The sequence below is a fragment of the Cygnus olor genome, chromosome 5, assembly GCF_009769625.2.
Source record: "Cygnus olor isolate bCygOlo1 chromosome 5, bCygOlo1.pri.v2, whole genome shotgun sequence".
NCBI lineage: Eukaryota > Metazoa > Chordata > Aves > Anseriformes > Anatidae > Cygnus > Cygnus olor.
In genome coordinates this window covers 54,828,615-54,900,703 of record NC_049173.1, presented here as the reverse complement: position 1 = coordinate 54,900,703, position 72,089 = coordinate 54,828,615, and the positions used below count along the sequence as shown (strand labels likewise).

At 41.9% G+C, this 72,089-nt stretch overlaps 1 long non-coding RNA gene across 2 annotated transcripts; it reads right to left on the bottom strand.

The window, feature by feature from the left end:
• Nucleotides 1–43,348: 43,348 nt before the first annotated feature.
• LOC121071773 lies at nt 43,349–64,546 on the bottom strand. Of its 2 annotated transcripts, none has more exons than XR_005820765.1 (3): nt 64,303–64,546; nt 47,466–47,717; nt 43,349–46,040 (listed from the first exon to the last, which is right to left on the bottom strand). It is a non-coding gene; the product is annotated as an uncharacterized LOC121071773 (long non-coding RNA). The 2 variants fall into 2 exon arrangements; XR_005820764.1 differs by lacking the exon at nt 64,303–64,546 and adding an exon at nt 62,591–62,858.
• Between the last annotated feature and the right edge of the window lie 7,543 nt (nt 64,547–72,089).

Genomic DNA, 72,089 nt, shown 5'->3' with positions numbered 1-72,089 from the left:
TTAAACAGCTCATGAGAAATACAAGTTAGAAAATAATCTGGAACATTTGGAACAGCATTCAACTCTTGTGTATAGTGCTCATTTTCCTTTCAGTCTGTTAAGCAAAGCTAATGAAGCACTAATAAAGCCTGTTTTCCTATGGCTTTTTGTCTAGAGGTTGGAACTGACAGTTTAGTAAAATACGAGCTTCCTTTGACTTTTTTTTCCATTATTATTATATTGTGCTAGATGCATGGACAGCATTTCTCCCTTTGCAGGTTTTCTTGGGTTAATAGAGAATAGGCTCCCACTGCAACTTTTTTGTTGGTGAAGAACTAATCCGATTTCTCTGTTCCATTTGGGTAGCAATATTCACAAAACTTGCAAGACCCTTACAGCCAACCACTGAGACGATGCTTAAAATAGGTCAGAAGATTCAAAGCCATGAGAAGGAGTGGGACAATGAGGTTGGAAAGGGCAGGCAAGCATGGAAAAAGACCACAAGGCAGACTGAAGTAAATAGTCTAAGTCCCATTTTCCCAGATTAAAATGCACGAATCCAGAGGGGAAAAAAAAGACTGCCACGGGGAAAGCTAAAGGAGCCTCAGAAAACACAAGCAACTGACAGGTACAATCCAGAACTTATAGAAAGCATTTTTTCTAATGTTTATTGATAGGCCAAACAAATTTCTCTCTCAAAATTTGTCAGCTGAACTATTGCTTTTTGGAGCTGGGCCCTCATTCACAAAGCAGCACACGAAGTATTACTCTCTGAGCTTTGAGCTGTAAAGAGTTGCCTTCAGTGGCTACAGGAGATGAGGATTCAGTACTCCTAGGGTCTCTCCATGGCCTTGCTACCGACTTCTAGCATCAGGAACACAATTCTAATCCTTTTCCTCCAGAGCTCCCACAGCAGTTTTCTTGCCTAAGCATTACCAACCTCCTTTCGGAGAACTGTCGGCTTCGCTTCATTTAGGTCACCGGAGCACAAGTTTTCTCTGAGGCAGCACACAAAAGCAGAATGCAAGACAGAATAATAAGAAAATAACAGAAGACCTCAGCCTGAACCCAACCTAAATGTTTATGCCCTTGCTACCAGTTAAAGCGTAATGCAAAAGTCAGTAAACACGCTGCTTAAACACCAAGGAGCCCAGAATACCAGGCAGCTCAACACAGCCAGCAGGCCAGAAGACAATTGGTGTCTGGAAACAATCGGAAGAAATCACTTTGGGATAAAGTTATGACTTTTACATGGGAAAACAATCACCACCACCACCCAGTTTTGGTTTTCTGAACTATGTGCTAATATGTGCTTTTCTATATACTCTTTCCTTCAATGGAGGGTCCTTTGTCTTCTCTAAGCATTGGCTGGGGATTACCTGGGATTATCCTTGCTGTCAGAAGGAAGCCAGGCAGACTTGAGACAAGGCTTTCTAGGCATGATTTTCTACTGTGCCTGCAGAGATGTTAATAACATATTTGCCAGGCACATCCATTTCTTCCATAACTTCAGGTATCATCTCTAACTATCAATAGCTGCCCTGCAGGTGTTTTAAATCAGAATACAATTACTGGGTTCAAAGATCCACGTAAACTACTTTCACAGTCCACTGAGATGTTTTGACCTTCGCAGGTAATTATACAACTTGATTCTACTTTCCAGCCATAATCTTCCAAAGCACTTGTACACAGAAGTGCATTCATTTCCATACATTAGCCAGTGTAATACTATTCTACATCCATGAAATTGATTTACTAAAACTCACTGTCAACATTTTCGTATAAAATGTGCATTCATGGCACTAACAGGAGAAGCAGATAAGAGCTGAGTAATTCTGCCCCCTCTCCACCATACCTTTCAAAAAACCACCAGAATTCATCACACAAAGAATGTGCCATTACTGTACATAAGTGTACATGTGCACACTTACTCCAGACTGTGATTATTCCATAGTAAAATAATTTCTGTAGAAATCTAAACAACGTTCTTAGCTTATATTTATATGAAACACATGCACAAAAAATAACTAGACCCAGAGAGAGGAACCAGATGCTAGTATTTTTCACTTCTTATGAGAAAAACTGAAAGGTTATGGCAGAATAAGAATTAGAGAGAACTGCAGCATCACGTAACCTTCATCACAGGGTAGCTCTAGAGCTCTGTGCCTGCACAGCTACCACAAGATGCAGCACACATGTTGGGTGCCCACCTCAAGGATCACCACACAGGCTGAACTGGAAGAAATCCAACCCCTTCCTTTATTCCAGGGCACAGAGTAAATATTTACTGGTCCAGCACGTGTGGCGGTGCCCACATTGTTGATCATAATACCAGAGATAAATAGAATACCATCTCCTCACTCCTGAACATCCCACTGCAAATGCGAACCAGGAGGCAATGACACAGCAAAAGGGCAGCACTTTGGGAGAAACCTCAAATGACAGAAAATATTTTCTTGTCCATCCCCCTCATGCAGGTAGTCACAGTTTCACTGCGGTAAGTGTAGCTGTCAGTACAAAGCTGTTTAAATGCATGTTCTTACAGTAAGTGCAGCAGTGGAATTTAGAGACAGAATTCAAGTGATTTATGATTCATTTTTTTTGCATCTCATTCTACAGCACTGAAAGGCCTCAGTCCTCATCTTTCTCAAAGAACTTGCAATTTCATGCATTAATGAATATTCATTCGATGGAAGTGCTCTAAGTGAACAAAAGCATCTTAGAGAAACACCAGGCAGCAGAGCCTGAGATAATGACCGGCATCTTCAGTTTGTCAGCGCTGGGGACAGCAACGCCCACCCCGGTGGCTAACCCAGGGCAAAATAATGACTTACAGTTTGATGTGACGTTAGGTTTAAATGCCACCGCACCAGCTGCTTGCAGCAGTGCCAGCCACACACAAAGCAAGAAGTGCCTTCATCTCAGGGCTTCGATGACGAGCATGGACTGGGAGCCAGTATCGGTGACCTGACAAAAGCAACCACCATTCCAGCATTATCCCCTACAAGGCAGGGAACACTAACGCTACTTGACACCTCCTGATAGCAAAATAACAATTTTAAGCAGGAACTGCTGCACAAGTATTTCCACGGTTTCATTCACACTTTTCACTTCGTGCTTGACTGCCCCAAAATGTTTCTTCCAACTGAAGTCTGACCAGAGATACTGAAATCCTTTGTGCTGTATCATTATACACAACGTCACATCCAAGAACTGAGTCCACTGCAGGCAAGGAAAGAGTAGAAAGTGATCTTTTGCTAATAGGCTTAAGACAAAATGACTCTAGCTGCTGAAACAGGATTTCATTTTAGTACTGTCATGCTGCACTGGATTAAATGGCTTGAAGTTATGTGGACACCTCGGCTAAAAGGGCTCGTATCACACAAGGTTAAAAGCACAGAAAGCTTGCCCATGACAGCTTGACTTGGATTCTTTAAAGGTGTCAGCTACAAAATTGGGAACAATTCAGGCCTGCCAGCTTTTCTCCGCATTGCGCTCTTTGTCTTAAGGAGCCCCCAAGAACAGCACAGACTGATAAGCAAAGCATTTGGAAGGATTACTTCATTTTGTGTTGAAAAACCAACAGCCTGTTGAATTGAAAGAGCATCTCTTGCACCTGGGGAGATGACTTAATTAGTGGCTTTTTTGTGGCTCCTGCTTCTAATTTCTCAGCTTGAAACACCTGGAAAATGCAGTTACAGGGCACACGCAGAGCACGCTCTTGATCATAAGGACTCAAAAATGAATACATACAAAATTAATTCAATATTGCAAAAGTGTTTTCTATACCCACGTGCATTTACAGTGTACAGCATATTTAAAAAAAAAAAAAAAAGACCTTTCTTCCTCAGGGCCAAGCAACAAGCGAGCGAGGTCTTTTCAGGCAAATGTAGTTACTGAGGTGAGAGGAGGAACAGGAAGCGATGAAAAACAAACCAGAGAAGTGTGTGGGGGGGAACAGGTTTGAAAGGGAAAATTGGCTGCCAAAGGCCACATCTGGCAGCGGAGCTGAAGGACACATTCTGACGGATCATCTTAGTGCAGCATTTCAGCATTATTATATCCAAGTACAGCAGCTGAATCTAGCCCAGCACAGGCACGCTGGGCATTCCAGTACTTTCAGTGCAGCGCACGAACGTGCCTATCCATCAAACGTTTTCTAAAGGTTGCTATCATCTCGGTAGGCAAAATCTAAACAACAGGTTAAAATTGCCTGGGTCTGCAGGTCCCAAACCCCTTTTCTTTCTCACCTCCTCACCAGGTCCTTGGATTGCAGCCCGCCTCTGCAGTAACTGCAGGTGAGCAAAGCAAGAGAAATTTAAGACCGATGAGGGGTTCACGCTGTAATCCCGTTCCTGGTGGTCTACAGTCACCTTCGTCTTCACTTCACAGCATTCAAGAGGTCTGCCAGCAGCCCAGGGCTGACCACAAGTGCTCCCTTTTCATACCCTAATTATCCTTCAGGCAGCTAAACAGCTGAAAAGATGCATTGCTTTTTAGGGAAAAAGAGTCACCCTATGGTTGCAAAAGGCTACTAAAGCTCCTGAGTGCCATGTTTCACTCACACTGGTATGTAACAAGGGATCCTGAGTGCCCTCCACTTCTTAGTTTCCTTTCCTATAAAGTGGGAATTTAGCCTGAGGCTTCTGAGAGCTGACAAACGGAGTGGGACCACGGGTCAGCTTAGGCCCATCTCCTGTCCCACATGAGGCCAAAAGCAGTTGCCTCGAGAAAACCCTAAGAGTGGGACAAGCATGCCGACATACTTCCCCTGCTTAGGAGGATTTGTAGCTCCTGGGCTCCCTGACCTAGGGGCATTTGCTATGTCTTTAGCAACCCTGAGAGATTTCTGCTGCATCATCTGGGAAGGAGCTTCAGAGTTTAACCACGTGTCATGGCTAAAATCATCTCATCTCCTCCTCCATTTTAAAGCTCTTATCTACTGACTCTGCTTCACATCCCCCAGATTGTTTCCAATTTTCCTTTTCTTACAGGAATATGACTTAATGCCCTAGCATTTGTATTTGCACTTAGAAACATTTGCACCTCTATAAAACTAAAACATTCTGAGACAAAAGCTATTAAACTGTATAATACCACAGAGAAAATTCTGTTTTTAAAGATCAGACCGAAAAGACCGAGTTTAGGTACGTTCCCCTCACCCAGTCTTCCCTTAGTTGGCAATAACACGCACAGGACCGTTCCAGCAATGCAATACCTGAAGGACAATTTCAACAATTGGCCAATGAGCCAGACTAACTGCAGATTATCTGCAAAGCCTGCAAGACAGCACGATCAGTGACTTAGCCTACAGCACCTTGCATAAAGCCATTATAACTCGATACCACCTGAGCCAAATGACCTGTCAGAAGAATATTCAGTAAATAAAAGCATTGTTATTAGCAACACATTGTGTACAGACCAAAACCACAAAGGAACCCTGTTGTTCAGCAGACTGAAGTTCTCAGCACTGCTGTGAAAACACAAGCCCTTTGCTTCAGTATTCAATTTGATGCTGTGTTCAGAAGCTATTTATTAAATGGTGAAGGTCTGATAGGTCTTATGCGTGGAACACCCAGCTATCTCCTTATACCTTCTGCTCAGAGCCATAGCCAACTTCTCGCCTTCTCCTCAAAGCCTCTGGATCCCACACCTAAGCACAGCAGCACCATAGGAACCTGGCTGGAGTCAACTCAGCTGCAGAACAGACGTGCACCAGAAATTATTTATACGTTGTAATGTGTTTTTCTCTTGAATAGATGAGATTTGGGATCACGTGGATCATCAGAAAGGATACAATTTCTGTTTTTAATTTACTAGGCATATTTTTGTTAGCATTTGCAGTAGGCGTATCTTCTGTTATCTGTCAGTGTGTGATACTGTGCTCTATTTGTTATGATAGCCTGACCCCAAGTGATCTCTATCTCAAACATCAACTTTTTTCTTTTTAAAAAATAAAACCAAACTTGCTATAAATTTTGTAAACAGCTCTGTTAGTACTGATAGCCATTACTGACCAGAACTGATCTTCTCTTCCCTAGTCTTTGTAGCCATTCATCAGCTCCTGATTTTTTGCCAGAATTAAAGGAAAAATGATTACTCTTATCATTCACTTGTGCATTTGTTTCTCTTCTAATAACTTCGATGACTTTTTATGCTGCTGTATTAGCCAAGCCTCAAGCACAGCAAGTTCCAGCATGTTTCCTAAGAACACAGAGCACAGCAGAGGACTGCAGCAATGCTTCCACTGAAGACAGGACTGCAGCCCAAGCTCCCAGTATTTGGTACCAAAATTTAGTCATGAAGGCTTAAAAAATCAAACAAAAAAAAACACATACAATAACAAAAACCTGATGGTCTTATTTGACACCAGAAAAATCCAAACAAGACAAACCCAGGGGGAGCCAGACTTTCATTGTTCTGCCCCCAGAAGGGCTTTCTTTAAATGGATATTTAAGCTGTTCAGATCCTATATCCCTTTTGACCTTCCTAACTCACTATAAACACTGGAAACATGGGGTGCCAGCACCCCTTCATCGAAAGGGGGGCACTGGAAGGGGATGGCACCATGACGCATCAAAGCACACAAGTGGACTGGCTCTATTTGCCAAACCACGAGCAGCAGCTTTCAAACTGCTGGGCAGAACAGGCAGGTAAGAGAAACAGAAGCCCACTAAAAAAAAAAAAATAATCTATTGAATCTGGTAAAAGCCCAAATACTTTACTCTTTTGAATAAAACTACCCAAGCTATAGAAGAGAAATGCCATCCAAGAACACGGTCCATTCTTGTTCTTTGTTGTGGCTGTACATTACTCACGGATAGGTGAATCAAGTTGTTCAAGTTGTTGGTTGCTCCTCAAAATCCCAACATTCCTGATTTCTGTGGTAACTGCAGTCATTCACTCCGCAAAACCCAGTACTTTTCTGCTCATTTTACTTCCTGATACGAAACAAATTGCAGCTTTTATTATTTGGGCAAAGGGACAGTAATTCAGAGAGAGAAAATTTCATTAACAATGTTTCATACTGTGTTGTGGAGATTTGACTCCTTTCTTCTAACCTAATGCTGTATTATTTCTATCCACCTGCAAACAATTTATTAAAAATTTCCATGCTTACTATAAAATATTACACAGTTCAAATAGCAATTGTCTAGGGAGCTGATGCTGAGATAGCTGGGCTACCTGGGTTACCAGGCTGCTGTTTCCTACATAAACTTCTCTTTTATGTAAAAAAAAAAAAAAAAAAAACACATTTATTCATGTGTTTACTGTGTGTCGTATTTACTGGGACTTGATCTGTTCCTACACAATGGCAGTTTCTGCACTATATCCTTTAACTTGTCTTCCACTAGTTGCACTTGGAATAAGAGTTAATAGCGATCAATAACAGGATGAAATTTTAGGAAAACAGCAATGGCTGTGTTGCATGAGTACACGGGCTCCTACCTCTGGGTGATCCCGCTGCTTTACAAAACCAACACACGTGCCCCAGAAAGAAAAAAGGTAACAGCAATCATAATTAAACATATTGCTTTTAGTGTAATTGCTATTTTAAGAATAGTTTATTCAGGTTTGTCTGATCACAATGCCAAAATGAGTAATTAGGCTGTTTGCACTCAATCTGGGGTGCCTGCAAAATCCGAATGCTAATTCAAAATGGACATATGTTCCTGTTTTTTCTTTATGATAAACACCTTCAAGATTCACCTGCTCACCAGGCAGGAAAGCTGCATATTGTTTTTGCAGAGTTAGGTGTAGCATAGCTGTGATGGTAAGAAAGGTCGATAGGCAAGAGGAGAACACTTCCCTCTTTCCCAGGCAGAGATTAGGCCACAATTCAAGAACGTATTTGAGCACATGCTTGCTTTTAAGTATATACTTAAATATCAATTCACTCAAGAGGAAGCAAAGGGCGTAAGCACGTGTTTAATCAAGCATGGGTAATACTTCCTTCCCAGGCTCAGCTGACCTGAAAATTAAAGGTCAGGTTTGGATCTTCTCATGGTTTTTGCTACACTGACACCAAATTATTAGATACAATTGCCTGAAAATACATTTTGTAAGGTGAAGACCAAGAAAACAAACATAGCATGTCTGCAAACGTCTGTAACGCCATTGTTACTATATCATACCAATATAGGCACCTGGAAAATAACCAGTGGTGTTAAGGCAGTTACAGTGCTTCTGGTGGTTTGCATGATGGAAGCCCGGAGTAGCGCGCGGAGCCCTCCCAGGACAGGGGCTGTACTACCAAGAGGAGGAGGAAGGATAATCTTGCCCTCGGGGGATTTTGAACCCCATGGGTCTCAGGTTTCGCTAGAGTTTCAAGCCCAAGTCGGTGCAGGTCGACATGAAAAAACAAATCCAGTGCTCTCAGCCTCACGTCCCCATCCCCTCTTTGGGACTCCCACCTGCAACTGAGCATCTCGTGCCACGCGATGGAGAAGGGCACTATATCCAGCCAGGAAAAAAAAAAAGAAATTGAGAAATTGTTATTGCAAACATGCCAAGCACTGTTAGTGTAACTTCTACTTCTTCCAAAGTTTATCTTATTTTGAATTGACTGTAATGTTAAAAAACAGACCTTCTGGCAGGGAACTGGTACAGACCTTAAGCAGAAAAGGCAAGTCAAGACAGATTAGTGGTTTCTGATGAGAAACATTGGCTTAGATGCTGCAAGGTTTATGTCCTTACCACCGATGGATTCAAATCGAGTGATTAGTAATTAAAAGACAACAAAAAAAATATATCATTAAACCAAGACATTTGCCTGAAAGACTTTCTGCCTTCACTGCCATTTGATGGGATCTGAACAATCAGCAGTTCTCATGGAGATGCATGTTCCCTGGCAGATGTTCAAGATCTAAGGGACAGGAAACCAGCTACTCATGGTTAAGAATTTTTCCCATTCTGAGACCTAGGAATAGAAATAAACTTAAGCATAAAAATCAAGACTAGAATTTTGCAAAACTACGACCTTTTGGCTATAGAATTTAAGGGAGAGGTTAGATTAAAAAAAAAACTTCAAATCTAGATGCAAATCATTAACATTGAAGCTTTTCAAATTTTTTTTTTTTTCCTGTCAGAGTTTGATTAGTCTTTGATTAGTCATGGAATTTACATACTGGAACACAACATTTTCCAAAACAATCTGACCACCTATTAACCATCACAAGTGGATTTTGCCGACAGGTCAATACCTTACTGGCAATTTAGGAAAAAAAAAAAAAGTTAAATTACAGCAAGGAATAAAAGCTAAATTTTCAGCTATTAAGATTTCTCTAACCTCATGAAAGGAAAAATGGTGTCATTTGTCCCCTCCTCCAACCTCGGGCAGCCTATCACTTCAGTTTGATTAGCGACCAAGGAGTAGTGAGCAACGCAGACCTGGCCGAGCTGCCGGCTCTCTCCTTGTCAGCAGACGGTACGTGGATGCTTGAGGAGTCCAGATAAGCCATGAGGAACATCAAGATAGGAAAGCCGCAGCTTTTCCCCCAGAAAACCTGCTGTCATTTTGACCACAGAAAGGAAAGTTTCTCTGCGGACACGAGCAACTTTTAACAAGTTAGCGAATTGAAAATTTAACAAACAGATCTGAATATTTACATTTGGACATATACACATAATATATATGTACGTTGGAATGGATTTCTAAATGTTTCCACTGTGCACTGCTTGTAAAATTTCAGAGTTTGGAAAAGTGCCCTGACCGCTACGTCACTGCGTTTGCTGCCAGAGCAAGAAGGGGGCGAATAAAATGTGCGTTAGCAGGAGAACACAACGCCTAGAGGCCAACGCTTCGCAGGGAGACCTTCCTCAGCTTTATCCATCTCGGCTTCACCCTCAAAAGGATGCGAGCAGGTAAGAGAGGAGAAAAGACAGGCAGGTGGCTCGCCAAACAGTCTATTCAGACTGATGACAACTCTTCCCAATTGTCATTGAGGCAAGAACATCACAATTGGAAATGCAGATGTTGAAAGCTCAGCTTATACTGTATTGAATGTCTGCCGTGACAGAAGATGCTTCCAGTGCAATTTGAATCCATTTTTAAAGTTATTTTTTAATTAAATAGCTCTGTAAAAAAAGTCCAAAACCTCAAGTTTTCTTCAGTTACAGAATAAGACATATTCTATCAATCATTCTGTGTTTCAAATTTTGTTTCATATATCCTCATAGGTGTTTTTGAAAATGTAGGGTAGATACAGGCAGCTCTGTGGGTACAGCAGAAGGCACCAGCAGTTCCCTCCCCTCCAGGCAGGATCATGGCTGGAAAAAGGCCATCAGCACCTGGCCAGTCACCCATAACCCAGCATGGCACCTTCTTTTTCCCCCAGTAACATCACAAACCCAAGCTGAAACATTCGCAAAACCATGGTGTGTGAAGCACTGCAGGGTGCTCTGCTCATGCTGGGCAGAAGCTGTAGCAGGCTCTGGCTCTTACCTGAGTACCGGGGTTAAAATGGGCAGTAAGAGCTGACCAGTCCTTATTCCTGCAAGCAAGAGGAGCTCCCAGCTCCGAGGCTCCCTCACCGTTCTCCAAAGAGTCTGCCAAAACTAAGCAAAGGCTGCTCCGACACTTCCAATGCTGATCAGAGAAATGAAATGAAGTCCCTTATCTCTAAATAGATCAAAGCCAGTAACGCAGCAAGCGCTGGAGGAGCCAAAAGGCGAGGCTGACATCCTGGTTTGCTAGAGGACGACGATTTTCTCCCCCTCCAGCCTTCACACAACAGCCCCCCAACACCACAGGAAGGGGGAACAAGGAAAGGAAGGAAAACGGCTGAGGACAGGCATCCTTCTGCATGCGTGGGACGTCCAGCAGCAAGGTACAAACTGCTGTCTTCATCAACAGTGACAACTGAAGAAATCACCTATAGGGGCACCTCTACCAATTAATATTTTACTGACCACGTTTTTTAACATTCTGTTGAGAAAAGGCAGGGGGTGGATTCATAAGGACAAAGACACATTTTGCACTAGTCACAGATGTGTTAAGACATTTTTGTCATCCGTTCAGCTACATAAACAACTTCTGACAGTGTACTGAGGATCATGCGGTTATTTATGAAAAGGAAGCTTAATTCAGATGGATGACAGACAGAAAGATTTTTGAAGCTTCTAAGTTGTTTATGATAAATAAATATATGCCTGTACAAGCTCACTTCATGATAAAAAAATATTGGATGAAAGTCAGGAGAGTTGCACAAGGAAGTGAACATCATCCAACACATACAGAGGCCTATCAGAAAATTTTCCTTAGCTTCTTTGCACCCACTCACATGTGATTCACTTTGTTTGTCTTTAACCAAAGAAAAAACAGCTTGAGCGATAGCGTTCATCTTTGCTCCACTGTTTGAGATTTTTAGATGACCTCTGTACATACTTACTGTTAAAACTAGCACATAAACTCCAATTAGAAAATATTAAATGATGTGTTTTATTTACGCATCAAAATAAAAACAGAGAAGACCTATTGGAAACCAAAATCAATACAAGAGAAGTTTCACTGTGTTCACAGTATAATAGGGTTCCATGGGCAGCACCTACCCCCTGGGTCAGAAAAGGGATACTAAAGGCTATTTCCTACCACAATCACTTGCCAGACCTTTGCATAGCATTGCAAAAATCATTGAGAGCTGACGATTCAAGTACAGAAGCATGAGGAGTGCTTCATGCCCTTGCACTACAAGAGCTTACACATCACGTTCCTAATACCCTTCCACCCTCCTACAAAACACCAAAGAGGGAAGAACTCTGCAACTTCCCCCGCCCAGCCTTTGCTGCCCCCTCCCTTGTGCCAGCACAACTCCCCCGCGGTGCCACCCTGTCCCCCCAGGGAGCACAGCTTGCTCCTTCCCTCAACCCCAGCCCCACGCTTGTCCTCTCACTGCACTGCCACACGCTCCTGTGGCCAGCTGCGAGCGCGAGCAGCAAACCAAGCTGGGCCGGGACTAGTGTACTCCTTGGCCTTCTGCTGGGTTGATTTTACCTTGTGCTGGTGCCTCAGCCCTCCATGCCACACAGCCGTGCTCACGCGAAGGAGGTACCAGAAGAGGAATGCAGCAACCTGCCGGGGAAGGTGGGTCTGGTTCTCCTGACAGAGATGCCAATGCATGCCAGTTAAAAACTATTATTATTTAGGGTCATAATGGTTGTCAGTTCAAGTGGTTTTGTTATCTTTGCTTTGGTTTCTACTTTTATTTTAGCCAAAATAAAAAATATGAAGTCAAAGGGTTTTTTTTGTTTGTTTGTTTTTCTTTTTAATAACCCATTGGAGACCATACCTTGAGCCGCTCTAAAACCAGACAAGCTTTTCCAGCCATCATCATCAATCCATGTTCCATACAGGTTCCTTGGTATGATGTCTTCTGGATGCACAGAAAATCTTCCCAGCTACTTGTCAAACTGCTGGGGTAACTTCCAGTACCAAAATGGACCTTTGCTGCTTTATTGGTTCATACAGTATGAATCTCAAAGCCATTAAACTGTAACCGTTTGAAAGAATTAACCTGGCACAGGAGTAGTGGCAGGAACCAAAGCCAACTTTATCCTAGATGGGACTACAGAGCAGTTTAACAAGGTTCTTTATATATTTTCTCTCATCTACACTCGATTCTGGGTGCTACCATGGTCTACCACTGCTACCATTGGTAGGTACCTAACCCTGTCTGGAGCAGCTGCGTTTTAGAAATAAAGCAATTCATATGCTTCACAGGGCAAAAAATCATGAAATTCTTAATCCACATCTCTGCAACTGCAAGGCTGATCAGGTGTTTAACTTCAGAAGTGAGATCCAGATGCCTGGATTTTGCCACTATTTTGCATAGATCTGTGGAATTTTGCAGCAAGAAGCACTACTCAGATAGGTACATTTTAATTATTAAGCGTGCTTTCAAACTGCCACATCTTCATTTAGGTATCCTTTGGAGAAATGGTAAACGAATATAATTATGACTGACTGTCCCATTTGCAACGGTGCAATCAGATGAATTATTTCCTACTGATGAAGTTTGGGATTAGAGAAGGTAAATGTGGTTGCACACTGTGAACTAGCACATTTCCAAAGCAAAGTGGCTTGGTTTGTACTATCCAGGGAGGTGCTCTGACCAGCCAACGAGTAACACAAGGCATGGAAAGCACAGCCTGTCAGGCTGGACGACCTGCTAGTACTCATATACATACTGCGTTAGTTTGATTCCCCAGGGACGCGCCTCCCTCCCCTCCGACAAGGTCATTTGTACGGTTTTCCTCGGGATATAACGTACTACACAGGCGTTTCTAAAGCTATATATCAGTTTGAGTAAGGATTTACTCAACTTTCTGACACTAACGTCTCCTACGCAGACATGTATGCAAGAACCATTCCCCTGCACCCAGACACCGTGACCTAGACTAGTCATGATCTAGCTAAACACCCCCCCCAAAAAACTACATTTGCTGAATCACCATAGCACCTGATGTAAACCTTTCACTGCAACACAAAGAGACTTTTTTTTTTTTTAGGATTGATACAGGCTTTTTTAGATGTCAGTAACACAGAGGTGAAGTCATAATCTAGTCTCTCTCATAGTCAACAATGACACAAGTGACTTCAACAAAATCCCACCAAATTCCAGTGTGCATGAATGCAAACAGGATTCATGCAACCTTTTTCCCTTCTGATTCCTCTTCTTACTGAAGTTTTCAAAGTATTCAAGTTCTCTGAGGTCAGAAGTCATTCATAAAGAATAACAAGGGTTTCTCATAAATGAAGAGACAACTACCTGTCTCTGGCCACCGCACTGCTGCACACCAGTGAGCCACGGTCAAAAAGAACAAACGCGGACTACAGTTTTGGTAGCCAAAGAGTCAAAAAGAAAGGAAAGGCTGTGGGGAATCCCTTCTAACACGAGTCCTAGAGATCTCAGAGTGATCTTTGCTTTTCTTTTGTTTGTGACTTAGTGTTCTCTTAACAGAGGTCTTTCATGACCTACTTTCACAAGACTCAAACTCTACAGTGATTAAACCCTTGCAAAGAATACTAAGTTGTCACCAGTGTACAACGCAATCTTAGCAGCTGTCCCCCAAACAATAGCCCCCTCCAAACAAAACCCCTGCACACAGCAATGCATCGTGAAATACATGCCCTGATCCCTAGCAGAAAGGCACTGGAGGGGCCGCAAAACTCAAAAATATAGAAAGAAATATTTCAGAAAAAAATGGACTAAAATTTTGAAGTTCTTCAGAACACTGCTACCAGGCAAATTACTCAGAAAAGCAGCTCAGATATTAAGACAAGAATGAGAGCCACAGGCTCACCAGTGGGAAACAAAGGTACAGGGAGACATCTCCCGTGAAGACACTACATTTAGGCATGAACACAGGAGAGAGAAGAGGAGAGGAGGGCAAAGACAGTGCTGCAACACTGACGGGGCGAGCAGATCTCTGGCTGCATGGTGCTGATTACAGGAGTGCCTACAGCAGGAATGGCATCCCGGCAGCAAGGAACTGTTACCCTCCTAAACCCCACAATATTCTTCTAGGTGTTGCTGCATACCTTACTCACCTGCTTCCCAAAACTACTGTTTCCTGATTTTGTGCTCAACCAGTCCTCTACAAGTTCTGCTACCCCAGAAGCACACAGTTTTGCAAATGGTTTTTCAGAGCACAAGCAAACGACTGCTCCCGCTGTTTTTATGTTCCAAATGCCTCAGCCAAAACGTTTTACAGCTAATGGGAATCTGGAAAATCATGCCCTACATCTCCACAATACAGAGATATGCCAGCAGGTGGAAAGGTCAGATAACCACAGCACTCTACCGTTTTACCGTTTGTTTTGCTTTCAAAAATCTTTTCAGTCTTCCATTAGATAATTACAGGTTTCATATTCTCGCTCAAGGTTTATTTTCAAAACACTTCTGTCACTAAAACAATTTCTTTCTAAATTATCTACATGCCAAAAGCAATTTAGGGACTTTTACGTGACAGAAGATAAGCATTAAAATATATTCTTTTCTTGCATACAAAATCCTGATATTTAACTACATTTTCCTCTCGATATTATAAAAACAAACCAATAAATCAACCTGCTGCTGCTTTAGAACTAGTGTGGCAGCGTCTCAATGCTATCATAACATTTACCTAATGTAAGCTCAAGGTAAATAAGAGATTTTACACATTCAATTAAAGGGAAATACGGACTTTCCTACACATGAAAACATGCACGATGCTGGCAAAAGTAAATAATGAGATGCAGAGCTGTTAAGACGATGTTTACTTTAAAAATAAGTATGCTAGAGGCACAGGATAAACACAGTAATTATATTCTCCTTCTCATGATGTTTAAGAAGGACTGCTGAGATGCTTGGTTACGTTTTTCCCCCTCTAATGTCCTGTACCATATAAGAATCAGAAACTAAGTCTAGCACACCTGCTTTTTCCCTAAAAACCTTCCTTAAAAAAACCCTTCCTGAAAAACCTTGAGAAAAACTATCAAATACAAACTGAAATGCCTCTATATTCATCCAACCTTTAGCAAAGTGTTCTTCAGATGCCAATATTAAACAGGAGAAAATCCCACAATTAAAACAGCTATCAAAAAGACCCCATCAACTCTCAGATAATTTCCACCATTTTAAAAACAAATTTGGGACTGACTCATATCTGAAATATATCTCATTTGGTTTAGGCCGTGGTATATGCACTCAATCTGATCAGGAAATGACTATTAAAATGGTGTTATTAAAAACAAAATCAGTAGTTTCACTCCTGATATGATACTTGCTTGCCTATATAACTGCAATCAGAGCAAGTTGTGTAAAACAACACAGCAAAATTTCAGCTTTTCATGACAGTGAGAACGTTTCATCAATCTCTTTTAACACACGATAATGCCATTTTAGGAATGAGACATTAACAAATAGATAATTTGTTAAAACTCATCTTCAGAAGGATGAGAAGGCATAACATTTCCCAAGAAGATGACAGAGGACAGCTGAAGACACTCCATGTTGGCAACTGGTTATAAAAATAAAAATCTGGGTATTTCTAAAAGGTGCATGAAAAATGAGGAAACATGTTTAGGTTGCTCAAATAGTACCTACCTTCATAATATAAAAAACACAGGCTTGTCAGAGTTGTGCATGTGCACAATATGCATATACGTGGCTTCAACATTATCAGGCTGACGTGCTCCAGAATGGAAACACACAAAGGAGGTTTGCCAGCTCAGGGCTTGGCTATGGATGCAGAACAAGGGGTTCTGGATGGACGCTGAGGAGCCCACCTCACAAAAACCAGGTTACAGAGATTCAACAGACATTAGCTACGATCTGGTCAAAGAGGATGGCTCTGCCAGGGAACAGGACATTCAAGGAACTGCAGCCTTCCCACACTCCTCTGCGTTTCTAATCTGGAAAACAGTTCTCCCTGACAGATACGTGCTGGCCTGTCTGCTGTGTGGGACGAAGCCCGAGCACTCAGAAGGGAAGCGCCGGGAGCAGGTGCTGGTGGTAGGCAGCAGCGACCGCAGGGAGGCCCGAGGGCCTGCGCCTGTCCAGGCCTCAGCCCATCCCACTCCCTGCGGGCAAGCCCCGGGACAGCAGAGCATCCCTGAGAGGCAGGCAAGATGGGCAAGCTGCTGTACTTGTAGCAGCCGGTCTTCCCGCCCCACAGCTAAGTAGAAATAGGAACCACGCAAACCCCACATAGGAGGCACACAGATCATGCTCTTGCCCCTAAGGGAGCCTGCTGCTGTTCCCACTGGAAGCAAGGGTAACACCGGCTGGAGCGGCAGCAAGGGGCCAGGCCACAGCAAATGCCTCTAGCTGAGTAGAAACCGTGAATCACATTTTCTGTGTTTTTTACACAATATTTGTTTCTTTTTATAAAATGATTTATTTCAAGCTGCTCTTCAGCATAAACTTTTCCAGATATCACAGTGAAAAACACACAAGTAAAAACAACCCTGTTCTTTTAAATGCACGTCACATTTTTTTTTTCCCGCTATCTTGTTTTTAAAAAGCCATGAAACTATTAGTTTTTGAAGTGATGCAAAAGTAAACCTGCTGCTCTGAAAAGCCTGCATTAAGTGGCCTGTAATCCTTTTTCACTATCTGGCTTCTTTTCAAAGTGTACGTCATTCTTTTGTTCCTCCTGCAGTATATTCTCACTGCAGCAGCAATCACGCTGATCCTAGGCATTAATTACAGCTTCGGAGAATGGAGAGGAGGGCAGCAAACAGAATGAACAGAGCGAAGAAAACACCAGGATACATCTCCACAAAACCCTCACCAGGATATCTGAAGTAGCAGCTTAGAAATACCCACCCACGGAATGCCTATCAGAGGACGGATGCGTTCCTTTTAAGGACTAAACCTTTTCACTAAGATTTTAATTCCTCAGTCTGAGGCAGATATTAGCACCAAAATCTATCTTTAGTTAACAAACAAACAAAAAGACAAAAAATCACTGCTAAAAGAAAAATGATATATACATATATAGGAACTACCTGCATAGGCTATTTTGAAAGTGTCTCACAGAAGTCTAGCATTGACTGAAGCTAAAATGTATTTCTGCACATTGGAATGTAATTAATATTATCCTGAGTATCAATAAGGTTTTAATGTAGCCTCTTCATATGCAAGTAAAAGCTTTTAGACATCTAACTGATGTGTCTAGACATCTAACATCTAGACATCTAACTGATGTGTCTGATGTGTAGAATGAGGACAGCTGGAAACTGCTACCACAACCTTCTACCCATAAGTTATATGCTAGACATTTTCACATGGAAAAGCTGATATCTGTAGAGCTGTCTTCTGTTAAAGGTGTTATTAATTCCTTAATAACTGTTTGAACAGACTCCCACAGCAACCAACATCTTTTGTACTATTACACACTCAAAATTGCTATTTATGTTTTATTTAGTACCATATTTTTTGAGTTGAAGGTTTGAATACAGGCTAGTCCAAAAAAATCTTTTGAAGGACATAAAAATTGTATGTATTTGGCACTTAAAATAGTACAGAACGATCTGAGGCCCTGGAGGGTAAGATTTGTGCTATCAGTGTACACGTTTCACATGCAGCTTTGTTCAGAGCCATCTCTCTCCGAGCCAGCTGAAATTCCAAAGACAGGCAGCTGTCCCAGAGAAGTACAACAGAAAGCTAAGAACCTCAGTTAATAGCACAGGTACTATAACAACGCACTAATACGGCCACATATGCTTTGGACTGGATCTGCCTAATGCTTAACAGTCTCAGAGCAGACGCAAACAAGCCAGAGGTTATCAGTGAAATCATGAAATAGATCTTGTCGTAAGCCATTTACACAGACAGCGTGGAAGAAAGATGTGGTGACATTTTTCACTGGAAAAAAATTGAAATTTTAGTGACTGTGTTAAAGGACCAAGGTATAGCACAGCCCTTAGCTTTCTGACCTATACAACTATATACATGAGAATAACTCTACTAGCAGGGCCACAGTGATGAGAGAGAGAGCGCGAGCTGGCACGGAAAGAAACCAAGGAATCTAGAGCATTCAAATAAAATTCTGAAGGAAATATCATCCAAAATTATCTTGCTATCTCCGGCTACTTTCCAAAGGAAACTATATTGCAGAATCTGGATTGAAAGAGAAACACAGACACTGCATTGTGTGTATATGCATACACTTCAGAATTTGTTCTTGTACAGCCTATCAGACAGCATCCAAACTCTCAGATATCATATGTACATATGTATGTAAACGGATACAGACTTATGAGATCATGGGTAAACAGAAACTTTGTACACTCATGGAGCCTTACTTGTTCACGATTTTGAGTTTCAAACATCCTGGTGTTAAGTGTAAGGATGCATAGACTTGAGGGTGTCTCGTCCAAATCACTAATAATATTCTATGAGATTGTTCTAGTATGTCAACGTTACAAGAAAGCCTGAGCACTTCCACACCTTTAAGCAGTTCCTCCAACGGTAAAGGCTACACGTGTTGGGTAACGTGCTGAGCTAAACACCAGGCTTTTCACGGAACCCTGATGCCTTCTGGAATTACCAGGCTCCTTCCTTCTGCCTTCAGTCAATTTAATAATTTCTGTGAATTATTACTACAGTAAGGAACCTCAGTAACAAAGCTAAGGCAACAAAAGCAAGTGACGATGGCTTGTGAACTGATATCACGAGTCAGCAGAGGTATTTTGGTACTTCCTGATGCTTGTATACCACTATTTTTCATTTGAAATCGATTCTATCGCAACATCACCACACCGTAAAGCAATGCCCCATTTACAAACTGATGTACTACTGTGACGTGACATCCATCAAGGAAGACTACCTATTTCCCAGGTTCAACACAACAGTTAATAAGAGTATAAATTGTAAAAACCTTTTACAGAGTACACTCATCTATCATGCTAATCTTGAAGCACTAAGTGTAAAGCACCACACTTAACAGGCCAAGAATGCCAAACATGCAAACTGATAATCATTTAAACTGGCCCAGTTCTGCTGGATCCAGCTTTACCAGTTTTCCATCAACTACAAAATGCTGACAGAAACTTAAATTATTACAGTTTGAAGAAAATACCATGTTTTTGCGTGCAGACAGATTATGTATTAGAACGTGAATAGGTTTGAGGGATACAAGTTTCTGATGGCAAGATATGCAAATTCAACATAATTCATATCTGCTCTAGACTTCTAAATCACTTTTATCTGACAAATACTATCAGCAACAGCAAAAAGATACCATAAGGCTTTGTTCTGAGACATTAAAATGTGTTATGTGAGAACATATGATCAAGTTTTTCTCAAGTCCATATGCTGGGACGAACAAAACAAACTCAGTATTTACCTTCACGAGGTTCAAAATCCTAGAAAAGATGTTGTGTAGCCAGATACGGTGTAGGAAATTCAATTTTTCAATGGTTGGGAATTAATTCCAAGTCCTCTTCTATAAAGAATGCAACATATATCAGCTTGTCTTTCTCTTCCTCCTTGACTCAGATAGAAAATCCTCTTCTAACTGCAGTAAGCAGTTAGCAGGACAGGCAAGCCCACTGCATTCACTCACAGCTTTGAACAGTTTTCTGTCCATTTATTGTATCCGGAGTCTCATTAAGTCTGGATATGAATCATCATTTTAAGGGAGGCACAGAAGCGGTCACATGTACTTCATTTTAATGATTATTTAGTGCATCTTCTCACAGACACAATGACATGCAGAAAAAAATAACCCTTTTCTTGGAACATCTCTGAAATCATTGTTGTTGAGAAGAGCTTGTTATTTCCACTAAAAAGTGTAATCACTGCCTTAGTCACTAGCCCAGGGGCAGAAAGAAGGCCCCAACAGTGCCTAGCCAACTGTGCTCAGGTTCAAGGCCAGTCTGAAGCCATTTGCCTGTCACAATCTGGTCCTGAGAGTCAGAATTTCACCTTCAGATCCTGAAATGCATGTCATTAATCTAGGAGCAGATTATCATAAATGTGATAATTACTCTTCTCCACACTTCCAAAAGAAGCCTCCAAGGGCTCAGTGTGATGGGTTTTTCAGATTAAGACTGGCAGGAAACAACAATGAAAGAAGGCCAAGACTGCTACATAGGGGGAATCTAAAAGCAAGAAGGGGTTTTTGTTTTGTTTTCTTCTTTGTAGTTTTAAGGCGATAGGGAGAGAGATAGACAGAAAGGGAAGTTAGCACAAATCACTTTAGGTGCAAATAAGTTAAAAATAAGGCTGGAAACTTGTGAAACACTCTTAAGGTATTTTGTTTCTTTTGCTCCTCTGCATCTTCTTCTTCATCCTGAGTTTTCCTCATAGGTGGTATATTAGAGCTTAGTATGCTGTCTCTTCACATTTTAGCCAAATACTCTATTAAAACACAGAAAGAAGCAGCAAGAGCGTGATCTTTATTCTCTTTTATGCAATCGCTTCCTTAGTGTAATATTATTATATTGCTGCTGTAGATGAGTTTTACTGGCGCACTACTACAAGTAAGAATAGATCATACACCATTTTTCTGTGCAGCTCACCAAACCCCTTCAAGCAAACAGGGAAGCCCATCTTCCATGGGTTATTTCAAAAGACGCTACAAGTTAACGATGCTCCTAAATGCTCATCAGTGTGAGAGTGCAGTAAGACATAAAACCTTTACCAGCAGAGCTGCCCCTTCATTTCACAGAAACTGCATCCACGGAATGTCAATGCATTAGAGGTGGCTGCTGACTCAGAGCATCAGGGAAGTAATTTCTTCATTAGGAAAGGCAACATGGTGATTTAATGAAATGAGATCTACAAATCCATCAATAGATTGGCAACGATTCAAACTGTTAGAACAGTAGAAATAAAAAGGCCTTTTTGCCTTATACTTCAAACATTTCCCTGCTTTGGGTGCAAGCATACTTGACATAAAAAGGTAAAAAAAAATAATAATCAATTAGATAAAGAAAATGGAAGCTTCGTGTTATAGCTCAGGTCCTTAGAACAGCAAATTGAACGGTATGCTCTTTGGGTTTGCTCCTTCATAATTCGAAATTTAAGAGGAAGCAACTGAGTATGGCTTGTAGACAGAAACACTATTGCACCTTAGTGTTTACTCTTCACGTACTAAGTACGTGCCTCATATACTTGACAGGCCTTGTTCTTCAACTGTGTTATGTCATCACCAATCAGTCACCTCTCATTTTCTCATCGGAAACCAAAAAGAAATTGTAATATCATCCTTAAATTATTTCTAAACAGTAAAATTCAAATTGAAACTCAACCTCATCATCTTTAGAAGACTTTCTGCATGTCACATGAAAATGGAAATTGAACCAGCTTTGCAAATGGTTTGAAAAAATAAATTGAAAGGATCATACCTCAAAATTTATTTTATAAATTTAAGCATTAGAAACATTCTTGCTTCACTTCTGTTTTATTTTGATTTGGGGAAGGGTGGGGGGAAGGCAGGGGAGCGTGTTGCAATCTACACAGCAACATCTGCTGTGTTATCTGCCAAGTTAAACGGGAACGTGGGAACCGCGCACACCACCACCTTTAGCAATCAGCAGTGCCACCGGCTCATGCCGACATGCCCAGGCCGGCGTTAAACCAGCAGGATGGGGCTGAGGAATGCAAGCACCAAGCACCCCAGCAGCAGCCCCACTGCTGCCCATGCTGCCAGCCTTCGGCTGAGGATGCTGCACTCACGGCTACAGGGAACCATGCGGCACGAGGTTGGGCTGGGGTGTGCCCACCTGCATCCGCACGTGTCTGCAAGGAACACAAGCTCTGTTTTAATGCTCAGACTGCAAGTGTCAAGAAATAAGAAGAGATAGCTTTTGAGGGGTAACTCTGCCAATGGAAGTGCTCAGTTCCATCTTTCTGTCATTTAATCAGAGAGCAGATGATGATTCTCAAAAAAAATCCCTTATAAATTCTCGAAAAAATCCCTTATAAATTATCATAAAACACATGAAATATTGCTCGGCATCTGGAAGCTAAGAAATTCATACATTTTCATGCCTGATGAATAAACAAGAGGAAAATGTAGTAATGAATCAAAATATGTAAATGACAATTATCTCAAAGGTCACTGCATTTATGGTGTTCATCATACATTAATAAAATATGCTTAATGAACATCCTTCCAATTATGACTGCATGATGTCCCATAGCAAACACTGCAATCACAAACGTGTGAATAGGATTAAGCCTCTCCATAAGTTCCCATGTTAAAATTAAGCGTGTGTGAATTTTTTGTTAGATCCAGGCCAGAGCATTTAATGCTATGCAACTGGACTCAACGTTAAAAAACAGTGAATGAGTCAACAGCATCTGCGGGTCATAACTTAGAGCTATTAACTTATCATTTCTTAAATCATTAGTAAAATGTGACATTAATGAACGTTTCAATGTCTTTGCAAACAATAAATGACTCGTGATACTTGTTAATTATAGTTGAAGAATACTCTGAAAGTGTATTCTTCTTTACACTTACATTTCAAATCAATTTTGCAGATTTATGTGGCCCGTAAGTGAAGACTAAGGAAGAAAACAAGAAGAAAAGAGCTTCTTACCTCTTCCTCCCTCACTGTACCTGGGAGCCTGGAAAACTTATATATGCCTTCAAAGCTGCTAATAATGCTGCCATATCCCATAGGGAGTCATTGTCCCGAGAACTAACAAAATGTAAGTAAATCCGAAGTACTCACAGAAACGCTAACCTGTGATAGATGCGTAACACATTCAGAGCCTGCAGCATCTATCTTGAACCAACATAGTTTAAGCATACCGGAAAAGGCTCTCCGTAGGAATGTGATTTTTGTGCTTAATAAGATACTCCCAGCTTGTTTGTTTGATTTTTAAATGTAATACATTTTTCTAAATGTTTGCTTTTCTACCAAGTTATGCACCTCTCTAGTCAATGTTTCACTTGCTCTGATTAGCGCAAAACACTAGTATCTGCCACCAATTCTGGACAAACAAGAAAAAAATTGCAAAGAGCTCTAAGAACTCTTGTGAATTTAGGTAAAATATTACTGGCAACACTCTCATCCTTAGCCTCAACCATTGACTTTTTGCCCACACAATATATCCCATTCTAAGAATTTGCTGTTTGAGATTACAGAGGGGTTTTTTCTAGCCTTTAACAGATATTTGTCATGTTTGAGATTTCTGTGCAAGTCATTTGTGCATAATTAAACGGAGCCTCATGACAAAACCATACAAATGAAACAATGCACGAGTGTTTCCTGAATAGAGAAGGACTGAACATTCAGAGGACATTTTAGCTTAACATGAACCAAAAAGAGCTCCACAGGAAATCTCTTCCTCGCTTCAGATCAGAGTTAAATAGCTTAGTAAATGCAACAAGAGCCTGTCATTCCCCTGACCAACTGAATTAATCCATAAAATTCCACTGGGAAGAGAAATATTTAAATATAATTACCCACATTTTAATGGAAAATAATAGTTAAAAATAATAATAAAACAAACAAAAAAACTGTCTTTGCTGTAACTTTCTTTATTGGATGTTATATAATTCAAAAATTCAGTCTAAACCTCTAGAGTTTTCTTCCTGAAGGCAAAGTATTATATACTAAAACTCAGGAAAAAAAAAACAACTTCTTAACACACATGAAACTTTTTTTTTTGATCACTTCTTAAAACAAACGAACAAAAAACCTAGCCTCAGGTATTTTTAAAAAAGGTACATAACTCTACCACTATGTTCATTACCCACTTTGAAATAATACTTCCTAAGACAAAGCACTTGGGTATAAACAAGCTAACAGGGACTGGGCTGAAGAACAAGTCTCTTTTGCAAGACATAAAGCATCTGTCTGAACCCTAACCACCCTTCAGCTCTCTGCTCCCACCCCAGAAGTGCCCAGCCAGCTGCGGGAGATTCTTTCCTGGCCTCAGAAGGCTCAGCACCAGCGATGCCCAACAGCTACAAACCAGGCTAACCAAACTGCACACACTCTTCACAGGGGATGTCAATTTAGGAAGCATAACTAAAGGAAACAGGGCAACCTCTGATGGGACTAAATGGCAATTTAGTTTTCTATACAAGCCCTCTAATCCCAAGAACGTATAATTAGCTGCTTTTAAACTTGCAGCTCGCTGCTGCCAAATAAAAGCTGAAGTGCCCACTAATTCAAACCATATCTAAGGCAGTGGCTCAGCTAAAGAAGACAAGAAAACTACATGACTGGAAAAATAACCAACTGTATACAAGACAGAGGAAGCATATGCATTCCCCACGATGGTAGCTCTGGTCCTCTCCCACACCTCCTCCATCATGGCCCAGCTCACGGTTTCGAAGCAGCGATGCCCAGGGCCAAAACCCAGAGCTATCCGGGTGCAATTCCCAGCTTACAGCCCCTGCTCTTTCAGGTAGGTGTCCTCGGATTCCTAAGTTATATATTTCAAGTCATCTCTTACTGTGGCCAGACCCATGTGTGCTTACACCATCAACCAGAGTGTGGATGTTCCCTTCAGATGATAGGTAGCATGACCAGGTAATCACATTTCCTTCTGCTAAAATCATAGATACGAAAACACTGCAGAACCGACCACTGCTGCACGAAAAGTAGACATTGCTATTTAAATACCAGCTGTCACAGAGTGTCTTCAGGTGCAATGTGTTGAAAAAATGCCTCTGCTATGTTTAACGATGAAAAAAACATACACACAGAAAAAGAGGGGACGTTAGTTAAAAATATTTTTATTTTCTCTTACTCTCACCCCTTTACATGTTAGGCACTATCCTGTTTCTACTTCCATTATTTGGTGAAGCACATAATAGGAAAACAATCTGTGCATTCTACAACTCCTAATCAGCCTCTCTATCTCAAAAGGCAACCATTCAAACCTTATCAAACAGCAAACACCCCTCCGAGGTTCCTTGTGTTCTCTGTGCTGCCTTTACACGCACAGTTCTGTCCTCCTTGCACACCCAACCGCTTCCATTCATGGTAAAAGCATTTGTTATTCGGTGTTGATTGATTAACTTTAATGGAAATACTTGCACAAATCACAGGCAGAACACATACCGACGCTTTTAAAAAAACTAGAGCAAGGTCTTCTCGGGACACTGTGAAGGAAACCAGGCTGAGGGACCCATTTTGCAAAACAAATGCACTGACAGCAGCCAGGAACTTCAACTTTGTTTGTCCCATTGCTCTCGTTTGCATCTGTCTTGTTAAATTGTATTTGAGGTTAAACATTGCTAAATATATTGCCAAATTAAATGAGAGTTGTTAATTAGAAGTGTTGAAAGCACATACTCGAGGATCACTTTTTTTTTTTAAACTACAGTACATTTAAGTCCTCTACTACTCCCTTTGGACAGTAGGGGAACACAAGGGTTTTCACGACATAACATCACTTAGCAGAAGAGCAGCACTTTAAGTTCCCCACTAGTATATATTGACCACGAAACATTAACATGTAGGGCGCCTGAATAAAGGTCTCTTTCACGTGGTTCTGTTCAGAGGCTCTCCCCACTTTCCAGGTGCTTTAGAAGCTGCAGGAAACTTTGCTCGGGCCACACATCAGTCGCTGGCAATGTAATAGCTTGATGACCATACTACTCATTTTATTAAGAAAACAGTCAATAGGACAACTAGATATGAATAAAGTACCTAGTAGATAATTATGTAACTTATAAATAGATAGTTTAAAAATAAAAAGGTTGGTCTTGAAATAACAGACTTTGGCTCTTACTCGTGTTAAATAGTAATTATATCAAGTCAGGTAGAGGCAGACATTTTTCCGTTAACCTAATATTCTTTTCTGTAGTAATAAGAAGCTAAGAACACCCTGATGCACTAATATGCTCCATTTACAATAGGATTATAGGATTTTTCTGCTTATAAAAATTTTTTTGGCCTTCTTTTTTTTTTGATAGAAAGTGAAAGAACGGAGTTGCCAAGCTCACAGGCAGATGTGGCCCTGTCACAGCAGATCACTGCAGACCATACCTGCAAGCGTCCTGCAAGCGTCTAAGGACACTCTTTTTGGGGGAGCTGTCAGGACGCCCCTGAGCTCCTAAAGCCCCAGCTCACAGTCCCAGACAAGTCCATAAAGCCGTGCACCAACAAAGCCTGGCTCTTCCACACCACAGCACGCCACGCAGCTGTGACTTATGCAGATTTTCTGATAACAGAAACAATTTACAAATACACCAGTGCTGAAAACTGGATCGTTCAGTCATTGTACAGCCCTACTTGCTACTACAAATATTTCACTTTACGATCACTGGAAAATTTCGATTATCAGAGTTGTGGGATTTTTTTTTTTAGCCAATAAATTAATCATTAAAACCTAATTTTGGTTAAACTATCCCTAACTGTAAGTTTCAATTGAATGTACTAAACAGCATAGAGTAAAAAACATGTTTTTCATGGCAAATCTAGAAATGAAAAACGAGGCAGTGGTGGTTTTGGACCGCATGGCAGCATCGTAGTTCAAATCCTGCTCTGGCTTCATCCCAAGCTGTTATTTGGGCTGAAGCCTTGCACAAACCTGCTGGATGTTGCAACCACCAGCTCTTACGCCAGGCCGAGGCGGCTCCTCTTCCATCATCCCTGCTGACAGCCTTTCATTTTGCACAAAATGACTACATCGGCTTTGGGCGAAAGGTAGCGGTGACTCGACTGTCTGCTGGCTCTGGCACTCACCTGGAGGGGAGGCAGCAAGCTCTTGCGCCAGCGAATGCTGAGGGTTTTCTTTTTTTTTTTTTTTTTTGTGTCCGTTTGCTTTACAAGGCTACACAAGAGAAAAGGCTGAGGTAATCCTGTCCTGAAGGCTGTCTGACTGCTGTTAGGCCCTGCCAGAAGGACAGGAGGAAGGAGGGGATCCAAACCAGATTCCCTCACGCGCTAGGCAATCTTCCCCATTAGACGAGTGAGCTAACCATCTCCTGTTTCCTATGAAAAGCAGTGGCTGTACCACCATTTGTTTAGATTTCCGAGGTGGAATTAAGGCTCTGTATGGCACACGGGTAAAGCTGAACCCTGTTCTCTTCATCCTCAGCACTCCCCCACTCGAAGAAGCACACGGAAACGTTTGCTTTAATTGATACTCCACAGGCAAATAACACCAGCTTTCTTCCAGACAAGTGTCATCCGCTTTTTATGCCCTAGGTAAGACACATGTGCTAGTGCAAAACAGTGATAAAGTCAGTAATTGTTAGCCTCCTTTAGCTACAAGCACTGTCATAATTAGTTTTAGAGTAGGATTAATGCTGAAGTAAAAATTAAAGGAAAAACAAATATGCAGATCCACTGCAGCTTTACTTATTGATCCGATCCTTACTGCCCTTCAGCTTGGCATGTTTAGTCATGTTAAAATGCAAGTGACCACTTCAAGATGTAGAATGCATTTGGGAAGTCAACCTAGAAGTTTTACCAACTCCCTCTAGTAATACTTTAAGGTCAAATAGCAGATATAGAGAATTCCTTGTGGTGTCAAATACAAACTAGTCTACATGGCAAAGCATCCAAGGATCAGACAGTGTCAGTAAAAAGATAAAAACAGAAGCAAAGCTTTAGTAATCTGATAGAAAGAATCCCACTGATACTGGAAGGTCAGCAAAACTGAACCAGGGCTGATCTCCAGATGCACCCAACACAACAGCATTTCAAAATCGGGTTTGATTTCTCTCAGGGTGAGGGTGTGGGTGACAATACAGCACTCAGTGTAAAGAAAAGTCCTTTAATATCTGAAATTCTACAGATGAAGCCCATTCAATGGTTAGTTCAAGTTTCTGTAAAATTGATTTGTCCTGCTTAAAAGATAGAGGGGAGCAGTCAATATAGCAGCTATAGCAATATAAGCTGAGAGTGTTTTCTCTTCATTTCCTGCTCTGAAGTGCTTGCTGTCATCTCTTTGCAGCACACACTCAGCCTGAATCATGGACTAATGTGATGAAGCCTGGTTACGCAGACTCTTAAGCAGCCCTCTTACCTTTCTCTGTAATGACCTCGATGATTGCAGCACTGCATCTTTTGATCAAGAGGTCAGAGTAGTTTCAAGTCTTGAAAAAATGTCAAGTAGTACCTGAAAGGCCCCACTTTATTTACTTCCAACCACTTCGGTGGTGAAATCTCATTTTCTGACCTGGTTAGGAATGTTCTTTAATTCAGCTCCTAGCCTAAGAATTCAGTCACATGCTAAAAAGGATAAAGACTTCCTAGGTGTTTTGAGTTTTAAGATCATTTATGTTAGGCTAAGGCTTAACAGGAACAATCACAAACAGTCCAGAGGCTGGATGATTAGCTTTGCTATAAAATGTGAATTTTGAAGGAATTTGCAGTCCTGTGGAGGTTGATCCATCAAGTGAGAGCAGAAACCAGGATGGAACAAAAGGCCATGTCGTCTTCTCTTCCATCCCAAATTTCTAGGGCGTGCGAAATAAAAATCAAGCTTACCTTTCTGAAGTTTTCCTTCAGGGAATAAAAAACATCCAGATTCCCATCAGGCTCATAAATATCTATGTTTTTAAGTTCATGACACCTCCAAGTTTGTCACTTTTCTTCCCACTCTGGCCTGTTTGCCATCTCCCCCATGGGCTGAGCCCAGCAGACGCGTGTGTTGGGTACGACTTGAACCGACAGAAGATGTCGAGTAGAACACGTTCCCTTCCCGTTCCTTCATTACAAGGACACAATCTCTGAAACACAGTGCTTGCTCCAAAAATCCCTGATGGAAGAGAAAGCAGCCAGATCTAGCATTCAACTCCAACCCCAGCCATCTGTGATGCTCCCCCCCGCGCAGCACTGGTCCTTGCCCCCTTCTCAATGGCAACAGAAGGAAACGCTGGACTAGTGCAGAAGTCATGGCACACATCCCTTCCTTGTACAGGTGAAAATAAGGGAAGTGAGGAGAAGCAACATGTTAGATGCAAGGAAAGCAAAGGAAGCTTCATCACGTAGGCGAAAAATGATGATACTGTTGGTTTAGAATAAAACATTCGCTGTACGCAAGAGAACTGGACATCTCGATAGCAGTACTCAACTGGGAGTTGACCTCCATTTCTTCTCACTCTGTGAACTAGACAAAATCATCCCTTTGCTTCTTTCAAAGGTGAGAGTTAAGGCTCTAATCATTACTATTTTTCCACGAGGCCTACTGTATTACCTAACATTTTGGATGGATTGAAAAAGGAATTTCTCTGTTAAAACAGCTCAGATATCTGACCCATAAGCTAGTTGTATGAGATCTGTTACTGCTTGTCGCTTCCCCACACTAGCCACCTGACTAAAGGGACTGTGTAGAACTGAAGCTACGATGGACCTACCTACACTCACAAAACCTTTTCTTCTTGCCTTTGGTGAGAAATACCAAGTTTCTGAAGTCACTGCGCCCACCTTTGTTCATCTGGAAAGTACGGTCTGGCATTCCCATCTGCATACATCTGCCTCTAGAAACTTCACGTTCACCATTATTTGGAAACAAATACCGAGTTACAGCACCTGTTCATCTCCTATATTAGCATATTATTTAAAATGAACAAGTAACTCAATATTTTAAAAAACCTTATTTACCATCTATGCAATAATCTTATTTGATCACTGACTTTGATTTGATCACTGTCACCATGAGTAACACTCCTGATTCATGAAATCTGCTGATTCATTTGAATGCCGTCCACCTTTACCCCGTATTCCTGTAACGGAATTCAATAATGCTAAATGGCATCATCCACAGTGTAAAAGCGCACAGATTTATCTAGACAGAATAATGACACTAACACTGACCTGTTGCTAGTGTTTTCTGAAGAGGGTGTACCACTGGGGCTTTGTAGGTAAACAAGTACAATACATTATATGCTGAGTTTCCCACTGACGCACTTCAAGATCATTCTGGACTTACTTTGTGCTGACAGGTTTTGAGGGGTTTCTTCTCTTTGCTTTGAAAGTAAGTTCTGCCTGCCACAGACATCACAAGCAAGCATATCCCTTTCAACTTCACCGTACACCTACATCAATACAAACCTTGCCTCCTTTCTAAAAAGCTATTTTACCCACGGTGATGGAACCTAGGCAAATTCTGGAAATTCAGATCAAGAAAATGATACACGGTGTAATTTTGCCAAATAACAAAGATGCATATCAGAGGCGTATAACAGCTTTTGAAAAGATGGTCTTATGCTGACTGAGGCATGACAGCAAGTTTCTTCACAGTTTTCCTAGAGTTCTTGGATCTAATTTTCTAACCCAGTCTCAATTCAACCCATCTCTATCCACATACAAAACTTCTTTTTTTCTCAGAAGAAATCACAAAAAAGCAGATTCTTCTAATCATGGTTGTGCAGAAAAGCACTGGTCTTCTTCACAAACCCAACCCAACCTGCTTTAGTTATGCCATTCAACACACAATGTCACAACATAAACTTAGGATTTTAGGCTTAAGGAATCCCTACCATTATTAAAAGCAATCTGAGCAGGAAGCCCCGCTGTGGTTTCTTGCTATTGAGCATCATACATTTTAAGGATCCGTAACATCTTACACGCTTGATCAAAGAACCATATAAGCAGGATCTGCTTTAGGATTTGGAATAAAAGCTTTGAGTTGCCGAAGCAGTTTTAAGAGGCAGCAGAGACAAGGAAGTCTCTGTTTTCTTAAGCTGTACTTGTGCTAGAAAGAGATCAATAGGAGAAACAGATCTGACCCCAACCTACCTGCAGAGATCTTGTGAATAGAACATGACACTACAGAACGAGGATCCTCTTACAAACACTTATTAGTAATAGCAACTGCCAATTACAGCAGGGTAATATTTTACAAGTAACAGTCCTTCAAAGCCATAATCCTATTGCAATCAAAAACATGCCAGGACAGTGTTACAGCTTGCATTTTTAATATATTAATACATTTAGTGTACCGGAATGCAAAAAAAAACAAAACAAAAACGAAACAATAACCAACCAAACCAAAAAACCAGACAACTTAAACTCACACCAAATGCTAGTATGCCTAAAGGCAAAGAAGCGATACCTAGAGAATACCACTGAAGAGTTATTTTTAGATAATCATCATCATTTCATGACGTCAAGCCAAGTAATACGTGCTATTATATCTGGAAGAATAAAAGACAAAATTAGTAAGTGAAACCTATTCTTAAAAATCCAATAGATAAAGCACAAAATGGATATGACAATATTGCAGAAATAAGGGTGAGCTTTAAGCCTTTATTTTTAATAGTAGGAGCTTGATATAACTCAAAGGCACGAAGAGAGGGGAAGAAAGGAAAAACAAAGAGGAGCAGAGTTCTTTGTGCTGTGGCAATAGGTTGGGCTGAACCCAGAACAGAAGAACTACGGTAACACCGCTCCAGCGCCCTAGTCAGGTTAAAGACGTAACAATTACAAAGCTAACATCAAATTAGAATTAAGATAGTAATAAAACAGAAATTGCCATTTAAATATGGAAACATTCAGCTATGATCACTAAGGAGCATCCCACTACAAGGCAAACACAAGCACATTTTGCTGAACAACAATATTCTCCTTGAAGTTAACATACACCAGATAGCTGATTTCCAATTTTTCCCAAGAGAAACTCCACCCGCAGCCAAATTATTTCAAGTGACCCTCAAATACCACAACAATCAAATTAACTTCTGTCAGATTCACAACTTCACTTCTGCCTGCTGCCATCTCCCTCAGACTCACGCCTTTTAGTTTGAAAACTCGTTTTTCACAGACAGCATTTAATGACAAATTTGATATACCTGTCAGCTCACAGAAAGTTCCCAGGCATGTTCTGAAAAGCATTTGCCCCATCTATTTTTCAATTGGTTAGAAAGAGGGGAAAAAAAAAAAAAGAAAAACAACAAGATTGGCTGAATAATCATGGGACTGACTTAAAGCACAACAGAGGCTGGATTTCTAATTCCAGATTTCTGACTGTGTATTACATAGAGGACTACGTTCACTTCAAGCCAAGTCTTTTAAACAACCAGGGAAACCTAAAAAGCTTGCTCCTACCTTAAGGAATACAGAAGCAACAGAACTCCATGCTTGCTGCCACTGCAAGGCTCAGACTTTTGTTAACAAATTTTTTGTAAAGAATGCCTGCCGAAGTTGTGGAAGGAGCTGGCGGCCTTCTTCTCTTCTCCAGTGACTGGATGCCCTACAAGCAAAAATCCCACACTATACCTGACACACGGATTGCTCACTGCGTGCACATTGATGACAAAATTCATGAACTTCAGCATCCTTTCTCTGTGGTGGGACTCCATCACAGCAGAGATGTGCTACAGGAGAGGGAAGAACACGACCACTTACAGCTGCCGGGTGTCTGGGCAGCATACAAGGATAATTTCCAAGCTGGCAAACTTAGCAATATACACATGTACACGTGGACTGACTTGATTTTAAATATCAATATAAAGAAAGACTTGCTAACTTACCAGTTAGCATTTCTTGAGTTATCTTCTATGTAAATTAACAATATTGTTAATATGTTAAATTAAGAAATTAATATAGCATATAAAAGAAACAACCTAAGGACGAACAGTAACAAATGAGTAAAATGCCTTTACTACAAAATAAATGTAATGCGTGAGAGTCATACAGCTACTGCATTTTAGTTTCAACTTAAGCCTTACCAGTAAAAGGGAGCTTTTGGGGAAGAAATTCCAATAAGTGAACATATATTTTCTTCCCTTTACATAGCAGTTTAACATATCATATGCATTTTCTTAATTCACTATCTGCTCTGCTACTGCTTAACGTATTGAGTTTGCATAAAATCTAGGGAACACAATCCCATTTCTTGCAAAAAGCTTTCTAGACAGTGAACCAATAGTTTCAGTGAGGTGCAGAGACACCTATGGAATTCCCTCCTCCACACACCTATACAATTTCCAAGGGATTATAAATTCAGTCAGCCTCAGTAAGAAAGCAGAACAAGTGCTCCCAGGGAGTCTTGGTAGAAAGTCCTCCCAAAAGGGATGTGGTGAAATAATTACTTTCCCTGTGCATGGAAAAACCCTGAAAATAATGGAACTGGAAAGACCAAGTTCGAATACACTAATCATAGCAAATATCACGTGAATTGGCAAGCGTAGATCACATGCTTGGAAACGCTTAAATAACAGGTACCGGAGCTTGCACACTCCTGCTGTGCACAGCATAGGACTTTTGGTCCCCACCTGTTTATACTCATTTTGTTAGAATAAACATCAGAATCTGTAGGTACAACAGCCAAAAGTCCACACCACAGCCTCCACCCACTCTACTCCAATCTTGTCCCTCCGTGTGCTTTGATAAGAGGCATCATCTCCGCACACTAACTGCAGGGGAAAAAAAAAAAAATCTGTAAAAACTTGTAGATTTAGGGGGGTCTGGACTTTTTTTTTTTTTTTTTTTTTTTTTGCACAGCACCATCCTGCCGAGGTGGGAGCTGGTTTGGTGTTATTGGAAGCTGCCAAAAGCAGCACCCTGCCCTGCCCCTCCACGTGCCCGTACCCACTGCCCACCACGGGCACACCAGCCTCAGCAGCACAGCCAGGGAACTATTTAGCTGTGATAAGGGGATAAAAATAGCCTGAATTGATGGAAAGCATTTCACTGAGAGATCTGCTGAAAAGAAAGGAAATGAAGCTGTTAAAAAGATAGAGCATGGAGCAGGGCACAGGAGGGGGGGGAATATTCCTTTTGCTGCAGCAGGAGACCTGGCAGAGGCAGTGCGTTTTTTCCCCCACTGCACTCGCGTGCTGCAGCTTACGCTGAAGGCTGGTCGAGCTCCAAGGCGAGCCAGCTCCCCTCGCCAGCAGGGCGACCGCGAGGACTTTGCCTTACATAGCGCTCCCGTTCACCTCGCGCCCAGAGCCCGCGAGTCCCAGGCTGCTCCCTGACCCCCCTGGGAGATGCACCTAACACAAACCCACGTACATGCTTCTACTCCCCTCCGTTACTGCTCCTGGGTTGCATTGCGTGTTCCTAATAAGGCTTATTCGAGGGGCTGATAGCTTGCGGAGAAGAGCATTAATACCTTTTGTAGGCTGTTTTTCTTGGCAGCCCCTATTTATACAGTCAGGCCCTCCACACAGTGGGAAAGGAAGAAAAACAGCAGAAAGCCAGCCCAGCGCTAAAGGGGCAGAGAAACAGGTGCTTGCTTTAACTGGAATTTACCACTTATTTTGGTGAATGAATAATATACGTGCCCATATTAGGCCACTGAAACAGACTACTTTTGCCTCTCATTTTTTTGAATACTGACTTTTTGAAGGTCAAAACGAAAACGGTGAGGTCCATACCTCCCACGAGCAAGAGCAAGTCCCATTCAATGGCATCCAAGAGAAGTGGCAAGGACCCTCCCTATTCCAGGGGAACACTAAGTGCATAAAATATACCACCTATGGACTGTGAAAGAATTCTAGGAATACCTTCACAAGAGAATCCCCTTTCATGAGAGTGCTGTGACAGCTGTTCAGAAGCTCATGAACAAAACTCTGGAAATGCCCCAGCACCATCATGGAGCCCCCTTCAGCCTACCCAGTTTGCCCACATATTGAGTTCTCTCTCCCCTAATAAGTTGTTCCTGAATCTCAACCTATCTTCTGATAAAACTCCAGGCATGTAGTTGTATCTTCCTACGTGCCACTGCAAGCAGACCAAGGAAGCAACTACCGAAATTGCATGCAAGCCCTGAGGAAGGTAAAAACTTGCTTAACATATGGGCATGGAGGTGGAAAATCAATAAAAATGAAGTTCAGACAGAACTTCAGGAAAGATTTCTTAATGACTTAACTAATTTTTCTCAGTTATGCACAGCAATGCCCCTTTTTTTTCCTTCCCATGTCATTGGAAGACATGTGTCTGTCCCTGCTACCCAGAAAGATGGGTACCACAGCCACTCCATGCCCACAAGAGTGCCAACGGTGGATTCATCAAAAATGCACAAATACAAAACCAGGTGGTACCCAAACTGTGGGTTATTGACTTCACCTGTGACTGTTATTTATTTTTAGTATTAGCCCAACATAAGGTAATGCCATAGGTAAGAGATCAACAGCAAACATAGAAGCTTCTCTCACACAGTCAGTATCATTCCTGTCTCTGCTAAGAGTTGCTGAGAACTTCTCTAGTCTTTCTCAGGAGGAAGCTTGTGAGAAGAAGCACCGAGCAGCTAAAAATAAAACCATCCGTTTCCTCTAGTTGCACTTGGCATTTCTATTTCAAAAGCAAAAATACACACTGCATTTTGGAAGCGTTTGGAATGGCATACGTTCAAAATTCACAGCTAGGTCAGTTAATATTTAGTGACAAATTAATGCTCTAAACCAAATTTTTCATGTAGTATTGTTTTTGAATTAAAAACACTCAGAGCTGAATGTACAATAACAGGGGTAGAAGTTAATGACCACAGCTCCACAGAACCAACACTAACTATTTACACTTACAATGCAGTACCTGCAGCAGATATCCGTAAGCCACGTTTATTTTGAATTACCATGCCAATAAGAGTATCAATAAAACAAGACAAAATAAGAGAACACTTCCAGGACAAAGTTAATATTGGCCTGGAAGCTGAAGAACTGGGAGACAAGGCAACTCTTCCATATGCGCTAAATAGCCAGCGTGACCTTGCTTGCCTGCCATCATTTCAGCTACCGAACTTGCTGCTAGAAGCGGTCCTGGGCTGCATTAAAAAAGGGGTGGCCAGCAGGGAGAGGGAAGTGATTGTACCCCTCTGCTCCACCCTTGTGAGACCCCACTTGGAGTACTGCATGCAGGCCTGGGGCCCCCAGCACAAGAAGGATGTGGAGCTCTTGGAACAGGTCCAGAGGAGGGCCACTAAGATGATCAGAGGGCTGGAGCACCTCTCCTATGCAGAAAGGTGGAGGGAACTGGGCTTGTTTAGCTTGCAGAAGAGAAGGCTCCAGGGAGACCTCATTGCAGTCTTCCAGTACTTGAAGGGAGCGTATAAAACGGGGGGGGGAACGCCTGTTTACTTGTGTTGGTAGTGATAGGACAAGGGGGAATGGCTTTAAACTAAGACAGGGGAGATTTAGGTTGGAAATGAGGAGAAAGTTTTTCACTCAGAGGGTGGTGAGGCACTGGAAGTGGTTTCCCAAGGAGGGTGTGGATGCCCCATCCCTGGAGGCATTCAAGGCCAGGCTGGATGCGGCTCTGGGCAGCCTGCTCTAGTGGTTGGCAACCCTGCCCAGAGCAGGCGGGTTGAAACTAGATGGTCTTTAAGGTCCTTTTCAACCCAGGCCATTCTATGATTCTGCGATTCCTGCTCAAGGAAATCCTTAAGCAGGCATAAAAGACAGGCCCATCCTTGTTTCGCACCCCTCGATGCTTCTTACTGTGGGCCGAAGAAAGGGCCCAGGCCTGGGCACTGCAGGCGGTGGGCAGGGGAAGGAGCTGCTTCCATCTGTACTGCCCAGCAAGGAGGAAGTACTGGAATATAATCTACACTAAATCATAGACATCGCAATTATAGATGTTACAGAAAGCACATTCTGTTGTGCTGTCTCAGTCTTCCTTTCATCCCCAAAAGCACCGCACAACAAGTAGTTTTAGGAAAGACTTTTTGATCACATCTGTAGACAAAGATGTCTGCAATTTTTATTTGCAGCCATTCGAAACAGTAAAACTTATTTTAGGAAACGCTGTCTGTCACTACGCAGAGAACAGGTGAGTTTATACATTCGATGACCGCTGTCTTTAGGAGCTCATCACGAGCAGCAGTACTTTTAAACAGCTACTGCACACGCTATCGCCATTTCCCCAAGCAACATCCCACTCATTTTTTGCAACGCTAGCAAAACCTGCGCATTTTAATTGCAACTTGTAAGGAATAGATTGTCCCATTCGTAACATGTAAACAATCTGTCTCAAAAAAAATGAGTTCTTGGGCATTCAAGTGCAGGAGCTAAACGTCCTACTGGTGGTAGGTAGCTCTGCGATACAATCTCCCCTTAAAAGGCAGGAAATGAAAGGACATTTCACATGTGTGTGTGTATACATATATATAAATATACGTATATATATTTTTATATGTATATACATACGCACGCACACTGCTTACCACCATTAAAACACTTCATCTATTGTCTGGCATGATGCATTGTATGGAGAGACTGTCCAGATGAAAAAGAGTTGCTTTGCTAAGCAGAAGTTTACACTGTATAAACATTTCCATATAAAGAACGTATATGGAGTTTCCAACGTCTTATTCTAAATGAAGGTTGCCCTTAGCCACCAGCTTAGCAGTGCCACTGATAATTCAGTTCAGGTCAGCTAAAAACAAAGCCATCTGTGCTCTGACTCTAACATCATCGGGAAACCCAACTCCAACACTAAGATAATTCGAGAGTATGCTCTGTTAGATACTGAGCTGTATCTGACCTGTTATTTGCAGCTCTGATGAGACCTGCAAATATTTTCCCTAGGTAATGGTTCTCCTACATATTAATAAGAAACTCGGGTCAGTAGCATTGAATACACAGTAGGCGGCTAATCATTAGGAGAAAAAAAAAGATTTTAAACATATTAAGTTGGATTCCAGTCTGTTCTGGAAGCCATGTGTTACCTAGTTAGATAACCACGAGTATTTGAAAAGCACTTCATCCAAACCCTCAAAGTTGTTTTTCTTCTTTAAAAGAAATGAAGTAATTATTACAGACAGTTTAGGATGCTTTTGTGCCTTTAAGTGCAATAGAAGTCAGGTTGCCATTTCTTCAGCATCAAAGTCAAAATTAGACCAAGGCGTGCAGAGGTAATAATGGAAGCAACAGATTCCCTTCCTACTCCTTTCATGGTTAAGTGAAGTTTGTTCCTTTTTTATTTTCTAAGTATGGTTAGGCGCCTCAAGCATGCTTGTTAGGATGGAAAAAGCGTGCAAATCCCAGACCTAGGACCCTGCCAAAAGTCTCTTTAGACAGTCAAGGCAGCCAGAAGTATGCTGAGAGCTTGCCAGAGCCATATTGGGTGGCTAAAATTAAATAAACAGTTAATAAAAAGATTTTGAATCAACCTAAATAAATACAAACTTATAGATTAACTGCCTTATCTGCTTAATAAAAGAGGATCTAAGATAGCAACTGAGCTCTTGAAGTGCTTAGACCTCTACAGGTTCTGCGCAGCAGATTTAAACACAGAAGTACTTGGTATTATCTCTTTCAATAAGACGAAGCTTACATTTAGGAAAAAAAGTCATTGACTCCTCTCTGACAATGATTTTTCTTCCTTTAAAACATAAACTCATTCCGCCCCCTGTTGTCAGAAAATTACAAATGATACCCTACAGCAACAGACAAACAGCGGGACCTCAGCGACTGAAATATCAATAATTATTTACAGCAAAAGGGAGCATGCCACAAAGGTATTTTCTGAATATGTTGCTGCATAATGAAAAACGTTCCCAAATTATTTTCTGCAGGGAGGTGGGCGTGCTTGAGGCAGTTTATTTTTTCTGCTCAATATTTATTATTTTTGGAAACTATCACCAGGAATATAAAACCAAATATATACATATGGCCAATGGTTTTGGCATTAAAAAGACTAGCTGCTATAGAAAGAATAAAAAATAGTAATTAAAAAAAAAAAACATTTGAAGGACTAAAAGACAGGTTTCTTCAAAGTTCAGGAGCCTTTTTGCTTTTGCCTCTGGCCGTTCACACTGAGCACAGCAAAGCTCCGTGCTGGATCAGACAAGCGATGTGAATGCAGACCCGGCTTATTTGTCGCTGACTTTTTCCCCCCCATCACAAAACCATGCCGATTTGCTGTAGTCAACCTGCTCTGCAGATGCCAAACAGGGCAGCAGTGCTCAGTACAGCTGGGGAACCATCCCACGGCCGGATCGCCCACAGAGCTCCTGGTCTGCTCCAAGTGCTGGGGGAGATCGCAGGCCTGCAGCTGTGCTGAAGGTACCCGAGGAGGACAGCAAACCTTGTGCTGATCAAAATGATTCACAGTGGAAAGGAGTACCCAAAACCTTAGATGCCAGCAACTGTAAAGCATTCCTAACTAACACGTTGCTACCCCTTCAAAAGCAAAGTGAAACAACTCTGCAGCGACAGAAACGCACAGTTCCCAACATCCAAGTACGCCTAGCCATCATATTTGTGCTCACGTGTTCTTCTTCAAATAAAATTGGTTAAATAACCAGAAGGAATGGCTCAGTGGTCTAATCTAGAGAAAAATACCCCCTGAAGCCATAGGTTTAAATGCCAGCAGGGTTGGCTCCTTCTCCTTTCCAGTACAGAGCAGATGAAGCGCAAGCAGCTCGCTGTGTGGTTCAGAGGTACCTGCAGCTCTCGGAAGGTGCAAAAAGAAAGAGAGGCTTTTTATAACCCACTGGAGCAAATAGGAATCGGGTCCAACAACCACAAAAAGCAAAGGTCTGTCTATTGCCCCCGAATCTATTTTCCTGTTTAGCTACTTCTTGGAAGCAGTCGCAAGTTATTCTTTCAGCAGCTTTCAGCCTCCCTTCTCTGCAAACACTTCCCAGTTTTGTTAATGTAACAGATTACCTGAAAGCCACTGGAAATGCTTGCTGTAGAGTGATACGTGTGCTTCAGAGCAGGACTAATACCACATATATTTATTCACAAGCATCATCACTGAACAAAAGGCACTGATTAAAGGGCTTGCAATCGCAATTTGTTGGTGAAATGGTACCTAGTAGTAAAAGAAACACCACAATCCTGGAAAACACACTGCAGTCACACTAGAGAAGTTACAAACATCTGCTTTCTACTCATCTATGAGCATTTGCTTTTAAACAACTTATTGTGGTGTTTGCATGTTTTCTGTTTCCATGTGAGAACAGAAGGAATCTAACCGATTGAGAAACACGTTTTGGCTCTGCTTGTTGTGTTAACTCAAGTGTTCATAAATATGAAAAATGTCGTTGCATATAATTTTTCCCTTCTGAGTGTCTAGAATTCAGTAGCAGTTGCATTGCTTATTTCCCCATCCCCCAATTAACTTCGACAGGATGCTGAGACCTGACTCCTTCTAGTTCAACCACCACAAACCAGAGCAAAGAGCAGACACACAAACATCGATTCAAGTTCAAGTCTGCTGCTTGATGAAGAGCCCAGTCCTTCTCTCTTGCATTCATTTTTAACCAGTACTCTTTCTTTCAACTGCACGTTTACAAAGCACACTCAGCCTAACAGCCAAGAACATCTGTAATCCTGCCCTGTGCATTTGCCTGTTATAAAATAGGCATATAGCAACAAACTGTGCCTAATACCCAACATAAACATTACTCTTCCCATATAAGCCAACTTTAGGAAGAGAAAGCGGGTTTATAAAGGCAGAGGATTTAGCAGATATCCCAGATTACATGCAATCCTTACCTTTAATTGCCAGACATCTGAATTGCCCTAAGACCTGTATTGCCATAAAATCCGCATTATGAACCTGGCCTCATGGGAATAGGATCTGGCAATAAAGCATTCACAGGAGTCCCTGCCTGGTTCATCTTTTTCCAGACATTTGGATGGAAAGCTTAAATGACAGCACCATTAAATAGGAACTGAGAGAGAAGAGACATCTCTCATTTTGCTATTGTTGCTGTAAACCAATTAGTTGGTTGCATTCATTTGCACATGCTTAGAGGAAAAATTAGTTTTTTTAATTGGCTGTTTGCTATAATGCTTCTCGTGGACTGTCTTACATGATACACCACAAACTGATACTATTTCTATCGCTCCTTTAATTGCGTTTAACACACTACTGCTAAAACATCCACCCCAAACTCCCCCCCCCCCCCCCCCCCCCCCAAGAAAAAGTGAATTACCCTGCAAGTTATTTTTGAAACCCTGAAACAGAGGAGCCTAGGTCATTGCCCAGAATGTTTGACATTTTCAGAAAGTGCAACTTCAGCTTCCAGGTGTAGGTGACCGCTACTAACGCAGGGTTTGGAGGGGAGGGTGCTAGCCAGACTTTTGTCTGCATACTCATGCAAAGTCTCCTTTAAGGCTTGTACTTTATTGCTGTGAAAGAAGGGAGCAGGGGAAGCAGTTAACATCAGCTGAGAAAAGCCCTATGTTTCCCCAAGTCCTTTATTGAGATTCTCAATAATGGCCACCGCCTGCTGAAAAAACAGTTCACTTTGTGTTCCGCAAAGGCATTAAAAACACACCATAATTTCCTGATGTCCAATTTCTTTAAGTATTTATCAAATTAGCTTGACATAATAGCTTTATATGGGATTCCCAACAGGCACACACAGAGCAGGAACACTACATTCACTTTCCCCTGCGATGCTATTTGCTAGTCATTAACTTCTGTCCTGGGAACTAAGAGGAGGAAATGACTGCATCATTAACAACCCTCCCCTAGGTATAGACAAGAAACACGTGTGCTGCTATTGGCAAATGCTCCATCATCCCCACACAGACGAGCGTTCATCCTATAAAGGTACTACCCATCTCGCATCTTTACGGACCGCTGCACAGATTCCTGCATCTAGCCCTATAGGTGCAGCAGCAGAGGCACACAAACAGTGCGCGTCGGTTCAGGCAAGCCTAACAGTGTGTTACAGAGACACTGCTTTAACGGGATGGTTAGGAGATCTCTTCTGAGATCAGCTGAACTAAAACTAACTACAAACAACACTACTAGAAGAGGAGGAAGAGATAAGACCCATTCAGAAAAGCCCCTGATTCTTCCATCTTCTATGTAAAACAAGTCTTTGCAAGTCCAATGGCTAGCCACAGACCCCAGCTATTCATTTTACATAGTTTGCTTCATAGCTTTTCTCCAATAATATGCAAGAGGGAAAAAAGAAAACGTTTATCATTTAGCATCACTGGGATTTCATGCCTTTGTGAAGATCTATGGTGAAACTGGAACCACCGCAGGTCCCTGAGGTGCAGGGACTCGGGACATGCAGCTGCATCCAGTGAAGAAAGCAGCTGCCTTCCACCACCACCCTTAGGACACTCAGGAGACCAAATCCACCATGTTTCATAGCTAAAGCTTTCTCTTCTCTTCTAAGGTGCCACATCTTCCACGCCATGCCCAGCAGGTCAGTCAGGGAGACGCTCAGCCTCTGTCGTAGGAAGTCCTTGGGTTTGGCTCGACCACGGCCAGAGCACCCACAGCACAGGACAAGTCCTGGGCTCCACCCCGGGATTTCCACAGAACAAACATGGCCATGCTCATTTGCGAAAGGCTGAGGAAGAAAAGAGGTTACAGAAGCCATTTAACAGTGATTTCATTGACTTTAGTAAAGGGGGAACTAAAATAGCTATTTAACTTCAGTTGCTGCCACAGCTGTCTGCTCAACCCGCTTGACAGCAGGATATCCAGCTGGGCTGCCTTCCATGGGGCTAGGCCTTAAAAATTACACTCCTTTTGTTGTTAGGTTGTATCTGACGAGTGCAGTATAAAGCTAATTCTGTCCTCACCTCAAATCCATCTCGGCCACTGGAATCTGAGTCTGGAGCACCGCTGGAAGAGGAGAACCAGCATGGGCTGCCGCCTGAAGGAAAACTCCTTCCCTTAAAAAAAAAGATTTCAACTAATAATATTTAGTATTTTAATATTTACCCAAGCATTAAGCCAGTCTTCCTCTTTTACCTGATTTTTAGTTTTTGACTGACTGTCATTCCCAGTGGCATCTCACCAAGCTCTGCACGCAGTACATGCCCGCCACTCACACCAACGGCTCGCCGTGCCCATGCCTTTGGGTTGGTTTCTGCTGCATACATTTGTACAAGGCTCGTACCTCCAGCAGCACACAACGCTCCTCAATCCAGAAACACTTCCGAAACTCACCCTTCTGTGCTGTCTCAGATCGCCATCAATACGTCTAGCTGAAACGTGGAAATATCCAGATTTCATTTCAGATTTACAAGCGTTTGAAAGTTTGAAACTCCACTGGAGGCACACGGTGCCTTTTATTTTTTTCTCCTTTTTTTTGCCATCACATTCAATGAGTTGAATGCATTTTTCAAAAAGTCAGCATGATGAAACACAGAAGAGCAACTTGAGAGCTTTGGGACAGCTTAGCGAAAGTGGATTACAGCTAGCTGTGTAATTTCCCAGCACGATGTGAAGCTGTGCAAATGAGCAGTTCCTTACTTCTTGCAGCACCCAGCAGAGGGCAGCTGGTCCCTTCCCATCAGTGACCGCCCTGCACTGAGGATGCAGAAAATGCCCTCACCAAAGAGACCGCCAGACGCCCCCCTACAGGGTCACTGGGAAGAAGCTGGCAACTTAAATCCCCTTTTATTGCTCAGTATCCACCTGCAGCTACAGCCTAACCCGTTTACATAACAAACTGCTCATCTCTGGCCGTTTCACAGGCTTGTGAGTACAACCAAGCAAGAGCTACAGACGCAGTTAACCATGAGATAATTATCCAGCTGTGATACACAGACTGTTTACAACTGCAAAAATTAGTTGCCGAGACATCTCTCAGGTATCTTTTTCAGCAAGACTTCTGTGGGGCGGGCACGAAGGATATACACACTTCCCTGCTCCATAACCTTTAGCAAGAGGAGCTCACGTAACTGATGTACAACCCCATTAGAGCAGTTTTATTAGGTAACTGACATATTTTACAAGCAAATAAAACCTCCGGTTAGGTGACACAGCACGCGTGTGGTGAGGGCAAAGGGAATCAACACTTGAAACGAGGAGTCCACTTCAGGAGGCGTTTGCATTTCTCAGCGACGTCCTCTATGCTGCGACCTGTGCTACAACATGGGGAAAGCAAACCCACCAAGATGGGATGTCTCCATCCACCTCACTCAAGTCGCCTCTGATGCTTGCGGCTCACTAGGTTTTCCCTGTGTTAACCCATCTGCGCACATACACAGCACTGAGCATCCCAATAACAACGTTATTGAGAAAGTCCTTTATGTGAAAAACACAGAGATGTTTTACTAATCCATTGGGTCGAAATTGCCCTTCTAGGTCTTTCCTTTTTGGGTGCTGGGGGCGTTCTGCCCCAGTCAGCACCACAGAACACACACTCTCTCCTTGAGTCAGTATTTCTTCTGTAATTTCAAATCCAACCGTCTCACGCTCAGTTTGACAGAATCTTTTGTAAAAAAACTCAAGTAAACATTTGTATACAAATTCCAAAGAGAAATAACTTCCTTTATAAAAAAAACAAGGCACCCGCATATCTGCAAATACCTGCGGCACTATTGAAGCCCAGCCGCTGCCAGGGCTGGGGGAGAAAAGGACAGCGCACGCCTCCATCGACGAGTCAGGACACTGACTGCGGCTTCAAGCAGCCTTGGACAGCATGCCAAGACAGTCTGGATATTCACATCGAGCCAACAAAATCTTAGCTTCAGTACTGAGAATAAAACCCCACTGCAGTAGGGTACCTCTGGCTACCTTACCCTGAAAAGGAAAGAGCTGAGCCAACCCTCTGAGGCATGTTTCCTCCTGAATCAGCGCGCTGAGAAAAACAAAACAGCTCGAACACCTTAGATTATGCCTTCAGATACAACTTACTGATGACTTTTCTGTTCCCCTCGCCCCCATATAAAAGCCAAAAAAGACTAGTGAGTCAGTGTTAGCACTAACAGGAGTGATGAGGGGGGAAAAAGCCCCCTCCCCTTTTTATTATTCCTAGTACAGCATGATAAGCTATCATATATGCTTTCACACTAAAAAGAACACCTTCAAACGTGTCAAATCTTATCAGCTTACCAATATATAAATTTATAAGATCCCTATAGCATTAAATAATTCAGCAAGCACTGTCATTCTTTCCAAAAAAAAAGTAAGAAAGAAATGTAGCTGTTTGTTGCAGCTGTGTCTCATGTACACGAGAGATTTCTCAAGGGTTTTATGGCAAATGAGCAAGCTGAGGATTCTGCCAAAGGTTGTATTTGTCACTTTTGGGGGGGGTGGAAGGAGACCCGTCTCTAGATTACCTCATCATTACTCGTGAATCACAGAGAATGCTGGATGTCAATAAAACACGTTAACGCTACACAGCATCTAAACCAGTATGCAGGAATACAACGTTACGTGCATTTCCCTGACGCTTTTCTATTCATTTTGTAAATAAGGGGAGATTCCAAAATACATTTTTGTCAATTTTCCAGGGCTTGAGCAAGAATAGCAAGATTAAAAATGCTAAACTATCGCTATCTGTGAAGTGTGAATCTTCACTGCCATGAGCTCCCATCGCCTACCCTACCCATCTGTTTTAATTCTCTCGTTGCTGTTGGAAAGCACCCTTTTGTCCTGCCCTCGGGCAGAAAATCATCTTGGGGGAAACCTGGAGGTCACTTGTCTGTGCCTTCCTACCATCTGCACCCCGTGCCAACCGCCTGGGGCTCCCTGAACTTCCCCGTCTGCCTTCCCCAGGTACCTCCGCCGCCCTACACGGCCAGGCAGCTTTTTTCCCTTTAGCAGCTTCATTAATAATGTACCCGCTGCAGGAGACAAGTCCCTTTGCAGACAAAGAAAACGGGCTAGCAACACTGCGGCGGGACTGATAACGTCGTGCCGGGATCGCGAAGCTGAGGAAAAACAGATTATGAGTCTGGTACACAGCAAGTAGTCCAAATACAAAGCAAGAAGATGCGATGATTTAATCGGTGCTATACAGCAGGAGAATAAGGACCAGCAACCAGACCTGAAAGAGACGTGCATTTAGCTTGTGACAGGCGTCGGGATAAAATATATTGACAGTGTGTGTTTTCTGAAGCTAATTACTGTAATATAATTTACCACTTTGAACGCCTTAATGCTGGGAACCTGAAAGATTCTCAAAGAGCAGATTGCTTTGTGTTGTTATTTTGACAGTAAGTCTGTTACATTATTATTTATAACCAATTAGAGAGCACTAATTACTGTTTTTACTGCTTTGTTAAGTTCTGGAAAATAATGGATAAAGGAATGAGAACAAATGCACCAAAACAAGCTATGGAGAGGAAAGCAGCAGCCTTGATTATTTAATTAGGTTGGCTGAGAGGTTCTTAGAAACTGCCAGAGATGACAGACCAGGGAAAGGGAAAACGCGACACCTCCGTTGTGACTAGAAACTACAGACAATATAAATGTTTAGTTTTTAATTACATGGATGTGGAGGATTGCTACAGGCTATGACCTGCAGATCCCACTAGATCTGCTGTACTAAGTAGAGTTGGACTGAGTTATTACATGCATGAGAGACCATCAAGAAAACCTGCAGGAAGTGTTTTTGCTTCAGCAGATGGTACATTTCCCTCCGAGCAGTGACCAAATGCCCACGCACAGCGTTAGTATGAGCTGCGCCCTTGAGTCAAATATCTTGTTTTAAGGCACAAATGATAAAGACCTGTAATGAAGCTTTTATGGTAGTATGTTCATATAGGCATACAAGCAAATCCTCCAAGGGGAAACATCTTTAGCCCCTACTCCGTCCTATCCGGCTCTTTCAGCTCTTGCAGATGAAACTGCAAGCCAAGAAGGCCTCTTCTGTAGGAAACGGCTTGCTGCAGAAGAGCAACGTTGCGTAAAGCTGGCAAACAAAAATTAAACCGAATGTATGATTTGGTTATTTGACAAAGCCCATGCAAGTTGGAGCATAATATCCTCTAAAAGTTAGTCCTCTCTTAGCCTATTTGGCCAAGTGTCAGGCCCAGAGAATGAACTTGGGAGTTTGGTATTTGAGACCATTAACCTTTTTTTAACAAGATTCACGGCACTTTTAATTAAGACCATCTGCAGCAGTTGCCAGGTAACTCGAAGAATGAACACGGCCAACATGCAGCGGTCTGGCAGCATCGACTGCCCGTTTTTGTTCTTTGTATATAAGGGTACTGTGCATAGCGTTAAACAGATGCACGCTGTCAGAATGGGAAATAACAGGGAGATAACCGCTGCAAATTAGTCCGTGATGGTTTCTTTTCTCATCTGTTTTTCTACGAGATGTATTGTTTCTGCATTAAACCAGCTCAGGAAAAGTAAAATTGAATAGAAATCGTACGGGGAACTCCTTGGCAGTAGATAAGCGCGTGAGCTGATATTGATTGCATTGGTTTGCAAAGCCCATTAACATCAAATGAATGCAACTGACCTTGAGAGCCTGTGGGAGCCACAGGAAGGAGTCGCACCAAGTGTAGGATTAGGTAAGCGCTGCATCTCAGCTCAGCAAACACGGAGACAATTTGATAATTCTATTTCTTTTACTTCACAACACACTGTGAGAAGGCATTTGCTCTGTGTTATGCACGACAAAGCCAGTGATTCCTTCTAGTTTGAAATAGAAACTGCTGTGAGTCAATGACCAAATGCTGCTTCATGCAATACACCCCTCAGAACAGAATACCTGGAAAAGGAATATATTTATGTTTATTATGTTTTAAAGATTATGTCTTTTTATTTCCTGAAATTACTGCAAGAGGAGGGAAAAAAAAGAAAATCCTCTAATCCACATGCGAGTTCGGGTCACCTACTCTTGCCTCCACCTTTTAAATCCATAAATAAGGATTTCTAACACAAAAAAAAAGAGGTGACTGCTGCAGTAAGGTCTTAAAGCAGGGAAACTGTAGCTTACCTCATTTCTGGAAGTTCATTTCACAGCTGAATTCCTTTTTATTATTAAGTTTTCATTTGGCCATATCTGAAGTTGTTTAGATCCATATAAATCTGGGGGCCTGATTGTCACTGCAGCTCTCAAACCACTCAGCTGTGAGAGATCTGCAGCCATCCCCTGCCTCAGCTCGTCCATCCTAATCCTACTCTTCAATTAAAAAAATGTTTTCAAAAACATACCATGCTGTTTCTCATAGGCAACATGAAGCCAACCTTTTGGTGACTTACTGAGTGTTTCTGTGATTAATAAGTATGACGGCTTGTTAATTAGCTTGCTAATCACTTTCCACATCTATCATCGCAGTTTCAAAAAGCTAGTAATTTATTGGACCAAATCAAGTCAGGCAATGTTCATTTGCTTCCGTGACAAAGTCCACTGATTTCAGGATTATTTTTTTTTTTTTACATCCTTACTTCTACCCTTTCTAAGAAAAACAGCTCTTTGCAAGGACATAAACTGGAGAGGCCTAATGTCAGTGGAGAAACTGTTCAACCAAGATAAAAAGAATAATTTCACATGAAGCTTCAAAATGAGGAATTTTTGTTTTGTTTTACCATCACTATATTAGAGCAAAAGTCATAATTCTGTGTACACAGAAACCATTCTAAGAATGACTTGAGCCCCACAATTTACGTAAAATGGCTAGGAATTGTCTTTTGTGAGCACTGAGCCTCATATGTATTTTTTTTTTTTATAAGGGTTGCTTTCTCAGACAAGCTAACCAGCTGACTTTCAGGAGACTGCCCAAATGAGCAAGACTGTGTGGTCTAATACAGTAAACATGGTGCTTAAGTAAGATACCAGGTGGCTTGCAGCTCAAATCAATGATAGCGTCCAATTATTAGAAAATAAAATGACCCACTGAAGAAAATGGCTCCCGTGGGCACCACAGCTCAGGCGCACATCTTTTCTTCTGGCATGATCTGCATTTTAAGTCCCTACAATTGCTACCACGAACCTGTCATCCTGTTCCTGCTCAAGAACAGATGATACTTCTCTGCTGAAAGCACCTATGAATTCGTGAGTATGCATATTCGTTATGATTTCATCATCTCAAACAAATGACCAAGCTACAGGTTTCATAAATTACTTTCATTTTACAGCATATGTGCTTTATAATTTAATCAACAAATATGAAAAATGATGAACCCCCCCCTCAAGTTCCCTGTACCAGCTGAAATTCTCAGAGATACAATAAATACATCGGGTGCTTAAACACCCAGGATATTTAGGCAACTGTACAGTACAGACACATTTCACAGCTTGTCCCTCTGTTCTCCAAGTACGTCATCCTTAAGTAGTACGGTTCTCTCTTGCTTCCATGGCTATGAAAGCCCTCTTTATTGCAGCGACATTATATGAAATGCTTCCAAGTTTCATGTGCATATGTGACAAAGGGAAGGGCAGTTGCTCAAGCATGAAATTTTCCAGGCCATTTATCTGAGAGTTGAGGAACGCGTGCCAAGGTGCAGCGTGAATAAACGAGAAGTGCCTTAAAGCCCTTTGCAGAAATTTCAAAACGTGGTAGATGTTGATTGAGAACCACATGAGAAATAACAAAATGATGATAAAACAGACAAACCACCAGCACACAGCAGCCACAGGCCACAATTTCCCTGCCCTGTGATATTCTAGAGCTAAGGAATGCAGTGTCACACCCACACCTTTTGGAGAGCACTCACAGGAGAGCTCTTCCCCCATGAGTGCACACACACTGGCTACCCAGATTTCCTGGTACAGGATGAAAGAACAGAGTTGGAATTTGCTATAAAAAGGGAAGGAAAACAGTCCTCTTCCTGATGTTAGAACAGATATTCAATCAGTAGAGAGAGAGGGATCCCCTTGCTACGTGACAGAGCAGCGAGGCCATGTCCATAGTAAGTCCCAGTGCCCCAGCTCTACAGGAGACCGGCACTGTGACACAGCCTCTGGAGGGGTCATTCCTACTGCTTTAACGACGTTGTCTGATTCCTTAAGTAGTTTAGGAAACAGCATTGCAATGAGGCCGGACTTCTTGAAGAGGCAGAGTTCCGCTGATCTTCTTTACTCAAGAGCACATCAGCTCCCGTTGCATTTTATGGCAGCGAACACAATTCAATGATACAAACAAGTCTTATCTCAGAACCATTGCCACTGCCGCTGGGAATGAGTTAACTACAAGAACAAATTAAACATTAATCATTTAAGTGATTTAAATTTAAGTTGTTCATGCTGTTTCATTGCTCATTTTAGCATTAACATATGAAGCCGCCCAAAGCCACTAAAGCATATGCAGCAATGAGGCAACGAGATTAAAACAAGTCCGCAGTATTTCTGCTCTTCCCACTCAGCTACAGAAGTTGTAAAGCAACTGAAATGTAGCCCTGCACAATGAGGATATCTGCATGTAGGGCTTCAGGCACCTGATTGCAGTTACGGGGTTTGTGAACTTGGTGGTGGAAAACAAGCTTAGCATGGCACACATTTTGGAAGAAAGACATTTTCTTTGTGAGCACACATACAGCCAACCTGCTCCACACTTGTTCCAGGTCTTGGATCAGACTATCTTTCATAGGTCCTTCAGGAAGTACTTCTATTTCAGAATATTTCAGAAAAACGCCTGCTTCCAACCTTATTCTACACCCCTGAACCATCATGAGCCAACACACTTCTGCTCAACTATTATACTTAGAGTCAGTAGATTGGGTAAGTGTATTCTAATAACCAAATATGTAACTTTCCTTCTCCCTCATGGTTCCTCACTGTAGGTTCCAGTACTACAGTCTTCCCTCCAGGGATCTGAAAACGTTTTGTAATGGGGAATTTAACTTCAAAGTGCCTCTATGAATGAGATGCGACACTCAGTATTTTTCCCCACTGCATATACAATGAAGCCATAGCAAAGGAAGATTACATCAAAGGTCAGACACCAGTTCGTTGATGCAGCTGAAAGAGTCCTACATGTTCCTCTTGCCTCAAGTGCGAAAAGAATTACCAAGTAATTCTTATTAAGTATATTCAGGTTAACGAATCTGATCCCTACAGGATTTCCAAGCCTTAAACTACTTCGAGCTACAGATAGCTTTTGACTGGAATAATTTCTTCCAACAGAAGGGGAGGCATTTGAATCTAAGGAAAAGAAAAAAATAATTTTCTACTTCTGCTCTTACAGAGTGCATACTGAGGTGCTCTCCCCTTTCCAGAGCAAGAGGGATTGATGTTTCAATCAAGTGCCTGGCGTCTCTGGGGGATCAAAAGGGACAGCAAAGAAACTTCCAGTGGCATAAGGCATCCTGTTTTCACTGCGGTCAACTTTCTTCCAAGGCTATCCCAGTCCTACATACTGCAGGTGATGAGAAGCTGCTAACCCTTAGGAAAGGAGGTGGGTCCAATAGAAGAGACCGAAATTTCAGGGCTCAGATACACAACTACCTAGCAGTCCAGGCATACTCCAACTTATTTAGCAGTGATCAGTGTTTCTCATTAAGTGCTCTGATCCCCATGAATTTTCTGTTTATTTGTTCTTTTTATTTCTCTTCTCCCCTCAATAGAAGAGTGGTCCACAAACTACTGTTTCCCAGAAGCGAACTATTGAAATGTTTCCTTCCTCTTTCCTGTAGTTTAAAAACAAATAAATTAAGAAGAAAAATCGATGGTAACAGATGCCATAAAGCACCAATAACCCACTGCCGATGTTCCACCGCAAGGTCATGCCACGAGGGATTCCTGAACTCGTGACCTCACTTCACTCACTTAATGAACAACCACATATGAGCAGGAGATAGCCATTTGTTATTATTTTACAATAAGCAGAGATGCTAATTCTTCAAACTGTAGTAATGTGCGCTTGTTTGCATAGCCACAACACTGCATTTTAAATGTCAATAGGGAATGAAACTGTTTGTGAACCAGACACCGTGATCAAAGTAGTCAGCTGAAACCACTGAACCATGGTTTATTAATAAAGAATAAAGAGAATGCAAATAAACTCATTATAAATTAGGGTTTGTAAGAGCTAAATTCCCAAAGTAAAAGTTTAAGCAATGTTCAAGTGATTATCTGTATAATTAGGAACATATAGCCAAATACAAACAACCCGATAGCTGACCCCAGCACAGCTAGCATTTAGATACAGACCGCCCACCCACGCAACTTACTGGAACCAGAGGAATCGGGTGGCATGTGCTGAGCCTAAAAATACAAAGCATCCAAGGCAAGTTTAGTCATTTCTGAAGACAAAGGTTCAATTCCATATTCTACATGAAAAACATTAACAGAGACCACTTGCCATACCACCCTTGGACACGCAACAACTTCTCTCCGGTGGGCTCTTCAAGGATCCCACACGGGGTTGCAATCAAGTCCTTTTTTCAGCTGTAGCACTTCTCTTTCTGTCCTTTTTAATACAATTCAATGATTTGCTCTGCATTCTCTTACTCTACTTCTGTTCAAAAACTGAGTACGGTATTCAGAATTCATAGAAAAACTGTTTTCAGAAGCAGCAAGAATATTTAAATTACGGTATTACTATTAGATAAAATGGGGAAAAAAATCTCAAAAATTGCTAAAGATGTACACCTAGGGGATGCAGGCAGTGCATGGGGTCGCAGATCACACAGCTGTGTTGTCTACCTGTAGGCCAAAGTTTACATCTACAAGGGCAGTGCAGAAGTGATTTACATTACAGATCACAACTCCAATTTTTGCATCTTTAAGCTGTAAAATTAACCAAGCCAGTTTTTTGATTGCTGGAAGACTATTAAAACCCAATGAGGTCTTCCTCCATTTCTGTGTAATCCAGACTGCCAGTTTAGTCGAAGTCTTCATTAGGTGCCTAGTTTCGTAGGATGAATCCCTCCAATTTAAGCAGCATTAACTAGTGATTAACAAAGGAGCTACATGAATTTAGAGCAGCAGCAGATCTCTCTCGATAGTCACTGAAGCATAATACTTACAGAGAAAGCATTCATAGAAGCATAGAATATCCTGAGTTGGAAGGGACCCATAAGGATCATCAAGTCCAACTCCTGGCACCGCACAGATCTACCCAAAATTTTAGACCATGTGACTAAGTGCACAGTCCGTACGCTTCTTAAATTCAGACAGGCTTGGTGCAGTGACTACTTCACAGGGTAGCCTGTTCCAGTGTGTGACCACCCTCTCTGTGAAGAACCTCTTCCTGACGTCCAGCCTAAACCTCCCCTGCCTCAGCTTCACACCATTCCCACAGGTCCTATCACTGGTGATTACGGAGAATAGGTCCCCTGCCCCTCTACTCCCCCTCCCAAGGAACTTGTAGACTGCAGTGAGGTCCCCCCTCAGCCTCCTCTTCTCCAGGCTGAACAGGCCCAGTGACCTCAGCCGCTCCTCATATGTCTTCCCTTCTAGGCCCTTCACCACCTTCGTCGCCCTCCTCTGGACACTCTCCAACAGTTTTACAACCTTTTTGTACTGTGGTGCCCAGAACTGCACACAGTACTCGAGGTGAGGCCGCACCAGCGCAGAGCAGAGCGGGACAATCCCTTCCCTCGACTGACTAGCAATGCCATGCCATTGCTGATGCCACTATGACTGGTCTTAATGAAATTAAGTACTATGAAAACTGGGAAAAATTACTGGGAAAATTTACTGAGAAAGTTTAATACCAGCAAGCCAATGCAAGTGGTAAAAATGTTTTAAATACATTCACTTTCAGTGGGATTTGTGGAATAACGGGAAAGATATAGGGATAAGAAAATGAAACTTCCCTTAACATGGAGAATGTTGCTTTTCCCAGCTGTGTAAAATGGCATCAGCATAAACTTCTCACTTCCCCTTGGCCTTTTTGATTTTTAATCAGGTTGTTTTAACTTTTACTGTCTTATACAACATGTGAAACTGAGCACATGATTGCTATTAAGGAGATTAATATAGATCTAAAGATATATATCTGTGCCTTCTTTTTGACTATGTCAGAGTAAATTAATGAAAAAATGGGTTTATCCTTCTGAAACAGCACTTTGACACTTAAAGGTTCTATCATTTGTTGCATATTCCAAAGATGAAAGCTACTTCAAATCATGTAATATTGATATCAAATACTGGATTATACAAGCTGTTCTCCAAGTCACACTAGATACCAAAAGGCTTCTAGGCAAAGTTCACAGTGATGTTTACAACCTATTAAAGTTCTGATCTTTGGGGTTCCATGTGTTTCTCTTTGTTCCTCTTTTTACATTAAAAATAAATAATGAAAATAGAACTTGCATGGTCAGTTCTATTGAGTTGCTGAAGTAAATGCTAGCAGTCAGAAGCTTCCAAGAAAATCCTTAGTATTTACTTCTTTCTTATTATTACTTGAAACTGAGCTAGTTATACTTCAGATCATTCTGCTGGGATTCTCTTGAAGCAAGCAAAGACAATATATAACTGACCGTGAAGTACTGCAGAAAGACCTCAAGATGCTAAGTGACTGAGTGATAAAGTGGCAGATAAATTGGTTAGAAAGCGAGGCATGAGGAAATGAGAAACACAAAGATATACGTTGAACTGGCCATCCACTACTGTGATACACGAATGGGATTCTAGATTTGTAATAGTAAAATGTAAGCTTAGTGCTCAGTAACACAAAATCATAAATTATTAAGACAAATCAAAGTTGAAAGCCAAAATATAATTAAAATAACTGTGTAAACCAGTGGTGAACATTCCTGAATGATATGTGCTTCTTGAGTCCTCCATGTCAAGAAGTTAGAAATGGAAAGAGAGAAGGTTATCAAGCTGATCAAAGGCACGGTATGTGTCTTCTTTATGAATGGTCCCATGCAAGAAAAAAGAAGACTGATGAGGGAGAGAGGTACAGCAGAAGTCTGTAGAATTGTGAGGATCATGGAAAATGTGAACAAGGAACAATAGTTCTCACCTTATCTAAAACAAGAAGTGATTGCTTTGCACAGTATGTGGTCAAAATGAGAGGTTCGCCACAGGATATTTTGGATAGTAAAAGCTAAGTAAGGTACACAGAGGGTAAAAACAAGGAACATCATGTTAAAAAGTTGAAATCAGGTTTGGGTAGTTCACCTGATAGAATCATAGAATGGCTTGGGTTGGAAGGGACCTTATAGATGATCTATTCCCAACCCCCTTGCCATGGTCAGGAATGCCACCTGTATCAGGTTGCCCATGGCCTCTTCCAGCCTGATTTTGAACACCTCCAGGGATGGGTCACTCAACCACATATACTGTCTAATTTTGATTTAGGAAAAAAATATTGATTTTAATTCTATCAACCAGTCTTGACTGGATTAGATATTAAGGCTTGCCTCCAATTTTAAGCACTGATATTTCATCAAGGCACTTGCTCTCATTTTAAGGTATTACTGGGGAGATGGTGGGTCCCAACAGTACAGAGCAAAGATCATGGAATCACACAGATGCAATTAGATAGCTGATGCAATTTTGATAGCTGATTGCTAGCTCTTAGTCAAGTGGCACAGGATCATTTTCTAGATTGCAAACATTACGCTGTTTACAAAGGATATACATAAAAGCTTTAAACACATTCGGCTTGGCGGAAACGGGAGCAGTATTTACCAGCCTTCACTGCTTTTAAAACCGTGCAGTGAATTCTTATTTACAGAAAGATGATGGCGATCTTCAGGGTTACAACACACAGCAGCTGTCTCTGCACAAGTGCCAGCCTTGCCGTTAACAAGACGATAAATTGACTGATTACTATTTCAGTACTATTAAGGTTGAACCGAATTATGCCAGGATTCAGATTCATGGTTTTCATCAGTTATCTTACAGCTCAGAAAAGCAATTGTGCCAGGGGTGACTATAGACAATGACGACCTCCTGTAATGCAGCTGGAGATAGAAAAGAGATGTGCTGCCACCGCTCATGCCCTGGCACTCGTGGCAGCACAAGATTCACAAATAATGGAAATCAAGACAATTTTTCAAATACAAAGAGAAAGCTAAGGCTGGCAATACAGTACCTAGTCTCTACCTGCAGCTGCGATAATGATGACACATGTCACGTCCACATCTAGAAGTCCTGCCTTGCAGAGAAAAGTTACTGTAAGGCAGCACAGCATGCTCATCTTCCCAGGCACGAACGTCCCAGTGGATTTAACTAGAGCTGCAGATGCTTAGCTCACCGAACTCAGAGCCATAAGCACATGAAGTGAAAACAGGGCTTGCTATACCAAGCCTTCGCTACATCAACTATAATTAAACAATTTTTACCAACATTGGTTTCTCTGAACTTCTTGTAAGTGGAATTTTTTTTCCCAAAGGTAGGCCAAAATTTGATTTGGGATCTCAATTTCATGAGCTCCAGTGAGTCAGGAGGAAAGGTGTGATACTGAGTCCAAATCCATCCCACACTGACTTTCCTAGTGAGAGGGCATAGCACAGCAGGGCTCACTTTCTCTGGGAGCCTTGTTCCTGTCAGACAAGTTATCTAAGGATAACGTTTATGCTTCGCTTTAAAAATACCTGAGATATTGTAAATGTCATATTTGATGTTTATAATTAAACCACAGTCACATGTACAATGTTACTGGCAATGTTGTTTATCCTGTAGTAGAGGTAACTGTGCATTCTGTACCTATTTAACACTTCAGCAACAAGGAAATAATAAAGGTGCCAACGGAAGATAAAATTGTGCAACTGCCTTATTTTTAATTAAGGCACAGTACAGAAAACTTTGTGGAACAATACCTATCTTTCACCATTTTCCAAGACTTGATTATTTTACCAGCAAAAATCCTCATTAATTTAAGGCAATTTGGCTCCAAGAGATTCACCTGAGATAGTGCAACAGCTTTAGACTCCTTTTGCAGCACCCTTTTGCTGGCAGAGAGACCTTTCTGTTTCTGAAAACGACATAGCTACACTCAAACAAGTAAATAACTAAGACGAGGAGCATGCACTGAAGTTACAAACCATCCTGAAGATAAAAAAGCGCTGGAATTTGTACATTTGCAGTTACACAAAACAGATGCCAGCCACACAAACAGCCAGGCTTCGGTTTCCCAGCCTGACTCAAACCCTCAGCCATGCAGAGCAATGACAGGGAGAAAACATTTGCATAAGCTTGGAACTTGAATGAGCATGATACGGGTGAAGGGTGGGAATACAAAGCAGTTTTCACTGAGAGACAGTCATTCTAAAACACAAAAATACATACTCACAGTCAAAAGAAAAATGTCCTGAGAAGTCATTGGAGCTGCTGTAGTTTAAAAGATGCACGTGCCTGCTACGTGCTTTAAAATAATTGTCCTTACCTTCTAAAAGCAACAATACCACCAGGAAATCCTCGTGCAGTTAAAGTGTTGAGAAAGGAATGCTAATCCTGGCAGCACAGTGTCTGCATGTGAATGAGCCCCTCTTTGGGTCCCTAACATTTCATAATCTTTCATAAATGCGACAAGCAGGAGCATTTCATCCAGCACCGCTGAGATCTGAGCCATCTTGTCTCAAATGCTGACAGTTTATACAATTTGCATTTATTTCGGGGAAAAAAATGATAATAGTTAGTACCATTTGTCTTGTTATACACTGGAAATTTGAATGTGTGTTTAAGCTAATGGTGGATCTTAGCATTTTCCATATTAAAGAGGAAATTAATTTTGCAGCTCCACGTGCCACTAGTTGGTGCAAGAATTAGGCTGGCTCTGTCTGGCCAGAAAGTGAAATTGATCTCAAGTCCCTCCCCATATCCTCCAGCTCACATCCCAAAACACCGCCACCCGGCAGCATCCGTCTGCTGCTTCCCACTGCAACGCACTCCATGGCCCAGGCTGGGTGCATGCAGCAATCTGTTCCTCCCAACCGTAATTGCACAGCGGGGAACTCAATAAACCTGTATCTTATCTGAAAGAGAAGCTGGTAATTGCCTGAAAGAAATGGATCTGGCTGCGGAAGGATATAAGACGGTGTCAGACTTATTGTTGGCCACCCTGATAACTGATGCGCTTTTTTCCACCCCCTCCCAAACACACTTACGCTTGGCGGCGAAAAGCAAAGCGCCTCTGGGTTTTTCTGTCACACGTGCAAAGCTGCTAGCAGAGAACAAGGAAGGGAAGCGATGGAGCACCTCAGCACCTCGCAGGGGCCAGCAGCCTCCTGGTAAACGTGCTGCAAGGTAATCACCTCCAGAAGCACAAGCAAAACTCAAAGCATTTGGTAACAACCAACAACAACAAATGCACAGGTGTTATGCTATCTTAGTTAATGGATTAGCATCTAGCAAAGATTACCAAAAAAACCCTGCAATTATTTATGCAAAAAAGCCAGCCAGCAAATGTTTGTTTGCATCAAAATAAAAACCTACTTTAAAACTTATTTACTATTTTCCAAGATCAACACGGCAGAAGGAATGCTGGCAGATCAATACATACCCTCGCTAGCTAACTAATCTTCACTGCCTCCTGAATAATTCAGGCTCATCAGACTGCCGAGCTGTCTGGCCCAAAGGTTACAAGAGACATGCATCCGTCTGCCAAAAAGGTGGCAAACGGTTTTCCGTTCCTCGTCTATCCCCACCCCCAGTATTTGTACAATAATGGTAATCAGCGCAAAGCCTTCAGTTAAATCATAACTAATCTGCAACCCTCTGCCCAAATATTTACAACCCTTATTAAAAAAAAACTCAACCCCTGCAGCACACACACAGGGAGCAGGAGGAATACCTGCCAGGAATTCCTAAACATAGTTTTTGTACCAAGCCACAGGCTTGCCTTTTATACAAACAACAGTTAATCATGTGAAATGAGGATATACTCAGAGAAATATTACAAGAGAACAGAAACTGATGCAAACGTATTCGATTTACCAGCTCTGTTTCTTAAATCTTGCATTTATCAGGGGGCTTTGGACATTTTATTGTTTTGTGCCATTGCCATCTCACCGGCACTAAGCCAGGATTCAGTTGCTGCCCAGTAACCACACAATAGTAGTTTTTAAGGGTCCTCAAACTAACAACAGCGAATACGCCTGTCAGGTACAGATACCTCTTCTTCTCCAGTCAGCTAATCCTAAGCCACCTAACAGCAACCTTTTCTTCTGTAATATAAGGACACGTCACTGAAAAATGACTAACAGAATTGGTCAGCATATCGCTATTTTTCAAAATGTCACCACATCAAAGCCAAGAACTGTTCACAGAGCATGCGGGAGCCTACTCCTGAGATGGAGCTGGACTTCAGAGCGGCAGGAATTCCAACCCTTAGCACTCAGAAACCCTGATTATACAGCACGTGCAGGTGTTCATTCCTGATAAGATTTTTCTGCCACTTATCTCAGCATTGTATCTGTAACAGTTGATTTTCAAAAACAGTTTCTGAAAGAATGAACTTCTTCTGCTAACCGGAGTACAAAGAAGGGCACAACGAGAGCTGACACAGCCGCCTGGGTACAGCGCCCAGGAGCAACGAGCACCTTCTTATAACACGGCAGGGGGAGAGCTAGCAAAGTTCAAAACCAGTACAGCTGAAAACCCAGCTGACATTTCAAACACCACATTCCACCTATGATACTCAGCCCTACAGCGGGTTGCTGAGATCAGACACATAGCCAAGTCAGACTATTCTAGCAATATTGATGCCCGTTCAGCAAAGCTGTCCTTACAGAAGGCTAATTCGGTTAACACCGTCTCCAACTAATGCAGAAGATGAGCACTACTCCCATTAAAATGTTAAAATTAAAACTCCCACTACTCCCATCTTCTATTCAATATCAAAAATTGATCACGTCTACAGCAATTTTAAAATGAGCACTAACCTTGGAGAGCAGGTATCTCATCTCCACTGGCAAAATCACACAGGATTTCAAGCTATGATTCCAGCTGAATGCGCTACATGACTTGAAAAATTGAAGCTTGCAACGTTGGTTGCCAGAAGAAAACTGGCAGTGACAGGTTCCTTCCAGATCAAGTGTCTGCCTCCCTGAACAAGGCCGTACGTGGTATCTTACTCTCTGCTAAGCTCACAGCACAAACCAGCAATGCCATTAGCCCATTAACTCAAGCCATGAAAGATAAACGATGCTCAGAAGAAGCAAATATGAAGGAATGAGCGAAGTTAACAGCTGCTAACAGAAATGAAGGCATGCACCCACGTATCCGTAAAGGGGTTCAGGTTTTCAATGGACTCAGAGGCTTAAAGAGCTGGAATATTCAGTGATACCTTCTTTTTCGTCCTACCATCCATAAAGCTGACCATTGCAAAGCACAGAATATACCCACTTAAAGGGGCAAATATTTCCCTTCATAAGGTCTCTGACAAGCTGCATTTGCCTTCTTCCTGGGCTATGATGCATCATCTTACACATTTCATCATCTGCTTTACACTGATCAAAAGGTGTCTACCCCAAAAGTCAAAAAGCCAGTCATTTCTTCTACATCCCACCACCTGAACAGCATTTGGAAATCATGAGCTTTCGTAATCCCTTATAACCTAGATCCTGCACCATTTTCTCCTTTTCCCTTAAAATTGCAAAGAGTCAAATGCCTTTGGGATTACTGCAAATACAGGGTAAGATTAAAAGGATTTTTACATCTGACTTTCAAGGATGTTTCTGCTCCACACAAATCTCTCTGTAGAGAAAAAGCATGCACATGGTGGATGCGTTTTGTTGTTCAGTTCTCTGTTATTCCTTTCAATCATGGTCTAGCAGCAGAAATGACCATTTTTTGTAGTACTACACATGTTCACCAATGATGTAGGCAAAAAGAGGATAGCGCATCATTAACACAGACCTTTGCCAACACGTTAGATTACGACATTTAACATTGTTCTCACCCTTGCTTAGAAAAAACAACCTCGTAGAACTTCGTATTTTCGTTTTTATTAAGAGCTTACATGAAGATGTTTCTGTTAAAGTCGATGTAAACCCCCTGAGTTAAGGGTTCAGATCCCGATACTGCGTGTGCTACCTCAGCCTTGAGGAGCTTCTTCCCAACAGAGTCCAACCTCCATACTGCCAACTGATTCAACACAAGGCTACGACCACAAGGCTGAACTGCCTCAACCCTATAAACCTTCCTTTCAAAATCCTCTACAGCTGTCTTTTCATTCAAGAAGTATCTTCCAATCCCATTACTGCTTAATCCCTTTATAATCCAATCAACCTCAACAGCATCACGTCAGCTCTCTGTGTCAACACTGTAACCCTATAATATTTTGTTCTGGGGAAGAGCAGCATTTCCCATTTCCAGAAAAAAGTGTAATTCCTACCCTTGACCCAGCTTTGCAAGGGATTCATCTTCAACGGGCATAACCACCTGCATTTTCTGCATATCTTCAATATTACATGGGGTAATAAGGAATACTAAGCTTAACCAGCTATTTCCAAGGAAATGAGATACAGGACAGAATTCATACAGTACTTTGGTTTGTTTAAACCTCTATTTTAGTTGTAAAATCAAATTCTGTTATCAGTGCAGGAAACTAATGATACAACATGGCAGAGTTCTGTAATCAGGTTGCTTTTCACAGGTAATTTCTTTCCCTGCTCCTCCTATTCTCATGGAGGATGTAAATTGCCTACACAAAGAAAATACCCAGCTGTACATCATCTGAGCTACAAAAAGCACCCAGCTGTACATCTTCTAGACTACACCGTTTGCACATATTCTCAGCAACACTTGGTGCCTTTCAGGTAACTGTATCCCTTGCCACGAGGAAGCCATGAAAGCATTTCCAGGGAGGCTTGGAGCTGACAAAGGATTCTCTTTCCCCCCAGACACGCTGTGCAGGGTGGCACACTTAAGCAGACACAACATTGGGGTCTTTGCATTTCTGCTATGTAGACCCAGCAAGTACCCAAACCCTCCATGCCCATCGGCGCCGGGCCACCATCCGGACACCAAGGTTTTCCAAGGTTTTGATTAAATTTTCATCATTTTTTCTTAGGGATTTTTCTTCATTTCGCGTAAGCTAATAGTGAATAAAATATCTTCAACTTCCAATTTAGCTACTACAAAGGGGACATCTTAGGAAAGAACACATTTAGTAGCTTTTCGCATTTGTTTGCTATTTTTGCTAGTCATTACTACTCTTCCTAAAAAGCTCCTGCTTAACATAGCAGGGAGCTCCAAACATGCCCCTTGGTCCGAGGCTTCAAGGGTTTCCTCAGCACAGGAAGGGTCCCGCTACCCGTGGGGCATTTCAGGTGTAATACAGCATCACCAGCATCATTTATCATCAGCCTTATGGTCCACAAGAGGACACAATCCTGTAACCATAGAAACGTGCACATTCCCCTGGACATTTTATGCTAGTATATAAAAAAAAAAATAAGAAGAACGAGGCCCTGTTTGCTCTCTCCGCAACATTTCATCTCAATGAGACTTGGTAAGAAAACGTGTTCATTTTTAACCAAGGTGGTAACTCCCAGCCCTCTGCCTTCTCTCTCTCTCCAGAGGTGAGCACACAAACACAGCACAGCTTTGTACTTGAGCCCCTTCCTCGTGCTCTCTGCCACCCACCCAGTCAAAGAGCAGGCAGCAAGCACTGCCCAGCGGGCAACACTGAAAGCCACCACCACACTCAACACAATTTGTGATTTGTAGAAATTGAAAGGTTTGGGTTTTTCCTCACATAAAGTCCCTCTCCCGGCATGCAAGGCATTTTTTAGTACCTTCTATTTTTTCACGGGATCCATAAATCCATCCCTATACACCAGGTGCAGGGGAGCAAAGGACACAGCCTCACTGGGAGCATACTCCCCGTCCTGCTCAGCCCTTTTATCCTCCACCAACCCAGTGCTTTATTGCAGCCAACCCCAGCTGCATCACGTCAGGGCTTGATTCTGCAACGACTTGGAGATGCAGTAGGTATGACTGCCACCTGTTAAAATGCTCAAAAAATAGTCTGCTATTCACCAAAGATATAGATAGATGCATATATGCATTTAATCAGGAAAAACTAACAAATTTTAAAAGCTATTTTGCTATTACCCATGACCAAGCAGTAAGAGTGAAACCATTTTGACAGACTCTTCAGTTCAGACTGCTGCAGAAGGAGGCTTAGCTATTGTTAAAAAACATCAAATCAGATCTAAGTTACTAACAAAGGTTATTTTATGGATTTCCACTAAGTGCTTTTTCCTACATACCACATTCTGAAATATTCTCAGCATCCTAGGCACTGCATGGTCCCCTAAGCACTGCGTGGTCCCTTTAAATCTCTGAAAATTCAAGGTACTCCCTTGGCAAAGGATGAAGTGCTCAGCTCCATACACAATTACACATTTACTGAAATCAGATGCTACAAAGAATAAAATCTCTCTTTCTCCTCCGGCAATGAATTTAATAATTTTAAATCAGTAAAACATTTTAAAACATTATAAACCATTCCAGCATTTATAACACAAGATTTACCGAGCATATTACTTCCAATTACAGCTAATGATTGATACAAACCTCTAGCCACAGATATTTGTGAAAAACATACATTAGTCAATGCTAATGTCAAGAAATTACGCACAGAAGTGAAAACATTAGAGCTACGAAGCTCCTAGAGGAACTTTAATCACGCCTATTTGATATTCCCTGCAATATACCGTGCAGCTCTGAATACTCCCATCAATTCCTACACGCATGTGCAAATGCAGCCAACAATGAACTTGTTAGAGGAAGCCTTGTATCTCATTAGACACGAGAAAATTAGTACAAACAGTTATTTTGTGCATCTCATGAGCTTTATAGTTCTTCCTATTTTTCACGGCAGTGTTTCATGAGTACACATTGCACTTCATTTCCTTTTTTATATACAAATAAAACCTCTTTGGCACTGAGGAGCCATTTAGATCTTAAATCTAAAACTGTTCACTGGTATTTGGCATTTTTAAACTATTTATTCCATCTTTAAAAAAAAAACAAACAACTGTACAGATTTAGTCCCAAGATGCCTAATCAGTCATTTAAAAAAAGTCTTTTTTTTCCATTCAAATATGAATTAATTATCCTTCCTCAGTAAAGGAGACTGTCTTGTGTGTCCAGTGATTAATTCTGGACATCAGGACAAAGGTGAACTTTTTTTTCTGTGTTCTATTTTAGATCTACCCATTAGATACACATTTTGGTGCCAAAACGGAAAAAAAAGGCCAAGTAGGTATTTTAAACTGCTCAATAAAGTTGAACTGTAATAGATCATAAAATGCTGACTTATTAAAGTTGCCACCTACAGATTTTCAGCTACTCACGGGCAACTGCCAAATAATCAAATCTGGCTGCAAAGCACAAACAGCTCTGCTTAGGAAGCTTTATACCAAAGTTTAATTGCTCCCAAAACACCAAATAAGTGATTTTTTTTTGTACGGTGACATGGAACCCCCCAGGCCTCACTCACCATGTGCTGCCCCTCTGAGCGCACCCAGCTGGGGATTCCCTCCGAGTCATGCCTCTTCACCTCTGACTTTGGCAAATGTGCTCGAATTTTAAGCTGCCAGCACACAGGTTTGGTATAAAAGACGATGAGTTGAACATTTTGCAGAGGTGCTGGTGAGGAGGTAAGCAGTCACGTTTGTCACTGCCATGACTTGTTCAGCAAGTGAAGTTGCTGAGGGCACCATGTAAGCAGGCAGCACTGCTGCCACAAGGACCCTACCTGTGATTGAAGAGGATCGCTCCTCAGCTAAAAAGAGCCCTCATATTCTTCTGTGAGCTTCAGGTGGTACTCGGGGATCAGATTTGACAGTGCTGTCAATCATCTGCCACAAATATTTAAGGCAGTCTTATCGACTGATGAAACTCCTTTGTTTTAGACTTTAAGAGCTGATTAGCTCTGTAACAGGTATCAAGAAGTTGCTACATCAGAGAAATGTGCTTTGTGAGGAAAAAATAAACCCACACACATAGAACCCAAAACACTCAAGCCTGAGAAAAACAAGTTAGGCTGCAAATGCATGACTAAGTGTATCACAAGCTGCAAGCAGTTATACCTGATAAGATGTCAGTAACTTCACCCATCGGATTTTGGCCTAAACTTTTGTAGCTTAGGTACCTTGCTTGTTTTCACAGGCTTAACTATACAATGGTATTTTGTATTTTTACATAGACGGCACAAAGTATTTCCCATTTCATAAGCACGTAGCAAGCACTGTCTGTGTGATCCACCACCTGAGTGACAGCCTCCTGCGAGCAGCTGCTCCCCATCCTGAGCAGGACCAGGCTCTGCTCACCAACGTTCCCTTCATGATTTAGGAACAGGAAGCCAGCAAGTGGCAAACGCTGAAAGTGGGAATTTCTAAAAGAAGGGGAAAAAAAAAAAAAGAAAAAAGCAGGTCCACAGAAGTGAGCATAAGCCTTAAGTTCAAAAACACACCGGGACACCTCAGTATGGGGCATAAAATCAAAGGAAGGAGAGGGGGCTTCATGAACTTAAAGGACAGAGGGAATCGCCGGCACATCTGTTTTCCATCCCTAGTGTCGGTCATTAAGTTTCAAGCTGAGACCAATAACTTGAAATTGATTAAAGCTAACTCCCACAAAAACATCCCCGTATTGAATTAAAAGCACCAAGAAAGGCTGTGAGTTTTGATTGACTTTTGCAAGGTCTAATGCCCTTACTTTTGAAAATATTCTGCCTTTCCCATTTACATCACATGGCTTCAGCTTCTAGGTGTTGTTTTTTGTTGTAGCTTTTCTATTATTCAGTACTTTTGCACACTGAAGTTATTAACATACCATAGTCAAGCCAACTTATTCCTTTTGGTAAGCAGAATATAAAACATACATGACAAGGAAAAAAAATCCACGACTAACAGGTCATTTCTAGCATTGACTAAAAACTTAATAGAGAAAGTAGATTTTTACTGCCTCGTCTCAAACAAGTCAGATAACCACTGATTCAGCAAAAAATGTATTTGCCGACAGCCATCACAGACTAACAAAACGCTGGTGAGACAAGTGGCAAGCACACATACAGCAGACAGGTTTCAGCAGGTCCTGCATGCCCACAACCCCAGCTTTGTGGGATCTGTAGGTTCACTGTCACTGTAGGTGACTGTGGCAGCTCCACTGAAAGAGGTCAGTTTGCAATCAGACCATTCTCAGGCAAGGAAAAATATAAATGTGTATATATATATAAAAAAAGGACTATTCAGCTAATTTAAATGCAGGCATTCAAAATCAAAAGGAAATGGAGTTGAAGCGAAGGTTAAACCAAACAATTAAGTTGTTATAGGCTTTAAAAAAAAATTGAACTGATGCATTGCACTTCACCAAGACACTGGTGGTTTGTGTTGTATGGACAGAATTCAGCACTATTTTCATGCTCAAGAGGCCACCATGTATGTACATACCTCAAATATCAAGGTCTAAATACAGTCTAAAATTCACACTTTTTTTTCTATTGTCATGATGACAACGAAGGTGTTACCAGCTCCTATATAAACGACTATCTCCAATATTGCTACTTACATAAAATAACTAAAAATACTCTTAACAGTAATGAAGGGTACAGCGATTATGATTGTACAAACACCGTTTTTCACCTTGAGCTGAACAGGAACACAAAATGCAAGGAAAAAGAACTGGGCAAGTATAAAACTTTCATACACTTGTAAGCTTCCTGGCTCCAGTTAGCAGTCACAATCTTCTTTCTGTGGCAATATTTCTGGTTGCTTCTTAATGCACCAAATGATGTCCATGAGCTTACTTCATCTTGAAATCAAAGCAACCATAGGGTGTACATACTGCCAGGGTAGGAGGTCACCTGGGACTTCCGTGCGGTATACTAGCCACAAAGCCGTGTCAAAACATTTAACAAGCATTATAAAATGGAAGCTAAACAGCTAGAAGGAAATACTGCTGAGATGAGCAGATGTGACAGTGATCTGGTTATTGTTTTAGCCTGTCAGATGAGTATAGATTTCATAAATGAACTGATCACTCAACATTAAATGGTGACTGGGACGGAAAAGCTTAACTGCTTCTCTCCACGTTCAGCGGTGCTGTTCATGAGTTAAACAACGGGCGAGATCAGAGCAGGGATCTGATGTTTCCGTCACTGAGCACCACTGCACTACTCTGGTTCATGCCACTCGAGTCCCAAGTGCCCCAGTCTGTGGGTTTCAGTGCTGTGGTCCGTAGCTCTGAGCTCATCTGACACACAGGGATCTTAGTGGCAGGGATCTCAGTGGCAACTTCTGCACCCAAACGCAATGAATATCCAAATACTATGACGAGCGAGGACTGCCTTACCACCCAGCTGATCCGTGAAATTCCTGGCCAAAGCCAGGACAGAGTAATGTACAATGCTCAAGTTCTGCCCAGTTTCCCCTAACCCCAAGCTGCAGGCACAGCAATGCAGGGCCACCTGCCCCACGGCAACACTGCTGGCGTTTTTACATCTCTTAAACTGTGTTTCAAAAGCTGGTGCTGCACAAATAAAAAATATCCTTATATTCATTGAGAACTGACTTAAAGGGATGTCCTGTATGACAAGTTAAATCCTTACAAGGTAAAGGTGTAATTCCTTTATTTGTTTTCCTTCCAAAGGATCTCTCAGGTATTGTTTAGCCCTAACAATTTCATTCAATTTGCACCTATACACAGCAGTTGCCAGGTGGTTTCAGATGCTTCCTCAAATCTTTGGTTGCAAGCTTTCAACAGGTAATTAAATCCCAGCCCCTTGTGCACAACAGCTTTTTGAAACAAACTCATAGCACTGGCTTCAGTAACAGGTGATCACAAGTTCTCTGCAATGGCAAAAAAACTCCGAAAATAAGTGACCTAGGGACTGAAAAACTCTGAAATGTAAGGAAAATTGCAACACCACATCAATTAGTTGCCTAAAACTGCAGCAAGAAAAAAAATCAGTTAGGACAAACTAAATGATGTTGTTTAAGTGTAAGGGAACTTCCTGCAGGAGGACATCAAACACCCATTAATAGAGCTTTCTGTAATGAATCTTGTGATGTTCTGGGATTTTTACACTTAAATTCCTGTTTCTATGATATCTGAGTAGCAGAGAAAGACTGCAAGTGTATGTATGGGCATTTATGGTTCAAAAATGATAGGTCCTTGATTTTTATTTCTTGCTAGTCTTTCAGTCAATCTCGCCTGAAAGGACCACATTCTTTTTTCAATGTCTCAAACTCAGCTCACGGGAAACACTTCCTGCACTGGGACTGGGGAGACAAGTGTAAGCAGAAAGGACTGCAGCAAAGCGTGGAGGTTTTTGCAAACTCCTTTTGGAAGATGCATCGTCCTTTGCATCCGATCTGCTCATTTAGATTCAGCTAGTACAAGACATTTACATATCAAATTGGCTTTTTCCCATTAGAAACCTATAGAGCTCAGTTAATTACCACTAATGAGAACGGATTTTTACACAGTACCTGTTCATTTATTCTCACGTTTGTGCTACCAGCGCGGCCCCGTCGGGACAGTGACCACCATCAGCCCCCCGAGGAGCACAGCACAACAGCCGTCACCCCGGGTCCCCGTGGCAACACGGCTGTAGCCGCACTGAGTTGGGTCCTGCGGGGGAATGCAGATGTACACTGGCTCCCGAAGGACTTGCCCATTTAAGTCCCATTAGTGTTCGTGGGAATTAAGTGCAGAGCACGAAGGCACTGGAACGAAACCGCCGTGTAAGAGCGAACCCACTGGCAGGAGCAAAAATCAGATGTTTCACATTATTTCCAGTGGGAAGAAGATTGGCTCCCGAGTCAGTTCAATCTACTCACCTGTTTTCATGGGAACAAAAGCTCAAAAGGTCAATGTTGAAAACGGAATATCCCGCTTCTCAGCCAACGTTTCTCAACAGAAAAAAAAAAAAATGCTTGTTTTTGTGCTCCACTTCTCCTATGAGATACTTTTTATCTGGTAGATGTCAAAGCATCTTACAAACACTAGCTCATTAGTCCTCACAATGCTAATGAGCGGTGGCAGCCTACCTCATTTGTGGACAAGAAGAATTTCGCCTCCATCACCAAGGGACGGTTCCTGGGCTGCCTCCTAATGAAACGCACACCTGCTGCGGCGGAGAGCACCTCCTTCCCTCCTGAGCTAGGCTGTATACTTCGTCCGGAATTCAATCCGGCCGAGAAGACTGAGCACATTAAGCAATATAATGAAACATCGCTCATGCTACAGTGACAGCTATGACAAAACTCTACATGAGATGGATACCTGACTACACAAATAGCAATTCCGATCGTATAGTCAGCACATCAAGCAGCTCAGTGACAGGTATATTGCAGGCTCAGAGGAAAACACACAAGTCCTGATGCACAATCGCCTATACCATGGAGCAAGGCTCAAACAGCAGTGGAGAAGTTAACTACCTCCTCACGGTGACTTAGACCAAACTAACTCTTCATTTCAAACACGACACCAAGCTGAAATGCGAACTTCTTTTCCCTCTCACCTCACCAATAGGTGGAGGGGGAGCTTTAATATCCAGGCATGTCATTCCTGATAACAAACCAGTAGTCTGCAACAAACATGTACTTGGTAATGTTTTTGAGAAGTTCAAGTTTTCATTTATTTCCTATTTGTGAAGTCACATTCTCTCTCAACTCATTTTCAAGTAATTGTTTTTAGCTTTTTCCCCATTGTGTCAAAAATTTTTACAGTAGGACGCAGCATTTCAAAACCAATTACAGTAAAACTACTCCCTGAGCTGCACCTTAAGCCATAGGTTCCCATCACAAAGAGCTCACAGCAGTAACAGCGGTACAGGAGATGGGTGGCCTGCCTTCACCTGCCCCTCTCCCCTCGCCCTACCACAGCCCCTGCGGGGCCGTGCTCCTGGCCCAACGTCCCATGGGCTCCCCGATGCCACACGTGGCCATGCTAAGGAGATGGTATATCATCATCTCATACCAGAACCGTTTTCAGCTGCAGCTGAACATTTTTAATACCGAAATTACGTTTTTAGTGTCAGTGGCTTTTAAGGCTCCAGTAATCTGCTCTTCAGCTGCAATTTAGCATTTAAACACTACACAGTTCGTGCACCAATGCAGGTTACTTACACACAATCTAATCTTCCTTCTTTTCAGTTTCCCAAAGTCTCCTTATTATTTCTTCAGTAATACAAAGAGGCATAAAGGCAAGAGAGGCCTTAACGATAAACAGTTTCAGAGCAGTTGACTCAACTGGTTTACAAGAATCGATGTAGTTAAATGAGAACAACTCCCTGGTGAACATGGAGATTAAACAATAGCGGTGTAAAAGGAAAAAAAAACACCTCTTGCTCTTCATGCACGTGGACTGCCACTAGTGCTACTCAGGCAGTGAATGACAGCTCTGAATCTTTTTCCTTTTATTTCTTCACGACCGTCTCTGGCACAGTGCCTTGCCCTTGGCTAGCAGGAGGGCAGTGCAGCTGAGGGAAGAGACGTCTGCAAAGATGGGCTCAGCTGCAAGGAGCTGGCTCTTCTTCTGAGCACAATGCCAGTAGCCAAGATCCAAACTCAAACCAGGAAAACACAATGATCCTTTCTCTTTGTATACAAGACCACCCTAACATCCGTGATCATGGGAGCCCGGTCTGGATTTTGATATTCTGCGGCTTTCCACGGACGTCACAGCTTCTGGATCCTGTTAAACCACGTGCACCCAGAAGATGCACACGAACTACCTGAAAACACTACTTTCAGTCTTTCTTTCAGAGAAAAAGACAAGCCATCAGACTGAAGCGTCACCAGGCTGAATTGGGTCTTTGGGCTGCCTTCCTCCACCAGCACCATGTGGGCCCACTGCATTTAAGGGACGTCCAGATTCATTTCGTGTAGTCAGTTATGAAAGATTTCAGATTAGAGTTTTTAAGCCATGTCACACTATCGCCAGGAACTATGCTTAAGGGTATTGTATCTAAGACAAATTACAACAAAAGTTGCGAGGATAAACCTTCACCCATGAACAGATATATTGGCTGTAGTCTCCACTGATGTGCTTGCACTGATGGGCAATAATTACAGTTCACAGTTGCTAAGAGGCTTCTAACAAACCTCTCAAAGTAATTAATCATAATTAACATAACCTTAGCTATGTTTCAAGCTTTTGGTCCTCAGCTCATTATTTATGGGCCTTTCAAAATCGTTCCAGTACATTAATTTTTCTATTTTTAAGCAAATCTATAAGAAGAGCCTAGCAAATGCTAAAAGAATTACACTTCCCAGGTTATAAACATGGGTAATGTGCATGCACATTAATAGCTTAGACTTTTTTTTAATGCAGTATTAAGTCATTAATTTATGGTCTACAGAAATGATTAGAATCAAGCAGGACCCACCTCACAAAGGAGATATTACGGACACTTAAAAGCAGCAGAATTTACAGACAGTGAAGAATCTGAAAAACGTAACAGGCATTTAAAGTATTTTGTGTACTTGTTAGCATTAATAATAATTTCACATTGCTACAGATGCACATTCTTCTGAACACTTCAAAGTTTTTTTTACCTCACTTTCAGTTGAAAGGTATAATAAAGTTAGAAAAATACATCTAAGATGAGGTCAATTTGATATGGAAATACAGAAAGAAATGTAAGGATGCTCAAGTCAAAATCAGCAAAAAACAGATATTTCAGATTCAGATAACTGAGAGCTTTGTTTTGTTTTAATTCCCTCTTCAATTTAATCAGGTTTGTCATTTTGGCATGCCTGTAGCACAAACTGCCTGCAGTACTGCATGACGACAACCAAACCGGCCATGCCCAATTTGTGCACCAACTACACAAGATGTCGCAGTGAGGTGCGGAGCTACTAAGCAGGTTTATACACGTGTAACACAGGTACGATTGCAGGGACCTGTATCCAACTTCTAGAGTTAGTATCGACCACGTGTACTGTACATGCAGGCACATTTCATGACAGTTTTATAGAGAAACTTGAAGCCTGATACTACAGAATCCTGTCCACAAACACGCAGGACATAAGACCACCAAACCAACTAACAATCATCTGAGCAAACAGAACATTGGAAGCACATTTACAACTATCAGAATAGCAAAAGAATTGGGTAAAGCAGTGCTTTTGTTGAGAAGTGTAATGAATAAACGTCAATAAAATGTGAAATGGAGCTTTCCCACACATTTCCCCCAGTCTTGTGCAATTAGGAACCTTATAGCTCAATATTGTTCTCCTCCTCGCCTGGAAAATTTGGAGGAAAAAAGTCAGTAGC